Source organism: Vipera berus (assembly GCF_964194415.1).
Source record: "Vipera berus genome assembly, chromosome: 3".
Lineage (NCBI taxonomy): Eukaryota > Metazoa > Chordata > Lepidosauria > Squamata > Viperidae > Vipera > Vipera berus.
In genome coordinates this window covers 84,822,884-84,894,972 of record NC_138204.1, presented here as the reverse complement: position 1 = coordinate 84,894,972, position 72,089 = coordinate 84,822,884, and the positions used below count along the sequence as shown (strand labels likewise).

Sequence of the window (72,089 nt, the reverse complement as noted above, 5' to 3'; positions counted from 1 at the left end):
AACCCCCCCACAAAACGTAAATCTTTGATGCGTTGAAACGCGTCATATCCAAATATGAGGTGATAAACCAATGGCAATATGCAGAGGTCAGTACACACTGAACAGTCACAGCATGAATGCTTTGGTTTGGGCTTAGTGTGATATATGAATCCAGCCACTCTTCTTTCAAACCATGCTTTACGAACTGAGTATAATTGTGAATCTATAGGCCAGGGGTGTCAAACTTGCAACGTCGCATGACGTGTCATGACGTATTGCAACTTTTTTTCCATTGCCGGCAATGGTGTGGGCATGGTTTTGCTATGATGCAGTTTGACACCCCTAATCTAGGCAATGGTACTTATTAGTCATATTATTAATCTTAACTAATTATGGTTAAATATCCCACGGCAAATCAAGGGCAGGCTGGAAAGAACTCCAAAGAAATTTACAGCTGCTATCTCAGTTACCTTTGACTTATTTCTGTAGTGTTCTTGCTGCAGTTGAGCTTTCCTCAACTAAAAGATTAATCTAATCAAAGATTACTTCCAATGCTTTAATTTTAAGACTCTACACGTGAAGTGAATTATTCTTTGAAGCACATTTTGTTCTAGCCTTGTTTAAATCAGTGGGAACTAGACTGAGCTGGTGATGAACTTAAATTTATTCTTTTAAAAATACCTTACATAGGTCTATAGGAAGTAAGGACTCAAAAGGTCAACTACCTATAGAAAACTTTAGAACAAAGATCAGTACCAGTGTAGGGTATTATAATGGTGAAAACTAAACATAGGAAGAAAAGAATCTCAAATAATTTATTCCTTCATTTGTATTATTCACAGTGTCATGTTTTTCAAATTATTCTCTTGCAATGTTTTCAGAGAGTCTTAGGCCAGATCTGCAATTCCTGCCCTGTTGCCGCTACAGATCACCAACAGTCCCACCATTTTTCATATGAAAGATTGGACACGTCCTCCCTGTCTAACACAAACGCCTCCTCCCTTCCATGCTTTGAAGCTTGAAGTAGTATCTATCCTCAGCTGTCCTAAGGTCCTCCAAGCTATTAACTTACCACCCTTCTTTCCAGTCTAGCATCATGGCTAACTCTGCCTCCAGCTCTTGGAACACCTTGACCCTTCCAGGACTGGAGGCTACCCTGTATGGTAGAGGTCCCCAACCTTTTGGGCACCAGGGACCGGTTCCATGGAGAAAGGTTTTTCCATGGACTGGAGAGTGTGTGGTTTTGTGTGCTGCCTGCATCCCATGGAGTGGGCTTTGCTTGTTTGTGTGGACAGTTGCTGGCGTGCTGGGGGGTTGGGGACCCCTGCTGTATGGCTTTTTCACAATGGGATGTATGTTCTCAACTGGTCAGCAACAGAAACAGGAGCTCTTTCCTCCTTCTCTTCACTCCATTTTAGCCAACAATCATCCAGAAGGGCCATGGAGTCCAGTCTGGTCTAGTGACCACCTTGATTTCCTCACTACTTCTACCAAAGTACTTCTTTTTTATATAAATTTTATTGATTTTCTGATATTACATTTACATATTTGAAAAGCAACTTGGTGGCTGGGTAGTAGTAACTCAATTACACACAGACATCATTAGTACAGATTTCAAATTGCTACCATAAACATTTCCTCTCTTTTTCCCTTCATATATACTGTCTATTTGTCGATTTAAAGACAAGTTTCATCCTATCAATCACATAGAAAATAACTTTCTTACATACATCCATAGTTTTTAGTTTACACATATTCTAATTGTTTTAACGTACAATCTTTTAGACAATCAATGACCTAATAGATTTTTCAATTTTAATTTTCACTAACATTTAGATTTAACATTTGATATTTATCATTCCAAGATTTTTAAAATACTCCCAATTCATCTATCACCATTCCTCAAAAAATCTAATATTCAAAATACACATCCCATTTACTTAACTTCTCACCCTATGTCAACAAATTAAGGATACAATATGATATATTTGTATATGCTATCTCTTACTTAAACTGATAATTTTTGTTTTTAACATTCCATATAGACTTATTTATTACTTTCAACAACAGGTTTTTAGCTTGTCTACATTATTCACCTTTACATGACCTTTATGCACAAATCAATATTTAAATTAGCTATTAATATTTATACTGCTAAATTTTAATGACCAATTTTTTTTCTTTATCTCAGCTCATAACAATGTCTTGTGTTCAACATACACATCTTATCTATTTAAGTACATTCTGTTTCAGATTTCAATAAGATGGTCAAAACTCCATTCTTCTTGAGTCTTATTTTGGCTTTTTTCCTTTGCCAAATCATCTTCCATGTCCTTGTTTTTGGGTCATCGAACCAATCTCCTTGTAATATCATATATGTTAATTGATTTTGGCAAAAACATCCGATTGCCATTTTTTTGAGAGGACTTGTAGGTCTAGTGGGTCATCTCCTTATTCTTCCATATCATTGTGGTTGTTCTGAATTGTTTATCTTCTCATCCAACTGTTCTTTTTCTAGAGCCTCTAGTTCCTTCTGAGTTGTATAAGAAACTTTTTCCTTTTTCCAAGTTGTCAATGTCTTTTCTGGATTTTCAAATATTAATATTTGTTTAATAGTAGATTCTTCTGTCGTCGTACTTGAATGTTTCATTTTTTCTATTGTATTTTGTATAGATGATTCTTTAGTTGTAGTCAAAGTTTGGGCTTTCATATCTGGGCTGTCTTCTTGTTTCTTCACATAGTCTCTTAGTATTTCATTGGTTGTGGTAAGAATTTGGATTAGTGTTTTTAACATAGCGAGAGTTTGTTGATCTTCATCCATAGATAAATTTTGTTCCTGGTCTTCTTCCATATTGGTATTTTAAGCTAAAGGCTTTGCACTTAGAAAATCCAAAAGAGAGATTTTTTGTTTCTAGGTAGGGAACACAAAGCCTTTCACAGCTGTTGTTTCAAAGTTCTCAAGGTTATGAATCTTATCTATTTCCCTGGGCAGTCAGCCAGGCCCCTTTTAAAGTTTCCCTTTGAGTCCCAAAGTTGTCTTAATCTTTTCAGTTTTTCTTTTTTTTATAAGAAAAAATCCAGATTTCCAACAGAAGTAGACAATGAAAAATAGGAAATAAAAGATCTTTCAATCCACATGCTTTGAGAAATAAAGTTCCAATTGGGATTCAGTTACTTTTTCAACGTTTAAAACGCCCCTGGGTATTTAGTCGCCACTCTTTCTGGAGGGAGGGCAAAAGTTCCCCTTCCCTCACCGCAGGGGGGAAAATGCTTAGCAGCTTAAGGAGGTACAGAAAGTAATTAGGGTATAAAAGAGGTAAATCTCACCCAGTCTCTTCCACGCTGCTTTAACAGTTGCCTGGTGGAAAATGTGACTTCGGCTGTTCACAGCCTAGGGACGAGCCATAATGGCCGGTCCTTTCGTCCGCCGGTTTGGAGGGATTGCCAGGTCTAGCGGGAGAGTTGCGGCTCTCCCGTGATACAGCGAGCACCCCTCCTTGCTGGTCACCTCTTCGGGATGACTTTTGGCCCTTTTCAGGGCCTCTCCACCCAGCGATCCGAAACTGGACGGAGGAGAGAGAGCAAGTGTCCCAACCATCCATAGCGGCTGCGTGACAAACTGGAAGTCCCAAAATACTTCTTTTTCCACCCTCACCTCTCCCAGCAGGCAACCTTACAGCTTCTGCCCGGGCTGGATGAAACACAGAGGGAGTTCTCAATTGACAACCACAGTTGGGACCAGCATTTCCCTCGCTAAGCAAGGTGGTTGATAAATGAATCAGGCCCAATTTTATGACCTTTTTGCGACTGTTGCTAAGTGAATCACTTTGAGTATTAACTGAATCACCCAGTTATTAAACAAATCCAGCTTCCCCATTGATTTTGCTTGTCAGAAGCTGGCCGGGAAAGGTTGCAAATGGCAAATCACATGATTCCAGCCCACTGCAACTGTTGGAAACACATACCAGTTGCCAAGCACCTGAATTTTGACGACACGATTGTGGGGATGTTGTGATGGTCATAAATATGAGGACAGTCGTAAGTTATCACAGGTGTAATGTATTGGGTTTTGTCTTGTTAAGGGAACACCATGTGGGTTAATTGCTGGAAGGTTGCTTAAGCAGGGAAACTGGCTAACGGCTCCCAGCTCCTCAGACAACCCGTCTCCAGCGGCGCTATTGGTTGCCTCTAGGGCAGCAATAGGTTGCTTTAAACCAGACATGTCAAACACAAGGCCCGGGGGCCAGATCCGGCCCACGAAGTGGTTTCATGCGGCCCGCAAAGCCATCCTGGAAATAGTGAGGGAACGGCCCCCACTGCCTTGGCCCTGGCCCAGAGACCCTCCTTCTGCCAGAGACCCTCAGATCTGTCCCACTCCTGCCCAGGCCCCCATAGGCACCCTTGATGCGAACAATGTAGAGCTGGCCATGCCCACCCAGTAGGCCATACGCACTCTAGCCATGCCCACTCAGTAGGCCACGCCCACCCTGGCCACACCCACCTGGCTCCCAGAGAGCAACCGCAATGCTGATGCGGCCCTCAATGAAATTGAGTTTGACACCCCTGCTTTAAACCTATTGGCCACCGCCTAGAGGCCAGGGTATAAATTGCTGCATTCGCAGCCCTGTTTCTCAGTTCAGATTCTGCAAGCAATAAACAATGATCTTTGCTGAACTCACTCGCCTCGCCTCGTCATTGAAGCATCGAACCCAGTACATAACACCAACCATGGGATAAACATGCCCTGGCAATCTCTTCTTAATTGTTCATAATAATTTGAGGATTCACATTGTGCTTTCCCCTTAGGGTAACCAGCAAGTTAATTTTCATGTGGGTACAAACTGGCATGTTTCAAGACCATTTGGTTGTCGGCAAAGATAGGGGATAGGACCATGCAGGCCTACTGACTCTTCTAGTCTGAGGGAGATACTCTCTTTCCCCTCTTCGTTGTTCTTCAGGCCCATTCTGCTCTGGGCAGTAGAAAAATCTGGCTCATCAACTGTTGGGTACAGTTATGGGCTGCTACATTCTGGAGGAGGGCTAATCACAGCTACTTTTTTGGGGAACCAGCCTGTCCCCGAAGTGCCCATTTGAAAAATGGCAAGACTTAAACCATTCATTCATTCATTCATTCATTCATTCATTCATTCATTCATTCATTCATTCAATTTCTATAGCTGCCCAACTCAAGCAAGTGACTATGAGCAGCTTACTTCTAAAATTATAGAACAATTAAAACAATTAAAAACAACAGACAGTAAAAACATCCAGAAAATAAATACAAACAGCAGCTGAGATAATTAATCAACCATAAAGCCAAGAAACAGGGCCCTTAACATATTCTGAGCCCTAGGCACATAGGTAGATAGCAAAGTTTTTAAAGCCTTATCTTTGAAAACATACCTGCCAGCTCTCAGACCATGCTCCCCATCAATTATAAAGCTCCAACTTCTTTCAAAATGTACAAACTCCTAATCCAACTTTATAGCGGAAAAATACGTGTGCTTAATCAGTTCTGCTTTACATAGGCAAAGGCTCACTTAAATGGCCAAACTACACTACTTTGCCTGCACAAAGACAGGAACCACCACAGGAATTCTTCAATTTATGACCATAATTGGATCAGAATTTCTAGTCCCTGCAGTTGCTAAGTGAATCGTGCGGTCATTAAGGCAATCCAGCTTCCTCCATTGACTGCTTGTAGGAAGCTGGTTGGGAAATTGCAAATGGTAATCACATGACCTCTGGACACTGCAACCATTGTAAATACATGCCAGTTGTCAAGCATTTGATTTTTGATTACATGACTGTGGGGATGCTGCAAGATTCCTAAGTGTGAGGACTGGCTATCTGTCACTTTTTTCAGTGTCACTGTAATTTAGAACAATAAATGGTTATAAGTTGACAACTAATAAACAGGCTTGCACAGGTGTGTAACTTTGGAAGAGTACAAAACCTGTGTTTCAAAAATGCAGTGCTTTTTTTGTAAAAGAAAAAGGTGCCGGAACTCACACGTCATACAACTCTCCTTGCCTATCCTACAAGGTTCCATCCAGAAAAGGTGCTGGAACTCCGTTCTGAGCGTTCTATGACAAAAAAATCCCTGCAAAAATGCAATTGCTCCATATGGCTTGCACACCTGAAGTTACCACTATTCATCAGCAAGTCAGAGGCAGGATATGGCTTAAAAGCAATAACAGCACATTTTAGGCTGGTATATATTTGTGCTGGCTTAGTGACAGATGGAAAGCAATTTAATCATGGAGAAAAGCTCTTAACACTGTACTTGACAGGTATGTTGAATCCTTGCCAAGGCTGAAGTCTCTTGAAGAGCCATGTTACAGTTGTCCTTGCAGCTGCTGTCCCATGGCCCAGAAGTAGGAGCTGGCAAGCAGTGGGACATTTGACTGTTGTCGTTTATCTGTCATTTCATTCTGGTCAATGCTAGGGATTGAATCTACAGAAAAGACATGTTCAAGAATGACACACAAAAAGGATCCTGCCGAGGGACTCTCAGCACTTGGAATGAAAACTGGACTAGCTAGTTATGAAATAAACAAAGAGACTGTAAGGACAGATATGTACTAATAGGTTAATGAGACATAGTCAAAGCTTTATTTTCTTTATATTAAGAATAAAAAATATGAAGAAAATACAGCTTTGACTATGTCTCATTAACCCATTAGTACATATCTGTCCTTACAGTGTCTTTGTGCATTTCATCACTGGCTAGTTCAGTTCTCATTCCAAGTGTTGAGAATCCCTGTCAGACACTTCTGCAATTGGTGCTTTGCAGGTTAAGTTTAGCTTCCAGCATCTTTTCAATCAGCATGAACCTTGATGTGTATGTGTGTGTGTGTATGTTATAGGAATTGTGACTCTACAAGCCTGCAAAGTTGAGGTTTAGGGGTGCACAAAGCATTTTGAGTCTGAGCCTTCTTTGCTAAAGGGCAAAATGAGATTTTAAAATCATTTGGGAAATGCTTCAATCTTGAGACATAAAATTTTCTATTCCAAACCAGGGATTAACATTTCAGAACAATGCACATTAAAACATTTTGTACAGTATTATAAACTATGATGCAATTTCCATTATCTTTGCTGCAAAGACTCATTGTAGCCATGATCAGCCTATGAATTATATTCAGGGAGAGAATGAGATAAATACTATTTTTCTTTGCCCATCCTCACTTTCCAACCATCCTGTTTTTTTAATTAAGGGATATTCAATACTTTTAATCAAATCGAAACAATTTGCTATTCTAATAGACATTATTATAATTCTTATTATAATTTTGCAGAAGTAAAATTGCACCAAGGTGGAATAAATATTCCCAGTTCTCCAAGCATTTCAGTTTAAAACTGAAGTATATAATATGCCACATTTTGTTTAGGAGTAAATTGGTCTTGTCTTACAAAGATAGTAATTTTTTATTAGAGGTATTTTTTTGATGTCAGTAAACATGCAGGGCCATTTAAAATATTATCTTACTTCCAGTGTTCTGAATTTGCTGTCATCTTCATGCCACCATATGACATTCCTGAAAATCCAGCTCATTCCTGTAATCTGAGAATCTGTGTGTGTTTTTTACAGTTGTGACCATTGAAAATAGCCTGACCTTCAATTACCACAGGCCTGACCTTTTCTGAGGCCCATAGTTAAATATATTTCTGTAAGCTGCTAGCCTGTTTGTCTCAGTGGTGGATAAAGTATTAGGAACCACGGATGTAAAACTCAGAAACTAAGCAAACTGCAATCATAAACTGTCAATATATATATATATAAGGAATATTCATATATAAAGAATTGAACACACATATTGGCCCATGCCCTGAGACAGTAACTATGGCAACAATATTAAAATTAACATGGTAAAAATAAGTTTGGAGAGCTAGATGCCCCCCAGTCCACTCATTTTGATTAGGTAAAAATCTATTTCTGAAAAATGCTTTAAATTTTCTGGATGACTATTCTGACTAAATACCTTCAATTCTGTCTTAAATTGTTTTCTATTTTTTCTCCAGGAACAAAAGGTGCCTTACAAGGTTTTCCCTAGCACCTCCTCTTTCATTCTTATAGAAATCCTGTGGGTTATAATATATATGCTAAGACTGAGGGAAAAATGATTAATCAAAATGGATGTGTAATGTTGTGGTTATGGGCTAGAAAGCAAGGGACTGAATTTTAGTCCTCTCTTAGGACTATTCCAACTCACTGCAAAGGGTTCTTGTTATGGGGAAAATAGGAAGTATTAGATATGTATTATTTGTAAAAAAATAAGCAAGGTGGGATAAAAATAAATAAGCAAGCTGTTAAATATTTTAAGTAGCGCATTATGCTATACCTACACTATGAAGTAAACCAATACTGTACTTCGGGATTTGTAGTCCAGCCAGATTCTCTTTCATAATAACTCATTCAGTTTCTCTCCTAGCTTTTTTTCCTGCAATATGCTGTGAGCATATTTAATATTTGAGATACACAGAGTTCTTTAGGCTGTGGTTATGGTTGCCCCTGATTTTTTTTAAAAAAATCAGTGTTCTCTCAGCCAAAGGAAAATCAATCCCTGCATTTGCCTAGGGGTTTTCAAACCTTTCCAAGCCATGGAATCAGATGGTTAAAAAAGAAAGAAACCCTGATCAAAAAAGGCAAATCTCTAGTGGTAGAAATTTGGCCGGGTTCTGGTTAACATTTTCTTTTGCATTTTGTTATTAATGCCATTCCAAGATTTTTAGAATGGTTGTTTGTAAAGTAGCACAGCACTTCTGTTTTTCACATTGAAAATAATTTCATTGTGTATTTATATTTAGGTAAGTTTCCCATTTGGGAAGAGTGTCCACAAATGGCTGTTCCCACCTCTAATGTATTTTTTTTATTAAAGAGTTTTACAAAAAAAGATTTTACAATACATATCCACAAAACCCACCCACCCCAAACCACCCCCCTTCCCCCCCACTTCCCAGAGCTAAATACAGGGTTATAGATATAATAATCATATTCTAACTAAAAATTATCCATCATATAAAATTAACCAAATTCATAATGTGCTTTAACTCCCTAATGTATTAAGGCTATAAAATGTGATGGATGGGGATCTCGGGAGCTGTAGTGTTCAGTACATCTTGAAACACTAGATCAGTGATCTAGACCTGGTGGTGAACGTTTTGGGTTCAGCGTGTCAAAAATTTGGAAAATTCCTGAGTTGGCTCTGTTGCCATGTCACATACACATTCTGAACAAAAAAACAAACAATTCTTTACATATTCATTTATTTTATTTCATTTTTTAAAAAAGTGCAGTATAACCATATGCGGAATCCCCAGAATCTGCCACATACCTCTTATCTTCAGGTGATGCTCTCTTTTTGTTGACAGGCCTCTGAGGCCTACTGAAGGCAGTTCCAGGTCACATAAGGCCTTCTTTCTTGAAGGGGCTTCAGGGAACACTCATCCATGGCTACTGCAACCTCCAAAAACTGTGCAAAACCATGCCTTGTTCTTGCGTGATTTTCGGAGCATCTGAAAGCCTCACAAGAACTCACCGAATTTTTGTGAGGCCTCCACAAATCACACAAGAAAGGGGCAAACTTTCAAAAATAGTTGTCATCAAATATCGGTGAATGTGGGCATGTCACCCAAAACATTGTGGGGTATCATAGGTTCGCCATCACTGATCTAGACTGATTCAGATAAACAAAATAGCAATACAAACTCAGCAGCAGTCACATTCTGTATACACACAGAGCAGTGTGCCATTTTCATTTTGTGGAAGCCTTCAGACTATATGTGCAGCAACTCTATTATGCAACTGCTAGATATATTTTTTATTACATAGTTGGATAGTGGAAAACCTTTCCAAACTTCACCAAAGAAACTGAATAATTATTATGGCCTGCTTTATAAAGATGCAGTAAGCATTACCAAGATAAATATCAGATGTTCTAGCACAGGGGTCCTCAACCCTCGTGCCGCATCTCACTACCAGGCCTTGAGCTGTTTGGAACCGGATCACATAAGTGTTGGGCAAGTGCACATGTGCATCCCCACTTGTGCAAGCATCGGGTGAGTACAGTGCATGCACACTCCATTTGTGCAAGCGGCAGGCACATGTGCCCGCCTCTCGTGCAGAACCATCCCCTCTCCCCCTCCTGCCGATCCACAAAGCTGGAAAGGTTGTGGAACTGTATTCTAGCATGTCAGGTCAGACATAAGACACACACAAAGACATAGGTAGCAATTCAAATATTAAAGTTAGATGTTAGCATTACTTTTATTTAAACAATAAAACCTCTGGATACTTAAAGGATAATATTTACAATAACTGCATATTGGTCCTTTAGTAGTATTCTTTTTAGTAGTAGTATTCTATTGCTGATTTGCAGTCTTTGTTAAACTACCTTCATCTAGCGTGTTTTAATTTCTTGTCAACTTTTGGGGCTATGATCTAAATAAATAAATAAATCTAGTATTCTTTCGAAGCAGTCCACCCTTACATTGTTGCACACATAATTTTAAAATCCCCAAATAAATAATCAGAAGAGAATGCATCTTGTTCACATTGAAGCTAAGTACATCTGAATACCAGAAGTTTTTTTTTAAAAAAAAACAACAAATTTTGACCAAATTTAGCCAAGAAATTACATACCCAGACAACCACGTACCCAAATTCCTTTTCCCAGAGCACCAGTTTTATAGTACTATTTGTTGCTGGCGGGACAGGTTTGTCAGGAAAACTGAATACCCTGGTTTTAACATCCTACAGCCAAGGTTTACTGAAATAAACTCCAAATGGCTCAGCTCATGCAATATTAACATGATGCACTACAAAGGCTAGATTTAATAGGAAAAGATGTGCCAAAAATAATGTGATGGTTTTTAGCACAAGCCATTTAAGTCAGGTTTTTTCAACCAGTGGTACGGATACCACCTGTGGTACATTGGCACCTAGCAGGTGGTATGTGACCATCCTAGAAAAGTGGTAGTGGGGGAAGGGAATGAGCTGAACCGGTGGCAGCACCGCACAAGCCTGAGCGAGAGATGGCTGGAGCTGCAGGGCTGTCAGGGCAAAGCAGAAGTGCCAGGATCAGCGCCAGGCTCCAGCTGGAGCTCAGCACTGATCCTGGCACTTGAATCCAGAAGAAGTGCTGATCAACTGGAATGTTGCAGCATCTCCAGGGTCTAGTGATTTACATTCAGATGCTTGGCAACTGATTCATATTTATGACAGTCACAGTGTCCCAGGTTCATGTGAAGTGACCAAAAACTGCTGCAACCACCCAGCAGAGGGGGGGGGAAATAAAAACTGAACACACACACACCCCCGCTGCCCATCCTCAACAGCAATGCTCACAACAATGAAAACCTCAGACAGGAGGAAGAGCGCCGCTGGGCGGGCAGGCTGGTGTCCTGCTCGGCTGTGGCTTGGGGGGCACTTTTTTCAGTGTCATTGTAACTTCGAACAGTCACTAAGCAAACTGTTGTAAGTCGAGGACTACCTGAACTTCACCACTTTTTTTTTCTTTTGGTCATCAAGTTTTTGACACCTTGCTAGGCGACTGGTGGTACTCGGATGTTGCCATATCCTAAAAGTGGTACAATGGGTGAAAAAGTTGAAAAGCCCTGATTTAAGTCACTGTCATTTCAAGCTGGGCAACCTTGTAGTCCTCCCAATGTTTACGAACTACAACTCCCGGCATTCCTGTCGAGGAGTCACTCTATTGCCATCAGGGAAAAAGTGTAGCTCAGGGGTAGGCAACCTCGGCTCTTTTATGACTCATGGACTTCAACTCCCAGAATTCCTGAGTCAGCATAGCTGACTCAGGAATTCTGGGAGTTGAAGTCCATGAGTCATAAAAGAGCCGAGGTTGCCTACCCCTGGTGTAGCTCATCCCTCTCCTCGGGGCTTGCGACTCTGACCCTGATTGAAGTTTGAGAATTACACGTGTCTTAACTGTAATGGAAGGAGACGTGGCTTTTGCTGAGGTGCCGCGGCCAACCGTTCAAACGTGGCGTTCCGAAGCGAAAGCAAACGACTCCTTTCATCCATTGTGCAACCACTTCCCAGCAATATCTCTTTTCGGCTCGCAATTCACCTTGCCTGCGGCGCCCCGCTGAACCCAAAGCTTGGCGCCCGGCCTCTGCTTTCGCTTCCCCTCCGCTCCGTTTTTCGCTGCTGCAGAAGCGGCGGCGGCGGCGGCCACAGTCTACGGCTGCAGCGTCGTGCAAGCTGTGGGAGGAGGAGGAGGAGGGAGCCAAAGAGAGGCTTTAACCGGGCCTGCGCCCCAGCCTGGACCGTCCTTGAGCCTCAAGCCGCGTTTCTTCCTGCAAACCCTTCGGGCGTCAGGCGGAGCTCTCGGTTGCCCAATCCAGTTCCTCCCTCCGCACTTTTGAACCTCTTCCCTTCTAGAGTTCTCGCCTTTCCTTCTCTCGGCAGCCCGCCCGGCCGCCCAGGCCCAGCTCCAGCTCCCCTTCTGTGCCAACACCCGAGCCGCCTTTGCCCGCTGCGGAGCCCCGGGGTGAGTGAATCGAGGGCGGCCAGGCTTCGCCTTATATTTATAGACAACAGCAGTCGGGGATAATGGGGGCGAGAGAGGGGAGGGGGCTGGGTTGCACCCTGGCGGCTGGACAGGTCGCATTGTTCAGACGAAGAGTGACAGGTGCCAGCCCCTCCGGTCCCAAAGGGAGAGCGCCCTCTCCCAAGGCTAGGGCTGCAGACCCGCGGAGCTCGGGGGTCTTGCCTGCAGCCGCGGTTAAGTGGCTGGAAGGAGAAAGTTTGGGCGCCCCTAAGCTGCCCCCTCCGCTCCGCCATCCTTCTTCAGCTCTTGCCAAGTGGTTTTATGTGGATTGTGAGGACGGGCAAAATGTAAGTGTGTTATCTCTCTCACGGGCGGCTTTCAAGGTGACCCGAGGCTTGAACCCATCTCTTCATTTCTCTGCTTGGAGGTGGGGGGGGAAAACAACTCTCTGTGTGTTTAACCTTTGCTTTTGTGTATCTGTTTCTTCTCCCTGTTAGGGATCCCTTAAGTCTTTCTGAAGTTAGTTTCTGCTGCTGTCTGCAAGAGTGGAAAAGTCCGGGCAGTGAAGATGAGCCATCATGTTAAGCATACCCGGGTGCTTCTTCTCAACGACATGGAGAAGCTGGACAAAACCCTGTTCCGGCTGGAACAAGGTTAGTATCCCTAAGCAGCTGCCTGCATCTTTTCTTTTTTGTTGTGCAAGCCTTCTGGAGTCCTAGTAGTTATCCCTCTTTGCAATAGAAAATGCAAATGGTCGACATATCTCTGTTGATTTATGTTCTCTGCACATAAAGCTTTAGATTAGAAGGATCCCAGCATGAGCACCGTAAAAGCTTGCATTTTAATACTTGGAGGGATTGAGAAAATAAATTGTGTGCATCTGATTGTGAGAAGTTACAGTCTTATGAAGAAGATGCCTATTGAGGAAGGATTTCAAGGAACAGAAAGTGGTGCCACCCCTTATTGAGGCATAATTGGTGGAATTATTTTAAGCTGCATTAAGCTGCATAATGCATACTGAAAAATAAAGAGTAGGTGAATTCAATGGGATATGTTTCCCTTTTCAAACGATCATATAATAAATGAAGTACTGTACTATTTGCCTTATTGAAGGCAGTAGATATGGCATTGCAAGTAAATTCACTGATAGAAAACTTCTGTTCTCTAATGCTTCCAGTTATTGTGGAATCATTTTGCTGAGTGGTTAGGCTTCATTAATAAATCTTTCATACATTTGTAGATACTTAAGCTAAAGAATGCATCAATTTAAGGGCTTCCTTCCAAGTAAATGGTTTTAAGATTGATGGGCCATCTTCTACAGCAAGAAGAACATTCTGTTCTTTTATATATTATCTACAAATCATTTGGGGAAAATATTTAGATTATACAGTTACAGTTTTTAGTATAAGGAGTTAATTTCATAGTAAGAGGAAGAAGAACGAATGCCTGGTATTTTTAGAGTTTATTGAAGCACATTACAGTTGAAATTTATAAAAAATGCAAAGAATAAAAGAAAAAGCAACGTTGGATGTGATGCTACAGTGAAAAGCCATAAACCCTATTCCTCAATATGGAACCCTTTCAAGTATTTTCCTAACTCTACTTGAGCCAAGTTGGCAGCTCTCCAAAAGAGAGATACTGATTTCACAGTGCAGCCAATGAAGCTAAACTTCACCCACATAGTTGGATTGCTTTAAATGTTATTCTAAGTACAGAGGAGCTATTTGCAGGAAGATGGCTTCTATGCATCTATAGTATCTTATCAACTCTGTCACACCCAAAATAAAACATTCATATTTCTTTTAATTGTGGACAAGAAAGTTGCTAAAATTATATTTCAGGATTACTGTCTAAAAACAAGTTTTTAAGCTATTTATGCTTTATTTGCAACATTTAAATGAAATTAATGTCTTTACTTTCTGTAACTGTTACAGTAATGATTCTATCTGAGGTAACTAATGTCTATGGATGTAAACATAAGAAATTATAAGACTTATTTGTGAATCTTTTCCTGAAATTAGAAAGATCTGAATACTAAAAAAGAATGCATTTTGTTTTGAAAATTAGAAATCTGCTATTATTCTGTGATCCTGAATGATTATGACAATATTATTATTGTCACATGCATTAAATTATTGCTTCACAGAAAGAAGCTATGAAGGATATGTAGCTAATTTGAATAATATAGTTTTTAAGTTGACACAGCTTCTGGGAAATAAGTTGTTATGCAAATATCTTTGTAGTCCAGACTATGTTTAGCAGATGCCATAAATACAGACCTGTCAAACTTTAGCAAAAGCATAATGATCAAATGTAAGACTTATGAAAATGGACTTCTTTAGGATTAGACTTAAAGTTACTTTTCTTCCTGATTTTTTATGATATTAAAATATTGTAATTACAAATTATTCCTTTTTTGTATCTGTCCTGATTGGGATGCACTATGCATAAGGATGTATTGATTATAAAATATTCTTTCATCTTGTAAGCGTATTTGTTTTAAATGTTGGCTAGTAGGCGTTTTAAAATGTCCTCAATGCAGTTTTCTGGGGTTGGGGAAAATGAGGAAGGGCATCTAACTGGCTAATGGAAGGTGATGAAAAACAGGTTCTTTTACAAGTAGCCTGTCTCTTATGGTCCATCCTTCTCTTTTCCTAGGGTGGGAAGCAAAGGGAAGAGGATACATTGCTTGTATAGATAATGGGTAGATGCCCCTCAGATTGCTAGACAAGAATGGGATCGTGCTACCTTGGCTGGGGGGCGGGCAGGGGAAGGAAATCCAAGGGACCCCAAGTGTTTATTTGGAGTAGGTGCTGAGCTAAAAGTTCTGTTTCAAATTACAGAGCCCCTCACAATTTGCACAGCATTGTGGGGACACAAATGTGGCACTGAACCCAGATTGGTTCAGCCTTATGATAGGAACCCAAGACAAGGTTTTTCTAATAAATGTTTGTCTTGCTTTCTTCAGGTTATGAGCTACAGTTCCGTTTGGGCCCTACTTTGCAAGGCAAGCATGTTACAGTGTATACTAACTACCCAGCTGCTGGAGAATTGTTTGATCGCCACAAGTTCAGATGCTTAACTTGGCACAACCCAACAGGAAAAGAAGATGATTCTGACAAATATTGTAAAGTAGAACTCCAGATTTCTGGATCATATCAATATTACTTCACTCATGAGTAAGCAAAAGCTAAAAACGTCTGGGAGAGATACCATAAGCAGTTGTCTTCTCTGTGGGAACAGGGGCATGAAACTTGTCTTGATACACTTTTTTTCCGGTAGCGGTGGAATAGGCCATATACCAAAGGCAGCTTCCTGTGTCTGAAAATTTTCAGCTGTGTCAGGTTCACCTAAGGAGATACATGAAGAAAACAGTCCATGAAGACCCAGTCTATACCTCAGACTGATATACACAGTTCCCCATGCTTAGAAATTGACATTTTTATTCCAGTGAGGTTACTACATGTATTTGCTTTGCTGTATAGTGTCCCTTCACATATTTGGTATTGATGAACACGTGTACTCATTTTTTGTTCATGAGGGTGAATCGTAACATAATGGTGTGTGAGAATGTTCTTGGGAGACGGAAGGAAGAGCAGCACCAGCAGCAGACTAAGCCAGGGCTTTTCAACCAGTGGTACGGGTACCACCTGTGGTACATTGGCACCTGGCAGGTGGTACGCGACCATCTTAGAAAAGATGGTCAAGTTTTTGACACCTTGCTAGGTGACTGATGGTACTCGGATGTTGCCATATCCTAAAAGTGGTACAATGGGTGAGAAGGTTGAAAAGCCCTGGACTAGGCAATGGTCAGAAAATTGATGGCTTACCCTGAGGAAACAATGGGGGCATGGGAAATGTCTCAGGTGGGGTTGTCCCTGATTTCTTGGACTATAAAGGCAAGGTCCAGAACAGATGTATGTTTAGACTCACAAGGTTCTGTTACTGTGACCTTAACAATAAAAGTAGTGTTAATACTGCACTCATGGTTGGTCCTTCTTATCTAGACTACGGTTAATGGCTGACACAATAACCCAATATTGCCTGCTATAAATAGGGGGTAATAGCAACCCATCATTTTTCAACTTGAAAATAATTCACTCTGAGTCAGTGGGGTTTCCTCCCAGATACATTACTATAGGTTTGTGGCCCTAGAAACACGTAAAGCAGGTGAGAGGGTTCAAAGGGCTAAACCAAAACCACAAATAATAAAAGGCAAGAAGCTAAAGATTCTTATGGCATCAGAAAAGACAAAGATAAATTTGTTTGTGGCCTTAAAGTAAATCCCTATGCTTTTTTTTGCAAAAAATGATTCTATTGCTAACCTGCATTTCTCGCAGTTCAGCAGTGCAATTTTGCCTATCAGAGGAGTGAAGCCTAAGTCCCAGCGCTTCATAGACTTTCAAAAGTTATCCAGGTATAGCTTTTAGTGTGAAAAAACATCAACTAATTTAAATGTATATAATATTCTTGTTCTAGCCTCTTCTATTATTTGAGAACTTTGGCTCCTGTCACACTACTCAGAGACAAAGTGCAGCCCTCAATCCTTAAAATATTGCAGGCCTTTTTACATTCATAGCGGTTTTCTACTCTGGTGCCAAGGCATAAGATTACAGTCTTACATCTTTCTTTTAAAGGGAAATCTTCTAGGTTGAAAGGATTGAAAATACTTTATAAAGGGCAACAACATGATTGATTTTTTACATTTGCATTTGATCAAAGTGAAAATATTCTTGAATCTAGATTGTTTTGTGTCTGATTTTATTTTTGCATTAGTCCAAGTGACTAAGTAGGTTTTCTTGAATTATTTATTTTGTGATCTGTAAGCTAGAAAATTACAAAAAAGTTGAATTGCATTTTCAAATAAGCTAAACAAATTCTGGGTAAATATTAATTATCTTACTGAGTGAAGATAATGTCTATTTTCTTTGTATTGATATAAAATCAACACTTGTGTCTTTTATTCCAGGAATCAGAAAGGTGGTGGAGGTTATCTAGTTGTGGATCCTATTTTACGTGTTGGTACTGACAATCATGTCTTGCCCTTGGATTGTATTACACTCCAGACATTCCTAGCCAAGTGTCTGGGACCATTTGATGGATGGGAAGATCGTCTTAAAGTTGCAAAAGAATCTGGTAATAGCCCCATTTACCCCAAGCCAAAGTTCGACTTGAGATATAAAGTGTATATTACTTTCGAAAGTCAATTGTGTATTTTCACCTTTGGGACTGTGACATCCATTCATTATATTTATCTATCATCTTTATTCTAGTAATATACTGTAAAGAGAGAGAGGAAGATGACATTGATGGAGATAGGCAGAGATCTGTTACCAAAGTGATCAGGGGAAACATAACTTAAGTCCCAAGCAAGCAGAAAAGATGTGGAAGCTGCTCAGATAGACGTTTCAGTAATTCACATGAGAATGGGAGGAGATACAGTACAATCATACTTGCAGGGTTCTATTTTTTACAGTCACTCTCAATAAGTTTTAGTCTTTCTCTGGAGATCACAGTTCTGGTCTGTCTAATGGGGGCTGACATGCACTAAAAATTCCAGGTAATCTCTGATCTTAAAATGGAGTATCCTCAGGCCTACCTGGTTTAACCACTTTTTTTTTTGCTTTATAGTTTCAGATCATAAATACTACCTAGTTTGCAATGTCTGTCCTCTTACCCACTTGAAATTGGAAAGCATCTGTTTATAAATTTCATTATTTTACAGGTTATAACATGATTCACCTAACCCCAGTGCAGAAACTTGGTCTGTCTAGATCATGTTACTCATTGGCTGATCAGCTGGAAGTTAATCCTGACTTTTCATCCTCCAGCAAAAAATGTTCTTGGAATGAAATTGGAAAACTGGTGGAAAAAATGAAAAACGAATGGAATATGCTTTGCATTACAGATGTAGTCTACAATCACACTGGTATGCTTATTGTCATTTTATTTATTTATTGCTTGCTGATTTGCAAAGAGGCTGCCATCGCGTAATCATTTTCATGTGTCCAAATTCTGTTGGTTTTAATGTATATAGGCATGTGAATTTATTTATATGAATAGCATCAGAATTAGTTCCTTTTGGCACTGACTATACTTCCTGGTTTGAAGAACAAGGACACCGTTAATCAAAAGTTATGTAAGTTTACATACATTTGATTTTTTCTTTTTTTAAAGTGGCCCCATGTTGATATTAACTGAAAAAAATCCAATCAATATTTCATCTCTGACTTTTGAAAACAGTTTTAACTTGTTAAATCATGATTTCCCTTACCACCATTCCTTGCCTAATGACCATCACAGCATTCCCACAATCATATGATCAAACTAGGTGCTTGGCAACTGGCATGCATTTATGATGGTTGCAACTTCCTGGAGTCATGTGTTTTGTGACTTTCCTAGCCAGCTTCTGACAAGCAAAGTCACTTAACTACCATGTAATTTACTTAACTGGTAAAAAACGATATAAAATCAAGCACAACAGTTGTTTTCCTTAGCAGTGGAAATTCTGGTCCCATCTGTGGCTATATGTTGAGGACTACCTGTACCGTATTTTCCGGCGTATAAGACGACTGGGTGTATAAGACGACCCCCTACATTTCCTGTTAAATTATAGGGTTTGGGCTATACTCGCCGTATAAGACTACCCCTCTTCCAACGCACACCAAATAAAAATTAAAAAACATCAGATTTGATTTTAATATGGTAATTTTAATTCAAGTGCTTATGACATGCAGGTACTTAGTAGGAAAACTGTCACTTATAAACATAAGGCTGTTTGTCATCAAACATGTAAACATAAAACAGTGCAAGTGGATTAAACTTAATAATCATAATAATCATCATCAGAAGAAGAAGAAGTTGGAAGGGACCTTGGAGGTCATCTAGTCCAACCCCCTGCTAAGGCAGGAAACCCTATACCATTTCAGACAAATGGCTGTCCAGTCTCTTCTTAAAAACTTCCAGTGTTGGAGCATTCACCACTTCTGGAGGCAGGTTGTTCCACTGGTTAATTGTTCTAACTGTCAGGAAGTTTTTCCTTAGTTCTAGGTTGCTTCTCTCCTTGACTAGTTTCCATCCGTTGCTTCTTGTCCTGCTTTCAGGTGCTTTGGAGAATAGCTTGGCTCCCTCTTCTTTGTGGCAGCCCCTGAGATATTGGATCACTGCTATCGTGTCACCCCTCACCCTTCTCTTCATTAAACTACACATACCCAATTCCAGCAACCGTTTCCTATTTTCCTAATTCACTTTTTCACTTTTCCTAATTCACTCTAAAGCTTTCCCTGCGCAGAGCCTTATGTAACACCAGCTGCCTGCAATTAGTGCAGGTTCTCATCCCACCAGGCTCAAGGTTGACTCAGCCTTCCATCCTTCCCAGGTAGGTAAAATGAGGACTCAGATTGTTGGGAGCAATAAGCTGACTTTGTTATAATGCTGCTTGTGGGGGGGGGGGTTGAAAGCTCTAATAGGCAGGCATATACATAGAATGAAGGCTATTGCTAAGCACATTGATTTGTGCTTTAAATTGTAAACCGCCCTGAGTCTTCGGAGAAGGGTGGGATATAAATGGGATTTTAAAAAAAGACCAAATGGGAGATCCGCTCCAGGTTTTCCAGCCAGCCCGCCCAGTTCCTGAGTCAAATGTGTCCTTAGAGCTAAGCTGCTGCTCTGCTACGCATTCCCCACCTGCCTTTCAAGTTGCTCTTGCATTCCCCACCTGCCTACAGCTGCTCTTCAACTTTAGAAGGAAAGAAGCCCAGACCCCAGCCTGTAAAAAATCACAGACTGCAGCTTCTACTCCAATTGGTCCCGCTTTCCCTGCGCAGACTAAATGGAAGATCCGCTCCAGGTTTTCCAGCCAGCCCTGTCCCTAAAGTTTCAGCACCCGGTGTATAAGACCCCTGACTTTTGAGAAGATTTTCATGGATTAAAAAGTCGTCTTATATGCCGGAATCTACGGTAGTTAATTTAAAATCTATAGAACAGAAAGATAGATAAATTTCGGAAAGCTAAATTATTTCAGGAAGCTTTTTGGCCATTTAACTTTTTCCATACAAGTGGTACCATTTAATGTGTAGTCTTTCACATTCATGTAAAAAAATATGGAGATTGAATGGCTTTTAAAAAACAAATTTACATATAGGTTTGATTTTAGAATTTTTTATTATAAAATTGGTTGTAAAAATTTTCTTGGTTTTGCTCTTGAATTTTCCTTTGTAAATCAAAGTTATAAACATAAAGAATTTTTTCATCCTTATGAACCTCTTTCAGATTTGCTCCTTATTCAGTTTTGTCCTTTAATTTTTTTTTCTAGGAAAATATGGTCACCTTGGTGAAGTGCCTAAAATCTTCCAGCTAGGTGTGCTACTAATTGTATATTTCTTGTTTTTCTAAGCTTCAAACAGTGAATGGTTGACTCAGCATCCCGAGTGTGGATACAATCTTATAAACTCCCCTCACTTGAAACCAGCCTGGCTTTTGGACCGAGCTCTTTGGCATTTCACCTGTAAAATATCTGGGGGCAAATACGGTGAAAAAGGACTGCCACCACTTATTGAAAATGACCAACATTTGAATGTAAGAAAACACAAAAATTATTGATAGTGCATGCCATCACAGAATGAAAGCAATTATTATGCCTATGTAGCCCGGGTTTGGAATTATTAATTTTGCTTCCCGCCTTGTCTCCTTTTTCATCTTTCAAACAGTTTCTTCCAGGATATTTTTAATATATTGTTTGTGCAATGTTTTCTGTCATATGTTTAAATAATTCTCATGTGCTTTTAAAATTACATTTCCAGCATGTTTTCTTAAAACTAATATTTTGTTTCATTACAATCTGCTTGCCATGAATTATTTATCGTTACTTTGTAGATGGCAACACAAGGCATCATATACAGTAATGTTTCCACTGTAGTTTTTATTGACATAATGTGCTTTAAAAATAATCAAAAATACTTTCTATTATTTGTTTTCTTCTGAAAGGATAACAGAGTCATATTGTAGAGTAATGATATTTCAAAACAATTTTGAAACAAATATATTTATAGACTAGTGAATAGTGTTTGAAATGCTAAATTTTGTTTATTTACTGACTTGATATGCTTCTTATTTTTCCAGTGTATCCGTAAAATCTTTTGGGAGGATATTTTTCCCAAGATAAAATTATGGCAATTCTTCCAAGTTGATGCTGAAAAAGCAGTGCAGCAATTTAAAAGTCTTTTAACGAAAGGTAAACAAAATAACTCAGATTCTTTATAGTATAATCATCAAAGAAACAATGATTGGTATGAAAAAATACTTTTGCAGTAAAGGGAAATGCTTGATCATTTTTTCTGGATACATGGAGAAAAATTATTTTGATTTCAGAAATCACTTATCCCACATCAATCACATGTTTTTAATCTTGTCTATTGTGAGAGGGACTGATGGTAGCAATCCCCTTTGAGTTCCAATTGGTACACCCTGATCTAGCACATATTCTGAAAAAGTGGCCAAGTGTGCATATTTTAACAGAACTGGAAACTAGTCTTTCTGTAGGATTATTGTCATTATTACAGGATGTCAGGAACAATGAACCTGGGTAACAGTACTTAAACCTGGGTTGTATCTATGTCTGATTGCATTTGAGCTTTCAGAAAATTAAGAATTGCTGTCCTAAATAACAATATATGCCTTGAAACTCATCACAGATTCTCTGCAACAGGTAGCTCAAAGGTTAAAACTGATCCCAATCTACATCTTGCAATCATTCAAGATCCTGAATATAAAAGACTTGGCTGTACTGTAGATATGAACGTAGCACTGAATACCTTCATACCACATAGGTATGTGTTTTCTAAAGACAACATTAAATTTGTCATTTGGTGATCAAATCATAGTCAATATATCATTTACAGATGAGGAGGAATCTCGGAAATGTATGATTTCTATTAGAATTAGCTTGCTGCAGTTCATGGCCATGCTTTCTTTCTACACTTCATTTTTTTTTATTTAGAAACTCTTTAGAATTGCTTATATTTGCAGGTCTTCTGGCCTGTCCTTGGTGTATGTATATTTAATGGAAAAACAGTTTTTTTAAAAAAAATACAATATATTGCAAACACTTTTAAGGCCATAGCTTACATTAAGAAGCATGCTTAATATAAAAGTTAGTTAAACTTTGTGTCAAATCAAAATACATCAGTTTCCTTCCTGATTATGCAAACATTAAACTCACATTTTTGCTTGTTCTAAAGGTAGTCCCTTTCATTTACGTTTTTTAGCAATGGACCAGCTGCAATAGAAGAGTGTTGCAACTGGTTCCGCAAAAGAGTTGAAGAGCTAAATGATGAAAAGTTCCGACAAACAAATTACCATCAGGAGCAGGTTGTAACAATCATGGGTCATGTGAACATTGTAGCTTGTACTCTTTATTGCATACTTATGCTGAACACTTAAATATTGATTGTATTAACCTTTTAATGGCTTCCAGGCTATCAACTGTGTTTTGGCAACAGTGAGCTACGAACGTCTGGCTGGTCATGGTCCTAAGCTTGGTGCTATAACTAGAAAATATCCATTGGTTACAGGGTATTGTATCTTCTCTATTTTAAATAAAAAGTATTTTTAAAATGCATGTTTTCCTGAATGATGATATATAAGAATTGTTTATGCTCCCTTAAAAGGGAAGCTTGATAATATAATTGTGGTATAAACATAAAAGTAATTGGGGTTCTTTTTACCTAGGATATATATCTGAATTGTAAAGACATATTTAATTTTAATTTTAATTTTATTGAATTTATATACCTCCCTTTCCCGAAGGACTCAGGGCGGTTTACAGGGTATATAAAAAAAATCAATACAAAAATTAAGAGCAATTTAAAAAGATTAAACTAAGTCCTTGAAAAAATATAAAACCCCAGTTAAAACCCCCAATTAAAACTCAGCCTGGGCCGGAAAGCTCGAAATTCATTTATTAATTTAACCCATTTATGAAATTACTTAATCATCTTAGCAATTCTAGGTTACATGTACCAATGTAATGAATACAGATTTAAAAGAAAAAAGAAAAAAAACCAAGCAATTATACAGCACATTACAGGTAGTCCTTGACTTATGTCCACAACTGAGCCCAAATTTTCTCTTGCTAAGAAAATCAGTTGTTAAGCAAATTTTGCTCCATTTTACGACCTTTCTTGCTACAGTTGTTAAGTGAATCACTGCATTTGTTAAGTTGGGACCACAATTGTTAAGTGAGTCTGGCTTCCCCATTGATTTTGCTTATCAGAAGGACACAAAAGGTGATCACATGACATCACATCACACTGCATCCAGATGCCAAGCATCCGAATTTTGATCACATGACCATAGGGATGCTGCAATGCTCATAAGTGTGAAAAATGGTCATAAGTCACTTTTTTCAGTGCTGGTGTAACTTCAAAGAGTCACTAAACGAATGGTGACAAATCGAGAATTACTGTACAAATAACAGGGAATAGCATAAGCCCATCACAATCATTCTGCTCCAGGTCCTTCTGAAAAAAACCCCATAGATTTCATACAAATGCTATTCCAGTAGGTAGGGTCAGCCATTGAGAAGGTCTATTCCACCTTAACCAGCAATGTTTCTAAGCAAGGATTATCAGATTTAAAACAAGCCATAATATTAATTTAGCTTTCAACCTTGGTTTTATATTCTAGTTCATCTTAATTAACTAAAATTTCAACTTCTGATAATATGGTTACTAAAACATAGCTGGTGAAGTTAGAATTTAGTTCTCAATGTTGTTGAAGATGTGATCATAGATATTGTACCTGTAAAAAATAGACAGCTATCTTAACTGCATTGATAATATCCAATAGTGCATTTTTAAATATTTGAAATTAAATAATATTATAATATTATTAAGTGTGTGTGTGTGTGTAATTTATTTTTGAAATTTCTATTTAATATTATTTTCATATGATTTTTTTCAACATTCCTTGTGATGATGGCCTATTTGACGGACATTTAGTAATGATTTCAGGTTCTTTCAATAAAACAAAAATGTTTGAATGCATAGGGGAAATTAAACTCATGAACAGATTTGGGTGACCTATACAATTAAGTAACAAAAACATGTTAATAGTATGTTTCTAGTTTTGAAAGTTAAAATACAATAACAAAATAGTCATTTAGATCTATTGTATGTGATGATATCTATCAGGATGTAGATAACTATATTCATAATTCAGCTGTAGAAAGATAAGCTGGAAGAAAAAAAATCAACATTATTAAGTTGGTTAGGGAAAAAACAGTACTTGTGTATTCTTGCAATCTTATACATGTAATTATTCCTCTTGGAAGAAATTTACTAGTTATTTATCAATATCCACTTCATTGTTCGGCAAGGTAATTATTGCATGTTGCAGGTACTTTACTTACCCATTTAAAGAACTAACCCTGGAGGAAGAGGAAGTTATGATGCATCAGCCTGACAAAGCAAGTTATTTTATGGCCCATAATGGTTGGGTGATGGGAGATGATCCTCTGAAAAATTTTGCTGAACCAGGTTTGTGATCTTTCTTGGTTGCTTGAACTTCTCGAATAAAGCAATTGTTTTAAAATAGCCTTCATCCATGATTTAGTTTAGATGATGTCCGCCAAGGATTAATTAATTTCAGCCCTTCATGTTGCCTGCTGTACATTTTGGTTGGTATTTCAGAGATTTTTCTTTAACCATGTAAATTAATACAAATATATATTGTACTGTGTACCATGATATCATGTAACACCTCTACTCCGCGAGCTGCATTGGCTTCCGGTTGCCCTTCGGGTGTGATTCAAGGTGCTGGTGATGACCTATAAAGCCCTAAATGGCTTGGGTCCGGGTTATCTGAAGGAACACCTGCTGCCGGCATCAAGCTCCCTTCGTCCCGTGCGCTCCCACAGGGAGGGCCTTCTTAGGATACCGCCGGTTAGGGAATGCCGGCGGGTTATTCCCAGGGGAAGAGCATTCTCTGTGGGCACGCCGGCCCTATGGAACCAGCTCCCCATGGAACTTAGGACTGCCCCCGACCTTCGCTCATTCCGCAGGGACCTGAAAACTTGGCTCTTTGAGCTGTCTGGCCCAGGCTGAGGGGTTTTAATTTTTATTGGGCTTTAGTTTTAAATTTCGGGGACTTTATTTAATTAATTGTTTTAATCTGATTTTAATTTTTGTATGTTTGTTTTAATCTTCCCTGTACAGCGCCTTGAGTCCTCCAGGAATAGGGCAGTATTTAAATTTAATAAAATAAAAATAAAAATAAAATGAATATCAGAAAAGAAACTCCACAGGGAAAAGCAACTTGCCAGATTTTCCTAAATCAAATACACACATTAACTTTGGATATTCTGATTTCATACTTAGTGCTGTTGAAAAATCCAAAAGGGGCATTTAAAAATATATTTATTTTAGATATGGAAATATAGAGTCATGGAGTAGGAAAAGGCTTTATAGGCATTTGGTCCAAGTTCTTGCTTTGTACAGAAAATCCAGTTTATTTATTTATTATTTATTTATTGATGGGATTTATATCCTGCCCTATCTCCCGAAGGACTCAGGGCGGCTAACAACAAAACATATAATAAGTTCAGAAATTAAAATTAAAATAAAATTAAAATCATCTGTGCAATAAATTAAAATTAAAAACTAAGAATAAATTAAAGATTGTAGATATAATTAATTAAAATGCTTGTCAGTCCAGGTCAGCCTGGTGGAATAGGAGTGTTTTGAGGCCGCGGCGAAAGGATTGGAGATTTTGGGCCATCCGTAGCTCAGGGGGGAGCTGATTCCATAGGGCTGGCGCTCCCACAGAGAAGGCCCTCCCCCTGGGGGTCGCCAGCCGACATTGCTTAGCTGATGGTACCCTGAGGAGGCCTTCTCTGTGTGAGCGTACTGGGCGATGGGAATTTGTTCCCGGCAGCAGATGGTCCTGCAAGTATCCCGGGCCTAAGCCATGTAGGGCTTTAAAGGTAAGTACCAGCACCTTAAATCTCCCCCTTAGGGCAACCAGTAGCCAATGCAGCTCACGCAGGAGGGGTGTAATATGGGAGTATCGGGGTGCTCCCATCACAACCCGTGCAGCTGCATTCTGCACCAGCTGAAGCCTCCGGGTGGTCTTCAAGGGCAGCCCCATGTAGAGAGCATTACAGTAGTCTATACGGGAGGTAACAAGTGCGTGGGTGACTGTACGTAGGGCATCTCGGTCCAGAAAGGGGCGTAATTGGTATATTAGGCGAATCTGGGCAAATGCCCCCCTAGCCACGACTCCAATATGATCTTCAAAACTGTAAAGCTTCTGTAAGCATTGGTGGCATAGCATCTGTAGTACACCTACAGATTGCCCACCGATTCTTGTGTTGAATTGGTCTTTTCTTGAAAATATTTCTCTTAACATTCAATAAACTGCTAAGCTTGTAAGCCACCCTGAGTCTTCGGAGAAGGGCGGGATATAAATGGAATTTTTTAAAAAAATAACAACCTGTGATCTTTCTGATAGCAGTAAAAGGCGTTATATATTTAATTTTCAAATAGACTCACATGACATTTGTAAATCCACCTAACATTGAAGAAAAGAATTGCAATCAAAATGGCTCAAGGTTAAAATGATTGTAGGTTAAAATAAGCATGTGAAGCGTTTAGGAATGATAAGGTGAATTCTTAATAAAATATATTGAGGATTTCATTTGTGGGCAAGGAAAGGGAGAAGTAAAACTCATGCAGTATCTGGTCTTTGGGTTATCTTTCTTACTAAAAAGATGTTCCTGTAAAAATAAAATGTCCAGATCTAATGTAAGAGGATCTTCTGGATCATCATAACTAGTTTCTAACAAATGTAAGAAAATCTTAACTTTAGGATAGCAGTTGAATTTTAATGAAGCAATATTTCATCTTGGTGCATCAATTTGATGTTGGGACATAGAATACAGAATAACAGTTGGAAGGGAGGTCTTGTAGTCCAACCAACCTTTCAGGCAAATGGCTGTCCAGTCTCTTCTTAAAAACTTCCAGTGTTGGAGCATTTACAACTTCTGGAGGCAAGTTGTTCCAATAACAACTCCCCATAAAAAACCATGAGTGCATAAAAGACCTAAGTGAATAGTGTTCTTTTGTGTGTATCAATTTTCCAAGGATAATTTACAAAAAAAATCAGTTGTGTATTCAGCTGACACACAAATTACATCTTTTGTAATTTGTGTATCAGTTGAATTGATTTTGAAAGGCTCTCTGGTTTTTTTTTTCTGCCTACCCAGTACCGATGTCTCTAATTAAAAGGAATAACCAAGAGAATGATCTGGATAAATTTTTCTACATTGGATTTCCAAAAGAGACTTCTTAAAAGTTTTTAAGAACATAGAAGAACATTAAGAATGTTGTGAGAACAAAATAAAAAAAGTCAAGTTCTAAGACATTATTTGAATGAGCTGTTAATTTTTATTGTTACAATTGTAATTTTTCATAAAGTTACTATAAAAATCAATTAAAATAATTTAAAATGAGTAAGCATATTGAAACCACAGTTACTATGTTGTACCTAAATTAGATTTTCCTTTATATAGGCTCAAATGTCTACCTTAGAAGAGAACTTATTTGCTGGGGTGATAGTGTCAAGCTGCGCTATGGGAATAAACCAGAAGACTGCCCATATCTTTGGGCTCACATGAAAAAATATACTGAAATTACTGCCAAATATTTCCATGGAGTACGTCTTGACAATTGCCACTCTACTCCTCTTCATGTGGCTGAGGTATAGAAAAATACATTTATACATAGTTATTTGTGATATTAGAAAAATATATCCATAGCTGATGGAGATGATAACTTTGGCATCTTCCTTAGTCATTTTTACAGTAATCATGCAAGGTAAAATGGTTATTAGGTAATAGTTTAATCTGAGACATCATAGTGATCCTGCAATAGTAAAATGCCACTTCAGTTATGTTGGTATCATTCTAACAGTGCTCACATTTTTGAGTAAAAGAATATGAAACTAGTGTAATATGAGGCTTTTCCAGGAGAAGATCACCTGTTTGGATATACCTAAAATGTTAAAATTAAGCTTGGCTAAAAAATTAACCCTGATTAAATGCTATTGAAAGCAGTGTACCGTAAGATAAGTCCAACTAATCTGACCTTAGCAAATTCACTTTCTCATGTGCAAATTGTGCCACAGACGTAACCGGTTCTTTTTTCCCCCCTTATAGTCTGCTTCACATGACTTGCTTTTAACCATGATTTACCGTAATGCTTTTTTTCCATGAAGCAAATTTAAAACAGGGGAAGATAACCTAATGTCCTCAAGTTCATTAGGCTTCAAACCAAGCCAGCATGATCTGTAGCAATAGCTTGAAATTCAAAACATCTGAAGAACTCTGCTTTCAGTGTTAGAATAGGGAGACCCAGGTACTCTTTTCACTGAATAGCAACAGCAATTGCACTTAGACTTGTGTACCGCTTCACAGTGCTTTACAGCCCTCTCTAAGCGGTTTACAGGGTATGCATATTGCCCCCAACAATCTGGGTCATCATTTTACTGACCTCAGAAGGATAGAAGGCTGAGTCAACCTTGAGCCCATCAGGATCGAACTTCTGGCAGAGGGCAAAATTAGCCCGCTATACTGCATTCTAAAGGGACGTGGTGGCTCAGTGGGTTAGGACGCTGAGCTTGTCGATCAGAAGGTCGGCAGTTTGGCGGGTCGAATCCCGAGTGTCGCGTAACAAAGTGAGCGCCTGTTACTCGTCCCAGCTTCTGCCAACCTAGCAGTTCGAAAGCACGTAAAAATGCAAGTAGAAAAATAGGGACCACTACAGTGGGAAGGTAACAGCGTTCCATGCGCCTTTGGCGTCTAGTCATGCCGGCCACATGACCACGGAGACATCCTTGGACAAGCGCTGGCTCTTCGGCTTTGAAACGGAGATGAGCACCGGTCCCTAGAGTTGGAAATGACTACACGCATGTGCGGGGGAACCTTTACCTTTACCTTTTTTACTGCATTCTAACCTTGTATACTACATTCTAACCTTTGGCTTAGTGAATGGTGCTGAATAGATGATGTTGGGTTATCACTGTCAGTTCAGTGGGTTATTGTCGGGATAAATAGGGATGCTACTGCTGAGATGTTTTTATGAAGAAATCGGGTTGCAGTTGTAAGTTATTTAATGAAAATGTATATTTAAATTCTAACTATGATTAAGGTTAAGCAGAATTTGATCTTGGCATGCAAATTATGATTCTAAAAGGCCTGGTTAACTTTAAACATAACTAGAATACTATATTATACAGGTGGTCCTCACTTAATAACATTAATTGGGCCTGGAGTTCCGGTTGCTAAGCATCCAGTTATAAAAAGCAACATTGCATGACTTAGCAATGGCAGATCTGGAAGATCCCAGTTACCATTGATAAGCGAATCACTGCAAAGTCATTAAGCAAGAACCTCAAGTCAGAATCAGGCCTTCTGACTTCCTGTCAGCTTTCCCATTGATTTTTGCTTGAGGGAAGCTGGCAGGGAACATCACAAATCACAGTCACGTGACTGAGGGACACTGGAATGGTCGAAACTTTGAAGATTGGTCATCAGTACTATTTCTTCAGTACTGTCACAAGATTTTAAAAGTCACTGGATCAGTGTTGTTAAATGAGGACTGCCTGTGCTGCACTGTTTTAATCAAAAGAATTATGTAGAATATGTCTCTATCATTCTTCCCATTTTAATTTATGTTTTTACGATGCTTATATTTTATTATTATGAAAACCATAGTAATTAGAGAATAATGGACCGGATGTCCTATATTTGTCAGAAAAGCACATGCTGTGAGATACTTTTTTTAAAAAAAATGTGTTACAATCTATAGGAAATGCTGGCAGCAGCCAGGTCGGTCAGACCTAATCTTTATGTGATAGCTGAACTCTTCACTGGCAGCGAGGTCATTGACAATGTCTTTGTCAACTGCCTAGGAATTACCAGTCTGATTAGAGGTACCCCTAAAAAAATGCTTGAAAGGTTTGTGGCAGGATTGCTGTGTTTATATAAAGTCAAAGTCTCTACGTGGAACTAATTTTGTCTTTTTATTTGTATGTATTCTTGCATCCTTGGCCAATTCAAACACCTTTCCCTCTCTCCTTTTGATTTTTTTTTCTCTTCCATCTCATTCTTCATTCATTGCCTTGGGCTAACTTTCTTGAATCTTCATAAACTGAACCTTTTTGGTTCTTTAAACCTTTTGGCTACCTAATTTGGTTTTGCCGCATGGCATTTTTCCCTGATCTCCAAATCCATGCCTAGCTTTGCATTCTTTTTTTCTTGCTGTTCTGCATTTTCCTATCTGTGGCTTCCTTGGCTACGCTTCTTGCAGTATATGATGGACACGGCTAGAAAATTACGCCCCAACTTGTATATAGTGGCTGAACTGTTCACTGGAAGTGAAGAGCTGGACAACTTCTTTGTGAATAAATTGGGCATTAATTCTTTAATAAGAGGTAGGCTTGCTTTAAATTGCTGTTTTATTTAGTCTTTTACTATACATGATTTGCTGTGAGTGAAGAACGTGAACGTGCATTCCTTTTTTATAAACATGATGGTATTGTTTCATCATTATTATAGATGAAAATTAGAAGAAAATGGAAGTAGTGGTGACCACTTTCTCATAGCTCAACAAAATAATGAATAGGGAGATAACTTTGTATAAATGTTATTTGTATTATATCTCATATGAACAACTTGTGTTGTATATCTTGTTTGGTGCAGATGTGATGTGCTTTATCTCCCTAATCATAACTAAAAGATAAGGAATAAGGTATTTGGTTGGGTCAGATACTTGGCTATATTCACAGATTATAAGGCATTACTTTAACATGGTTTGTAAAGCGTGTTATAGTGGTTAGGATATATTGGAACTGTGCCACATTCACTGTTAATGAAGGCTTGAAAAAGGCAAAGTCTGCTTGAGTATCTATGTATGTATTCATTTCATTCATTCATTCATTTGATTTTTATCCTGCCTTTATAATTTTAAAAATAACTCAAGGGACATGGAATTAACCACATTTAAACTTCATGTTGACATTGCTAAATGCTTGATAGGGTAGGAAATGGGACAGATGTGGCACATTATCAACCATTTCATTAAGATGACCAAAAGACTGTCTATGTTGCTTTTGAGATATGTTAAACTACATGATAGTTATGTTTGATAAGTACAGTCATGTTGGACTATGAGGCTTTAGGCTTGCTCAAATGCTTCCTTTTATCATTCCAATACCCATAGATTTTTAACTTCAAGATAGTCTGCATGAAGTCCCGCATCACTACCAGTTATGCCCAAAGTGGAAATCCCATCAAAAAGATATTTTATTGTTCTTTAAATCCTTTAATCAGGAAAATCATAAACATAGCATACACTGACTTGATAAGGTCTTGGATTGTGCATGTTTTGGGACTCAGAGCTTCCATATGACCTGTGTGGAATACATGTTTCCGTTGGCTGATTACAGATTGGGATTTATGGCCTGAATGACTATTAACATGACTTAATAAGTTCCGAAAATTTCATGTTCTGATGAATGATTCTAGAAATCAGTGTCCATTTAAAGGGATTGGTTTTGTTGTTCTGCAGAAGCAATGAGTGCCTACAATAGCCAGGAGGAGGGCAGGTTAGTCTACCGCTTTGGTGGAGAACCTGTTGGATCTTTTGTCCAGCCACGTTTGAGGCCTTTGACACCTGCTATTGCACATGCACTCTTCATGGACATAACACATGATAATGAATGTCCAATTCAGGTAAGCATTAGCACTGTAGTGCTCTGGTTGTTTAAGGCATAACTTTAAAGTTCTGATAAATATTATGTATTGAGTAGCATAATCCATGTTTTGACTCCTTCATAAAGACTCCTTCATATAGACGTTCATAAAGACGTAATCCTGTTTTAATATGAGTGGACTTTTAATTTTACACTAAAAATTATGTTTTAATGTGAATGATGAACGCAAATTAAACCTGAAACACACAAATAAAGGTAGTTCTCAGGTTTCAGCAATCTTTCAAAGTTAGAATAGCACTAAAGAAATGGTACCCAAGACCGGTCCTTAAAGTTCTGGCCTTCACAGCATCCCCATAATCATGTGATTACAATTTGGGCACTTGACAACCAGCTCACACTTAAAGCTTAAACACTGTGCAGTGTAATGTTCTCCATTTGTGACCTTCCCTGCCAGTTTCCCATAAACAAAGTCAGTGTGGGACTTTTCATTTGCACCACTTTTTCTTCCAAGGATCCCCACGATGGAGTTTGAAATTCCAGGGATCCCTTGTCCATGGCACTTGTCCACACTTTATAATGCGTGTCTAGTCCAAGTGCCTAGACACTCATGCTATGCAACATGCACCCAACAGTCTGCCCACACTCCCCAGCATTATTTATTTTATTTATTTATTTATTGATGGGATTTATATCCCGCCCTATCTCCTGAAGGACTCAGGGCGGCTCACAATAAAACATATAATAAGTGCATAAATCAAGATAAATGAAATTGAGAACATCAGTGCATTAGCCCATGGCAATCCACCCTCCAGTAGTATGTTGCGCTCCTTTCCTGGGGCTCCTGCCTCTTCATGTTTAATAAGCTGTTTGGTACTGGGGTTACCACATGTCCAAATGGTTTGCCCTATTACAAGAGCAACAAATGAAAGTTTTATATAGCAATCTGGCTAATACGTTTTACTATAGCCTTCTTTCAGATCTTCTAGTTCTTTTTTTAATAGCCTGTGAGCTTTTTCGGCTTATAACAAATAAACAATGCAGACAGCTGTTTTGTTGGGGGTTTTTTTTCAAGCAGAGGCTGCACAGTCCTCGGTGAAAATGGTCTACCTCTGTATTTCTTAATTTCTTAAATGATCTGGAGCCCAGATCAATTAAGCCTAGATTTCTTTTTTTTATTGAAAAGTTTTACAATACATTTTAAGCATAAACTCCTTCCCTCCCCCTCCCCCCAACTTCCCCTCCCTCCCGCTCCCCCCAACTTCCCCTCCCTCCCCCCCCACTTCCCAGAGCTGAATGCAGGGTATTGCCTCTAACAAACTTGAGCTAAAATATGCTAACCATCTATAAATACTATCACACTTTAACTCCACTTAAACATAACTAAATAATAATACATCTTATAATTCTAATACTCATTCATATGCTAAATGAAAATTTTTAGTCCCATATTTATTCTGAATATAATCGATCCATCTTCTCCATTCTGAAATATATCTCTGTTGCGATTGTTCTTTCAAATATGCTGAAATTTTTGCCATTTCTGCCAAGTTTGAAACTTTTAAAGTCCACTCTTCTATGGTAGGCAGTTCCTCCTTCTTCCAGTATTGCGAAACCAAAAGTCTTGCTGCCATTATTAAATTCAACATCAATTTAGTTTCTATAACAGTACAATCTGTAATAATACCCAACAGAATTACGCCTAGATTTCTTAATTGATCTGGAGCCCAGAGTAGATTGCCTTGTTGATTCTAGATTTCCAGCATACAAAATTTCTGTGAAACAAAGCTTAAGAGATATCTTCCTTATTTTGCATACAGATAGGATATATCATGTGAACTGAAGCAGCAAATAATGTGTCTTAAGTCTCATGTGAATGAGATATATGAAAGCTATAGACTATTACCTTACTCCTGCATTCCACCGTGTACTTCCCTGGGTGCCAAATTTATAAATCAGCATTAGTAAAATTATGTATAAATAACCTGGACATCAGTTCCCATCACCTAGCAAGCATGCTACCTAAGGCAAAGGATTGAGGGAACTATAGGATATCAATTTGGCTTATTTTCCAAGCTCTGCTGGATGGCATGTATTCACGAACATAAAAAAAAACCCCACTTCACTTCTTTTCCAGTATTCGGCTTTTTTTATATATTACACATGGCAGCCTTTCTCAACCCACATTCTTGGATGCATTGAATTAAATCCTGTGATTCATGATCAGCATGAGTTGACTTTATTGTTATGGGATTCCTTCTACTCCCAAATGTTGTGAAGTTCTTAAGGAAATGTCCTGGGATGGAGCCTAGAGCCTAGAGCAGAAAGAGGTATATCCTGGAATTCAGAACTGCTTTGACCTTTGTATCCCTATTTCTTATTGCTAGCATCGATCTGCTTATGATGCCCTTCCCAGCTCAACGATCGTTTCCATGGCTTGCTGTGCTACAGGAAGCACTAGAGGGTACGATGAACTAGTGCCGCATCAGGTGTGTTTTTAAACAGGGCACTCCTTGTACATGTTGGGATGATCACAAGAGAATATTTGTAGCTCAGGGTTCTTGGTGCTCTCTGAGCTTGGTTGTTTTCTTGCAGACATTTTATTACCAAACTAGGTAACATCATGAAATGTTATACATAAGATGGGAATAGCAATACATAGGCATAGCAATAGCACACAAACCCACAGCCGCACTCTGCCAGGAATTATCCAGAAACAAAGACAAGTTACAGAAGGATGAAAGAAACAATGTAATCTACAAAATAAACTAATGATTGCAACCAACAAACATCATGTCAATTAAAAAACAGATTCCACAAACACCGGCTGGCAGTCAAAACGCCACAAACCTGAATCTTTAATCTCTACCCACCAGACAATACCAGTTTGATTGGGCAACAATAAAATCATCGGCCACGCTACCACCCGCCACGCTTGTGAGTTCATAGAAGCCTGGCACTCCACAAGCAATTCCATCAACAGACACATCGGCCTACAACCAGCCTATGAACCCCTCAGAATCCAGATCAACCGCACAGCCAGCCAGAGACAGCACCGACCCTTAACCAACCCATTCAAGCCCACGTCCTCCTCCCATCCCAGTGACCCTGACCTGAGGTAACTTCCTTATCGTAAGACCCATCACAAGCCTCTCACTGATGACTCATACCTGACTTATTACAAGACCCTCACTTGACACAGCCACACTTGAAGCCCTTATAAACAGAACACTGACATTCCCTAAGCTCGGCTGAAGATGTTACCTAGCCTAGTAACAAAACGTTCGGAAACGAACCCACAAGCTTTGAGAATGAAACTTCACCCTTATTTGATAATATTACCTGGTTTGGTAAAAGCAGTAGCACTTAGATTTATATACCGCTTCACAGTGCTTTCCAGCCCTCTCTAAGCAGTTTATAGAGTCAGCAATTGCCCCCAAATAATCTGGTGTTACCAGCTGCCTGCAATCAGTGCAGGTTCGCATCCCACCAGGCTCAAAGTTGACTCAGCCTTCCATCCTTCCGAGGTAGGTAAAATGAGGACCCAGATTGTTGGGGGCAATAAGCTGACTTTGTAATAATGCCGCTTGGGGGGGTGTATGAAAGCCCTAATAAGCAGGCATATACATAGAATGAAGGCTACTGCTAAGCTTGTAAGCCGCCCTGAGTCTTCGGAGAAGGGCGGGATATAAATGGAATTAAAATAAAATAAATAAATAAATAAATTTTACCAACCTCGGAAGAATGGAAGGCTGAGTCAGTGAAGATCAAACCCCTGGCAGTCAGCAGAATCAGCCTGTAGTACTGCATTCTAACCACTGTGCTACCACAGCTCTAATGAAACATCTCTTAAGAAAAGCTCCAAGCTCAAGAGAGCACCAGGGATTCCACAGAGTGTTTATTCTGATATGCCAGCACTTCATAATTTGATCAATCTAAAGTCATGGGCAGATGGGCATCCTTCAGAGTGAAATAATTAGCATTCAAGTTGTTTTTAATTTTAATTTATTGCACAGATGATTTTAATTTTATTTTTATCTTGATTTCTGTACTTATTATATGTTTTGTTGTTAGCCGCCCTGAGTCCTTCGGGAGATAGGGCGGGATATAAATCCCATCAATAAATAAATAAATAAATAAATAAAAGCAATTTTTATTGAACCAGGTGCTTAGAAACATCTTTCACATATGTTAAAGCTCCTGAATTTTAACTGAACTTTTTTTAAAAAAAATTGTAATTGTCTTTTAAATTATAAGAAGCAATGTAGAAAAGTTTTAAATGTTGAAACATGTACAATATGGTCTGAAGAAGTTGCTTGAGCAAAGAAAAGATGATGAATTACTGTTTTTCTGTTTATTGCCAGATATCCGTGGTCTCTGAAGAAAGATTTTATGCAAAGTGGAATCCAGCAGCAACACAGTTAAAACCTGGTGAAGTTAATTTTAAGACTGGAATCATAGCAGGAAGGCTAGCTATCAACAGATTACACCAAGAACTGGGAGCTAAAGGATTTAATCAGGCAAGAACTGGGACAGCTTGTGTTATGGTTAGGAGAAATGGGAGACTGGAAACAGTTGAGCTGGGCACCATGGCTTGATGCCTTCTTTGAATGTAGCAGACTAAATCATAAAATAATTGTCAGCTTAATGAGATGGGTAGACTGATTGTAAGAATATACCGTAGTTAATTATCAGCAATAAAATAATTTAAATCCACAATTACTTCTCTGTGAGTACTGGCTTATTACAATCATGGCTGGAAACCAGAATCCTGATTTATTTGATTTTTTTGCTTTGCCAATTTTTGTCCAGCTATGAGCAAAGAAAATCAAGAAATCGATTATTAATATTGAATGAATTATGATTATTTTATTTATCTGAAAGCCTGTAACTGGCTTTTCCATGACTAGGAACAAGTTATATGAAAGAGAATTCTTATGATCTTAATTAAAGGAATGAGATTCTAAATGTTCACTGAAAGCCAAAATCCAAAATGATGTTACTGATTAACTAACTCTATGATTATTTCTTCTTATTGTGTATCTCACTACCTTTCTCTCTTTCACATTAAAATCATGAATGTCCTCTTGTTCATAGATTCTGAAAATTATGACAACTGCCTTAAGATGCCCTAAATGAGAATTGTGACATGAGTAGTATTAATTTAAAATATACTCATCATCTGATTTATTTTTTTCAAAATACATTTTTAGGTATTTGTAGACCAAGTTGATGAAGATATTGTGGCTGTGACCAGACATTGCCCTAATACGCATCAGTCTGTTGTGGCTGTTTCTCGAACAGCTTTCAGAAACCCTAAGACTTCTGTCTATAGTCAAGAAGTTCCTCAAATGTGTATTCCAGGTAACCTTATCAATCCCAAGCAGCTATTTCTATCTCTGTTCTGTCCTTCCAACAAGCCTAAAAGGTAGCAGCTGGTACAATACTGTCAGGCCGTATTAATGGTTGGCCATATTACGCATTATGATCCTTCTTCCTAGAGTTCTTGGAGTAAATGAGCCATCTCTCAGGAACATGTGCACAGACACACGTGTTACTTTACTACAGATAGTCCGTGACCTATGAGCAGATTTGGGATCAAAATTTCCATTGCTAAGCAAGGCAGTTGTTAAGCGAATCATACTCAGTTTTACCTTTTTGGCCATGCCTGTTAAACAAATCACACAGTTGTTAATTGAATCGTGCAGTTGTAAAGCGAACCCGGCTTTCCCCGTTGGATTTAGCTTGTCAGAAGCTGGCTGGTAAGATGGCAGTCACATGATCCTAGGATGCTGCAACCATTGTAAATACATGTCGGTTGCCAAATGCCTGAGTTTTGATCACTTGACTATGGGGATGGTGCAACAATTGTGTAATCACAAGGACTGGTTGTAAGTCACTTTTTTAGTTTTTAGTTCCATTGTAGCTTTGAACAGAAGCTAAATAAAAGGTTATAAGTCGAGGACTATCTGTAATCAGTAGAGATAATTTAGTACATTGAGGCAACTTACTGAGATATAGTATCTTTGACATTTGGACTTCTCATCAATCACCCATATTTGGATGAACATCCTTTGGAGAAACATTTTAGTATCTAAAATTTTAAATTTTAACAGCACAGTATTAAGCAAGTATAGATAAGCCAAAATAGTTCAGATGATGTAGAAGTAATGTACACCCCTTTATATGGCAGCATGATGTAATGTAATATAGGAATATCTCTGAGAGTTTAAGGGAAGGTGGATAGCTTAAAATAAAATAATTACTTATTTATACTCTGTGTTAATGATTTTAAATACTTCTGCTGCTTGTTAATATTTTGGACTATAGAGTTGAACGTAGAATGAATGTAAGGAGGATAAAACAGTAATAAGTGAGATTAGAAAAATAGATGTTTTACACTTAAATACAAATGTATGCCAAATAACCATGCAATAGGATTTGTATGACATTCAATTCTTACTTCTGTTCTTGACCTGGAGTTCAATAATAACCACCTCTCTCACATCCTGAATACAGTCTATGATTACTCTTCATTGATACTAAGTAACTTCTTGAAACTGAAATCAGACAATTTTGCATTGTGGCTAATGAATAGTAAAGAACTCTTGTATTGTATGGCTGGCTATTACTCAAGTCCTTTATTAATTGTAATTACGACATTTTTACCCACTGTGGCATAAGAATTGCTTTTTTTTTTGTTCCTGTAGGCAAAATTGAAGAAGTAGTTCTTGAAGCTAGGACTGTTGAGAGAAATGCAGATCCTTATAAAAAGGATGATCATACAATCAATGGGTTGCCTGACTATACAGTTGAACTCAGAGAACACATACAGGTTAGCTCTCCCTCTCCCTCCCTCTCTCTCTCTCTCTCTTTCTCTCTCCCTCCCTCCCTCCCTCCCTCCCTCCCTGCAATTTTAACAGTTACCTGCGTTCGGCTGATTTTCTTCTCTTGTTAGCTCAAGGAAAGTAAAATAATAAAGCAAGCTTCAGTTGCCACAAAAGGTCCTAATGAATTTGTTCAAGAAATAGAATTTGAAAAGCTTACACCAGGGAGCGTGATCATATTTAGGTAAATAGCAGTTATCTCTACCCATTGTACAAAATATTTTATGGAGTGTATGGAGTTTATTGGAATGGAAGACTAACATCTCTTGTTTGGTGCTACTGTTGTAGAGTTAGCCTTGATCCAAAGGCACAAGATGCTGTAGGAGTACTTCGTAATCATCTAATCCAGTTCAGTCCTCACTTTAAATCCGGAAGTCTGCCTGATGATGGTTCAGAAGCTATACTGAAAACCCCTTTTTCAATGTAAGCTTGTCTCTATGTTGAAACTTAACAAGAAGAATTAAGTTGAAACTTTAACAAGAAGCTTAACAAAAAGTTACGCGAGTGTCTTCCTTGCTTGCTCTGTGTTCAAAACAGCCATGAGGAATTAGTAAGACAGTAGCATGTTTGGCTCAGTGGGTTAGGACGCTGAGCTTGTCGATCAGAAGGTCGGCAGTTTGGCGGGTCGAATCCCGAGTGCCGCGTAACAGAGTGAGCGCCTGTTACTCGTCCCAGCTTCTGCCAACCTAGCAGTTCGAAAGCATGTAAAAATGCAAATAGAAAAATAGGGACCACTGTGGTGGGAAGGTAACAGCGTTCCATGCACCTTTGGCATCCAGTCATGCCGGCCACATGACCATGGAGACGTCCTTGGACAAGCGCTGGCACTTCGGCTTTGAAACGGAGATGAGCACCGGCCCCTAGAGTGCGGGGGAACCTTTACCTTTACTTTTGGCCCTTAATCCTTTAGACCAGGCATGTCAAACACGCGGCCCATGGGCCGCATCTGGCCCACACACGCCACACCCACCTCGGCCCCGCAAGAGCAAAACAAATCTCGATACATCATGATACGGCCCGTGATGCGATCAGGTTTGACACCCCTGCTTTAGACCTTAGAGAAAGAGGTAATGGTTACTAGGACATTCTGTGCACACTTTCTTGAAAGGAAGTCTCACTCAGATGATTCAGACTTTGGCATTAGTGTGCTTAGCAATGACCTCTTGCCAATCTTGTTCAAAGAGTGTTATTGTCTCTCAGACTGAACTACATATTATGCTGAATGTGTCATCACAGTTGTGCGTAAGGAATGTGGGTATTTTTCATTAAATGTCACTGGTAGGATGTATTCATCCAACGCACAATCACAGCAGGGAGGGAGTGGAAATGTTATCTTCCCTTCTCCCCACTGCAATCCTTGGGAAATCCATCTATCCAAATTCAGTCCCAGAGGAAAGCTTCTTTTTGCATTTTCTTCCTGAGCAAATAACAGGTAGAGGTTATATTTTTGGAGCCGTAGTGCAAGAGGCAATATTTTTAGTATAATCATACGATTGGCACATTATTTTGTCCTTTGTTGATGGATTGTATTATAATATGTATCCGTGATTTAGCTGAATAAAGAGATTAAAATGTTTACTTTGGCATGACAAAGTAATAATAATAATAATAATAATAATAATAATAATAATAATAATAATAATAGTAATAATAATAATAGTAGTAGTAGTAGTAATAATAATAATAATAATAATAATAATAATAATAATAATAATAATAATAATAATAATAATAATGTTGGAAGGAATCTTGGAGGTCATCTAGTCCAACTCCCTGCTCAGGCAGGAAGCCCTATACCATTTCATCCATTTTATTGTGAACTATGGCTTAGATATTATGTAGCAACATATATGTAGTCCTTGACTTAAGACCAATTGCTTAACAACCCTTGGAAGTTGTGACAGACACTCCAAAAGCTACTAATCATCCATTTTTAAAGTTAGGATAGACACACATATACAAATACAGAGTCACACAATTGTATTTCGGGTGCTTGGCATCTGGCTCACTTTTACAGCTGTTTGCAATGTCCACAGTCACATGACCTCAATTTGCAACAGTTTTTACCAGTTTCTGGCAAAAACTGCCCATAGGGGAAAATTAATTTGCTTAACAACCATGGTGTTCATTTAATGACCACTGCAAAAAAATGTTGAAAATTCAGGTCCAGTTATATGATGCCTTGATTTATGACCACAACAACTTATGACTGAGCTCAAGTATGGTCATAATTTGAGAACTACCTGTAAGTCATACATTATAACCACTTTTGCATGCTGGTAACAGCTAATTTATGGTTTTTTCTCAGTATTGCATCAAAATTAAGCTTAGCAGACCTAAATCAGGTACTGTATCGTTGTGATGCAGAAGAACAAGAAGATGGTGGAGGATGTTATGACATACCAAACTGGACACCTCTTAAATATGCAGGCCTTCAAGGTAAGCAATCTACATGTTTTTGTCTCAAACTAATTGATAATTAATATATTTTTTATTTCATTTCAAACTTTAACTTTCTGTATGCTTTTATTCATAGCCAAGGTCCACATTTTTTTGGATGAGCAGGGCCAGGAAGTTCTTTGATTCCCCTCCCCTTTTGTACGTGAGAAAGTGAATTTGGGGTTTTGTTTTTTTAAAACATTGTTTTTAAAACTGCATCAAACCTATTTTAAAACCAGTGTTATAGTTCTTAAATGTTTCTTCTCAAAACAGCAGAAACCGTCAAAAATCTTAGGTCACAGATTCAGGGGCCAAAAAAGTATCTTGGGGGAACTCATGTGACGTATTGTACTATAAGTAAAATAGATCCAATAAAATCCATGCAATCTTTTTTGGTCAATATTTGATACTTCCATCCTGTTTTAGTTCTCAGTTTTTAGGATCTCTAGAAGCAGTGCTTTTTTTGTAAAAGAAAAAGGTGCCGGAACTCACACGTGTCATACAGCCCGCCTTGCCTACCCTACAAGGTTCCATCCAAAAAAGGTGCCGGAACTCCGTTCTGAGCATTCTATGAGAAAAAAAGCCCTGTCTAGAAGTTAGTAAAACAGAAAAATACTGGAACATTAATCAAAGCTACTGGGCTAACACATAGTAAACCCTAGTTGTTCTTTTGAGAATGATATATTATTGATTATTTAAACTTTTCAAACTAACTATAAATTTTTGTAAGCTTAAATGTGAGTTTTCAAAATAACTTCAATAATATCCCTGTTTGATAAATTCTCATAAATCACAGTATAAAGTGGTGAAATTCAGACATAAGTCTAAGAACCATGACCTTTTTTTGTTGTCATGTCTGAATATAGGATAATTTTGCAGAATATTTGTAATCCTACACCTTAGAAATTAAGATTTTTTATAAATTTGTAGGCTATCTGAAGGCAGTATAAATACACTGTTAAAAGAGGGGTGTTTTTTAAGTCTATATAAACGTCCTAATGTATTTTTCTTTGAATTAAATTTAAATCTTTACCGTTTTCAGAAATATATAAGTTTCAAAGCTGTCTGTTTTTGAAATCTCAATATGAGTCAGTATGAATTAAGGCAGGGTGTCCAACCTTGGCAACTTTATAACTTGTGGACTTCAACCCCCAGAATTGGCTGGCTGGAGAATTCTGGGAGTTGAAATCTGCAAGTCATAAAGTTGGCAAAGTTGGACGCCCCTGATGGAAGGCATATAAATAAATAACATGATGATGCATGTCATGACCTGTATTACAAAACCATATTTCTGTGGATCCTCAGGAATAATGTCAGTGATGGCAGAAATACGACCAAATAATGACTTGGGCCATCCTTTCTGTGGTAATTTGAGAGCTGGAGATTGGATGATTGATTATGTGAGCAATCGCTTAATTTCCCGTGCTGGAGCTTGCTCTGATGTAAGTTAAACTTCACAAAAATAATTCTCTTTGTCAATAGATATTCATTTGTTATACATTAATTTACCTGGTGAACTCTTCTTGTAACCTTGAAAGCTTACAATTATCTAAGAAGGATTAATGTAACTTTCAGCACTTGTTATTAATTACAGTTTTAAATTTAGTACTACAGTTTGTTTCCTTCAACTACTAGGTTGGGAAGTGGCTGAAAGCAATGTTTATCTACTTGAAGCGGGTCCCTCGTTATCTCATTCCATGTTATTTTGATGCCATATTAGTGGGTGCATATACTACACTTCTTGACTTGGTGTGGAAACAGATGTCCAGGTATTGTTTTTATTAGTATAGCTATAGAAAGCTAGAACATGATATTGCTGGATTGTGTCAAAAACAAAGTGGTATATACTTCTGAATGTTTCATCTGTTTTTTCTTTAAAAGCACAAGGTTACTCATTATGGCCACTGGGATAATCTTCTGCGTTCAAAAAATATTTCCTTTATTTCCTATATTAATTAAAGTAAAATAGAACAACTTTACATACATCTCCCGTAAGTCATCTCTTAATTTCTGCCTGGTAACACTTAGTCAAATGTATATGCAAGTATAATGTGTTTCACTTGGTGCAGAATGTCAGCTTAATTTAAGGTGACTAATAAGTGATAACTCATTCACACATCTTTTATTTGATGTGATCAGTGAACTGTCAGTATACTGTTCATAACTAGTGAGGTTTTTTTAAGATCATATAATGTGTATGATACCAGTGAATGTGTTATCATGGAAGGATTAGATAAGTAGGATACACTATTTGTGGTGGTTCCTGTCCTTCTGTTGGAACATCTGATGAAGATGCTTCTTGGGGACTATTGTTCGTTCACCTGTGGTTCCCCTTAAGATTTATTTTGTCATTGATACTGTTCAACAACTAGATGAAAACAATTAAATGTTAAATGTTATCTTAATCTTAATAATGGGAACAAACCGAAATTAAATCTAGACAACCCTAGATTACTGTTGGATTTAGTAACTATTTTCAAAAATGAAATTGCATTCTAGGTTCATAATTTGGGAACTGTCAGGCCTCAGATGCAGCAGTTAATTAGGTATTCATATACCTAAATTTTCTCTTAGCTGGACTTGGCAGAATATTCCCAGTTATGACTTGGATAAATTAAAGACTATATTGCAGATAAGAATTAATCCAAAAACCTAAATTACGATTGCCAACTGTAGTTTCTTAGAGTTTAAACTTTGCTCTTTCAAATTAATGGATACATGATAAATTTGTTGATGGCCTTAGGATGCTATTTTTACATATTAGTCTTCTCAAGACTGGGAACTCCTGATTCAGGCCTCCCTTGTCTCCAACTTTCTGGGGCTGTAGGAAGAGCATGTTGCAGAGCTATAGTTAATGCATCAGTTCTGATCCTAAGTTGGCCTACCTTGACAACTTTCCATACTTTGTTTACAATAGCAATAGCATTTAGACTTCTATACCGCTTCACAGTGCTTTACAGCCCCTCTAAGCAGTTTAGATTTTAGATTTAGATTTTATTAGATTTATATACCGCCCTTTCCCGAAGGACTCAGGGCGGTTTACAGGGCATTTTAAAATCACATCAATATAAAATACAAAGTTAAAAGAGAATTAAAAGATTAAATTATCCCTGAAAATAAAACCCCAGTTAAAATTTACAAAGTCAGCACATTGCCCCCAACAATCTGAGTCCTCCTTTTACCAACCTCGAAATGATGAAAGACTGAGTCAACCTTGAGGCGATGAAAATCGAACTGCTGTCAGTCGGCAGAATTAGCCTGCAATACTGCATTCTAACCACTGTGCCACCCGCGGCTCTTCATTGCACAATATGCCCTTAAGAAGTGACTGGAAATTGCTGTCTATCGAAAATGCAGTGACTAAGCTATTAATCAGTGGCACAAATATAACACGCAGCTTACATGGAAAGAATTTTACTGGTTATCAGGCACAGTTTAAAAAGTTGATGTTGGCTTTTAAAGGCCTAAATGGCTTCTAGCCTGATTATCTGGGGCACTGTCTCACTTATGAATCTGCCCAGTTATTTAAAGGAGAGGATGTTTTGATCCTCTACATCAGGCATGTCAAACTTCCGGCCCACTGGCCAGATGCATCACGCCAAAACCGTGCCCACCCCATTGCCAGCAATGGGGAAAAAGTCCAAATATTTCGCGCGACGTCACGAGTTTGACATGCCTGCCCTACATATTGCCAGAGGTTTAACTATCTTGTACCCAAGTGGTGTGGTTATGGAATGCTCTCCAAGGATGATGTGTATTTGGTACCCTCTCTTACAGCACTTAGGAAATTGGCAAAAGATATTGTTTTTGCCAAGGTTCTAATTATAATACAAAAGTTCTATAATGGACAAATTTGAAATATCTTTATAAATTTCCAAGACGTAAAGAGGTCATCACCTATATTTGTGTCATTTTGTGATAACATTATCATGCAGTCATGCATATGATTACAATATTATGCAAATGGCATATATCAATGCAAATTTAATTTGACATGATTACAAAAGCCATGTCAGTCACAGCGTAAATAGTATCCATTGCATCAAGATCCAGAAAACTGAAGTTTCAGTGTAATTCTAGTGTCATTTTTTTTTAATTATACAGGTTTTTCTGTTATAGTTTATCTTTTGTACTTTTTTATGGTTGTATCTTCAGTGCTTCTTTGCTAGCTTGACATCTGAAAATGTACGGACTTGAAATGCTGTTGCTTTAAATTATAGCTTTGTCCAGAACGGTTCAACGTTTGTTAAACATCTTTCCTTGGGCTCAGTCCAGATGTGTGGAATAGGAAAATATCCTTCTTTGCCACCTCAGTCTCCTGCCTTAAAGGATGTCCCTTATAGGCTGAATGAGATTATGGGAGAAAAAGAACAGTGCTGTGTTTCTTTAGCAGCTGGTAAGCATGATCTCTAGTTCATGAAAGAGACTACGTTTAAAAATACTTTGCATGTTTTCGGTCTCTGTTTAGCAGAGTTGAAGTGATTCAGGTTGTAAACGGACTCAAGAACCTTGTAGATCTGGCGTGGGGAAGGCAATAATAATAATAATAATAATAATAATAATAATAATAATAATAATAATAATAATAATAATAATAATAATAATAATAATAATAATAATAATAATTTTATTTGTATACCGCCCTTCTCCCGAAGGACTCAGGGCGGTGAACAGGGCTATACATGTTAAAAACAAGAATACAAAAGTTAAAAGAGATTAAACAAGATGCCCAAAAACTATAACAATAAGTTAAAATACATAAAAAGCAATAAAACCCAAACCCATCAGGCCAGGCCGGCTTGTTCGAACAGGTAGGTCTTTAGATCGCGCCGGAAGGAGCGAAGGTCGGGCGCCATCCGGAGCTCAACCGGAAGATGGTTCCATAAATCCGGCGCGCCCACAGAGAACGCCCTCCCCCTGGGGGCCACCAGTCGACATTCTTTGACCAGTGGCACCCTGAGGAGGCCCTCTCTGTGGGAGCGCACTGGGCGGAGGGAAGTTGATGCCGGCCACAGGTGCTCCCTGAGGTATTCCGGACCCATGCCATGAAGGGCTTTGTAGGTCATTACCAGCAAGAAGGAGCAGTGTAGTATAAATCTAATTAAATCTGAGTGGATAGCAACAGTTGTATCTTTTTAGTTAGTTCCTGAACCCATGCTCAGTATTTTTCTCTCCTCCATCCAGAATTAAGAGATAACATTGGGGTGGAGGTAGGGCATTAGTTCTCTAAAGATATTGAAAAAAATGGTTATTGTGATGTTTCCAGAACACCATCGTCATCTGTCATTTATAGTGGGACAGCTCCTATTAACAAAAATGGATTCTGCAGACTCACTTAGTTGGTTTACAGTCTTCTTTCATTAGCTGGTCTTCAGAACTCATGTTTTCTAGAATTCCATTATCCTAAAGTCTGATCTCTAGTCAGTCTGATCTAACGTTTTGTCCATTTGCTTATCTTTCAGGACCACAAGTTTGAATAAATTAGTTCATGTAAATCAATTTCTACTGACATTCTGTATCTTTGTACTTGGTAATCAAATTTATATTGATGCTAAAATTCCGTGAAGCTGAAACATACCCTTACCAAAAATATAAATAATAAGAATTAGAGATAAGCTTTCTGGTAATCATTGCCTTGGATTTCTTCAAGGCATCTTCAAAATTGTTCTTCAGTTTTTACAGAAGTTCAGACTTACATATAACTTTCAGTGCTTCACCATAAGCTCTATGTAATTCGTTGTTTATTTTTATTACTTTTAAAATAATAACAGAAAAAACAGAAAAAGAACAAAACATGAAGATAATTGTGTTAGAAATAAATACATTGTTAAAGAAAAGGGGGGGAAAACATAGAAAGTCTTTTTTAAAAAAAATCCATACAAAGTCTACGTTGGTTAGGCAACACTCAGGTAGCAAATGCAATCAAGTCTTCATTGAATGAAAGGTGCTATAAATTTATGTTTCCAATGCTGCAGTATCAGTCTTTTGTCCACAGTAAAGTGTGGAGAATCCATTTATGTTGTCAAGTTGACAAATTATATATACTAGGTATGTACTTCAAAAGAATATTATCCTCTGAAAAATTTAGCTTTTGTTGCACAAATATATTTAATTCACTAGTAAGTGTAGGACATTGTAAAAAAAATATGTGTTTTAAAGAAGAATCGTCCTCATTATTTCTCCAACAAACTGATATATAATATTAAAATTCCAGTAATTGTTCTGCACACCAAGTGCATAGTTTACAAGTGGTCATTTGAAGTCAGGTGGTTATATATTTGTGGATTATTATTAGTCACCTAGTAATTATATATTCTGTTTTCTTCATTGGGTTGGACTAGTCTACAAATACAGAGAGTTATAGTACATATGAGCTGTGCTAAAAGAAAATATAAGTAAATATGTAGGTATTGGAATCAACTTCATGTCAAATCTCATGTCAGATTTAGTGCTCTAGTGGCAAGCAAAAAACCAAAAGAAATTGTGATTTAAATAGAGCTTGACAGAACAGTGTGACAGAGCTGATTTTAATGTTATAGTCAGATACAAGTACAAAAAGTAAAAAAATATATTTTCTTACAGTATTAAGAAAATAATGTGTTCATATATTACGATATAAAGGCCTAGTATTTCCTCTGTATATTTTAGGACCTTTCTCCCAAGAGTTCATATTCCTTTTTGAACTCGTATTGGTTCCAGGTGACTGTTATCACACAGAGAAACAAAAGGTTCATCTATCTTATCCTGTAGATAGGTTTTGCTAGCTAATGAGTACAAGGAAGGTCCCAGTCTTCATTTTGTTGATAAATTAGGATGACTTTGTGCAGATGGACGTCATCCAAATTGAGTTACTGAGAGGGAATGGAGCAGAGTGTGGCTCAGCCATAAATATAAAGTAAGCTGTTTTTGAAAGGTAAAGAGCTATTAAGTTCTAACGCTTTACATCTGCTTTGTCTCTCACTCTTCAGGTTTACCTCATTTCTCATCTGGCATTTTCCGTTGCTGGGGAAGAGATACCTTTATTGCACTGAGAGGGCTGATGTTAGTTACTGGACGCTACTTGGAAGCAAGGTAAAGCTGTTACAAATGTCAATAGTACCTGATTTTCTCTCTCTCTCTCTCTCTCTCTCTCTCTCTCTCTCTCCTTACCTACCTACCCATCCACACACTAAAGTATATATTTATACCAACAGAAAAATAACAATAAAAATTTGCATTGGGGTAAATAAGGTTCTAGTCATTTAAAGCAATGCTTATATGCTTACATTTTAGTTAATGTTTTCCAAATAGAGAGGATAGAATTATTTGTTTGTGTAACCCACCTTAATCCTGGCCTGAGTGCCTTTCAGCCAATCCTCTGGAAATTAAACAGGATGATTTAATCTATGCAAGATTAAATACAGGCAGTCCTCTATTTACGACTACAATTGGAATCAGAAACCTCTTTACTAAGTGATGCAGTTGTTAAGTGAGCATCTTATGACCAGGCCCGATTTTAAAGCCATTTTTACTTCACATATTTTTAGTGAAATTTAATAGACAACTTGAAAGCCTACCATTTTATATTCACTCCCTTCTCCATCTCTCTGGTTTCAGGAACATAATATTAGCATTTGCTGGCACCTTAAGGCATGGTCTAATTCCTAATCTGCTTGGCCAAGGTACTCATGCCAGGTACAATTGTCGTGATGCTGTATGGTGGTGGCTTCAGTGTATACAAGATTATTGTAAAACCGTTCCAAATGGCATAGACATTCTCAACTGTCCAATATCTAGAATGTATCCTACTGATGATTCTCTACCTCAGCCAGCAGGCAAAATGGTAATTATAGCTTCTCTCTTTTAGCTCAGTTCAATTTCTTACATGTTTTTATCGATGTGTTAATTTGGGAGAGGAATCTTCCAGGTTTGGGAGTTGACTTTAGCTCATGTGGGACTATTGCTGAAGTAGATTGATCCTGTTGTGGTGCCTATAACTGCCTGATGCTGTTGTGAGTACAAAAAACAGCTTGGATCATTATGCTTGGTGGCTTCTGATAAGGTAAAAAGGTTTTGTCCTTAAAAGTGGTTAGGAAGGAAATTCTCCAAGAAACTCTTGTTCAACAGTTTAAATAAAATGTAAACCCTTGCCCAAAGAACTTCAATATTATAGTATTACTGTCATTGACATAGTCTTATTGTTGCAATCATGCTCATCAAGGGACAAATGTTAAAAGGAAGTGTATTTTTTCTAAAGAAACCAGTTGTATATATTATTGCACTGTAGTGTTGAAGCATTTTTGACCTGCATCGGAAGGAGAAATGCTGACTGGAGCTCTCTTCAGCACCTTAAATTTACACTTGATATCACATAGTAAATTTACACTTAAATTTACACTTAATATCATATAGTACAGAGGACCACTCTGAAATTTTGAGAGACAATTTGGTGTAGTGGTTAAGGCATTGGGCTAGAAACCATGAGACCATGAGTTCTGGTCCTCCCTTAGGGCAAAGCCAGCTGGGTGACCCTGAGCCAGTCACTTTCTCTCAGCCCTCAGAAGGAAGCAATGGTAACCTTGTCAAGAAAATTACAAGAATTTGTTCAAGAGTTTCCAAGATTCAGACATGTTTGAATGGGGGGGGGGAATGAACTGCAGAGTTTAATGTGTTGGAGTGAGTAAAGTGAGAATATTCAGTTTCAAATTTATTTTCAGGCAAATCCACGCACTAGGAGACTTGGGGCCCATCAGTCTTTATTAGCCCAACCTAACTCATATAATAGTTTTCCAGGGATAAAATGAGTTTTATGTAATCATTTTGAAATTCTGGAGGAAACGCGGGACATAAATCCAGTACACACTCTCTTGAGCGTGAGTCCATTGGACTTGCCTCTGAATAGGAGATTCCTTTACAAACTCTATGTTCTTTGTTATGTGGGTTTTTAATTTAGGTTTTTTTTCCTTTCTTCCCCTATATTTAAACTACTGATATCCAGGATCAGCCATTATATGAAGTGATACAGGAAGCAATGCAAAAGCATGCCCAAGGCATAGATTTCCGAGAGAGGAATGCTGGCCCACAAATAGATCGAAACATGAGAGATGAAGGTATACATTTTGTAACTATTTTTTCATGTTTATTTCTTAGCTTCCTAAAATATCTTGAAATAAAGTGAGATTTTCTTTAAATCCCTTAAAGATACACTTTTCCATGACTTAAAATACAGCATTCATACGACTTGTGTTGTCAGTCAATATAATTTGGGCTGCCATAAAAGCTCAAAAATGGGGCAACATTTTCATGTGGCCTTTCTGGAAAACAAGCTAATATTTGTACTTTGTAGGCTTTAACGTAACTGCAGGCGTGGACATGGAAACGGGCTTTGTCTTTGGAGGGAACCGTTTTAATTGTGGTACCTGGATGGATAAAATGGGAGAGAGCGATAGAGCTCGCAACAAAGGAATTCCAGCCACTCCAAGGTACTACACAAATGCTTGTAGCATTATTAGCACATTAAAAGCCTGAATGTAATTGTTTGGCTAATTAGAAATCAATGTAAAGATATTGCTGTCAACTATGAATGAGTGAATGAATGTTTTTATTGCAGCCACTGATCAGAATTGCAATCAAAAATGGATTTAAAAAAATAAAGTAAAAACAAAACAATGTAAAATACAATTGGTGGTGGGTTTGTTAGTAGATAATAAAAGTCTGCCTAATTTTATAGGCAGTATTTGTTTGTTAAATTTATTTGCCAAGCATCTCATCTGGACAGCTTACCACAGTAAAAATGGGGAAAATGATAAAAAAATGTAAACATAACAATAGTAAAGCAATCAAACAATAAAAATAAACAATGGACGTACAACGGTATGGATTAAAAGATGGGCAGGGAAGAGCAGGAAGCTCAGTTTTATATTAGAAGTATTACAAATTTTAGCTATTCTCAAGGAGACTGACTCTTGCCGATCTTTAATATACAGCTGTATATTAAAAAAAGGTCAGAATTTACCAGGTAAGGAGTTATGTCAAGTCCTTGAATCCTTATAGAGCAGAGGTCCCCAACCTTTTGGGCACCAGGACCGGTTATGTGGAGAGAGGTTTTTCCATGGACTGGAGGGTTTTGTGTGCTGCCTGCTGTTCTGTTCCAGCCTACTACCGGCCCTGCAGAAAAGGCAAGGACAACCCCTTTACAAAAGGCAAAAGGCTGGAAGTAAGCCCGCCAAATTTATTTACACAAAACAGATCCAAAACAGAGCAAACTGAGCAAAACAAAATACGAACCACTAAAAGAGGAGCTATTCAAACGGTTGCCTTCAGCAAACCAGCCCTCCCACACATTCCCCTTTTAAACAGTTCAAGGCGTGGCTTCTCTCTGCCTCCTTCTGAGGTGCCCCATTGCCTTCCTCTGTTTACTCCTGATTGACTGCCTCCTGTGTCGGGCGTCCTTGAACAGGGCCAGCTGTGGGTCATCTTCATCCACGCTGTCAGGCTCACACAGCTGGGTTTGCGTAGTAACCAGATGGGAGGGGCCTGGCTGAGAGTTCTGCGAAGCCTCAGAACTGTCCTCTGCAGGCTCTCCAAACCCCTCCTCCTCCTCCTCCTCCTCTGAATCGTCCGACCCAACTGCCGAACCCACAGGCTGACCCTGAATCACAACACCTGCATCCTGTGGGTGGGGCTTTCCTTGTTTGTGCAGACCGGTTGGCATGCTGTGGCTTGGTACAGGTCCATGGACCGGGGATTGGGGACCCCTGTTATAGAGGGTACAAATAGCTGGACATGAGCTGCAGTTTCAACAGACCAATGTCCATGGTGGCAACTTCTCAGCTCATAAGGAACTCTTTTTATATCATCCCTCAAAAATGTTTGTGTGGAGATCACTGAAGTGTGCTAAAAGTAAATTTGAAAACAGTTATGTGGTATAAGTATCTCACTGGTTTATAGAAAGGGGATTAACTTCTGTGAAAAAATATTCTTAAATAGAGCAGACTGCTCCTGGTTGGGCTTTCACATTTTTGATAATATTGTTTAAATATGCTGAGTGCATCCTCATAACCCATCACTAGGAACGCCTCCCTGGAAAAGCTGAGAAGTTGAAGTTTTTGTGAGATTGTCTTGAACCATATTGATTTGTAATAGTCCTCAATAAGAAAGGAACTCAAACATATAGGAAAGAACAGTGACTTCAGGCACCATGAATGATACAGGTCCATAGATCTATTTTGACTTTAAATAGCCCTGCCTCCTTCCTTAATATTACATTTGGAATGCAAGGGGCTACCTGGAAAGTAGCCCTTAGGAATTTAGGCTGGATCTTTTCAAGAGGAGTAAAGAAAATGTAAGGTCCTAACTGAACACCAAAACGTAGTTGTGCACAGGTCTTAGCTGAATAATAGCTTCAGTGCTGCTGGGGACACACTGTGCTTCTCTGGTAAAGTGAAAAGAATTGGCCAGGTTTTTGAGTATTTTGTATGACATAATTTTGGTGTGCCCTGTGTTTGATGGAGCTATGGAAAACCATGTCCAAATATTCAAAAGATTGGCCTTGTTCAACACTCTTGCCGTTTCTCCTCTAGGCGTGCTGTTTAGGTCTCTGCCACGATCAGGATCTCAATTTTACTACAGTTGATATCAAATGCTTCCTTAGAGTAGTGTTTGGCCAGAGCGTTCAGAGTTTGCTTAAGTTCAATTATTAAGTCCAATTGCTTTGAACTAGTTTCTTTTTCAATTAAAAAAAATCTATTTTCAGTGGAAAATGCTAGTTCAGTGCAGTTCAGATAGATTTATGTATAAAATATATGTAAAGACTTATAAACACGCAGGCATTTCTAGGCAGGAGTTTTGCTTGAAATCCTCTGGATTAAAAATATGGAAGTATTTTATGAAAAATGATATTTAAACCATTCTGTTTGCATTAAACATCTAGCAGCAGAAGGATCTTTAAATGTTACCTGTCTTTTGCTAAGCTAAATGGCAAGGTTGGCTTCATATAAAATGAGCATCAATGAAATTACCCATTTGGGGATTTCGACGTACAAACACTAGATTTACACATGAATTAAATATGCAATCCAGATCTGATTCAAAGGAAGGATTACTAGACTTGCTAAGGCCTAATTTCCACATGATCTAACGCTAAACCATGGGTTAGGACAGGAGTGCAAATTCAGCTTTTGTACTAAATGGGAGCTAGTCAAGGATTGGGTGCAGCCTATTTTTATTTCTTCAGTTCCTGCCTTTTTAACCCTGTTTTTAGTATTTCTCTTTTTTTTCCAGTTTCTTCCCCATTTCTGCCTGATCCTTCCCACCTTGTCTGCATTCTGTATCTGTTCTCCTTAAGTCTTCCTGTATTGTCTGCATCTTCTCCATTCTGTTCCCCATTCCAAAGCAACGGGGGAGGGGGGAGCAGCTGTGGCATAGATAGCTCCTTCTTCTATCATGTAAATAGCTATTTTTTTGTTTCCTCTTTTTTGGATCAGGAAGAAAACATTCTTCCAGTTATTCAAAAAGAAAACCGCAATATCAAAGTGCAAGCTCACTTCCTTTTCTTGCAGTCAGAGACTAAAATAAGGCCACCATTGCCCACCTGCTGACTGTAGCACCATTTACTTGCGAACAAATAGACAACAGCTAGTTCCTGTTGACTTGTTTTGCTATAGAGATAAAGGAGTTGAGAGAACGAGAGATGAGAGAAACAAACTATGCTATGGATAGGTGAAAATAAAAATTAACAAAGGTTAATTTATTGCATTTGTGCATGTAGATATGTAAATGAATAAATCCTGCCAACTTTGAGTTCTGTCCCTGTCCAATTTTGAAGTGTAACTCTCAACACATTGTGCAACGGGACTTGGAGCCCTTGAGATGGTAACAGAAGCAATGCTTGTGACTTTACATGTGCATGAATCCATAACTGTTTTTTAAATTAGTCCTGTATATCCAAAGGAGTTTATGAAAATCTTGAGATCCAAATTTAACTCCTGGCATCACTAGCCAGTTACTGCCTGTTTTGACTGACATTACTTCTCTGGATTGTCTGGTATATTTCTCATCAATATCAAAATAGTTTTAAAAAATCATTATCTTATTACACTAATGTTGCCCTCTTCCAAAATATACAAGGGAGTTACAAGGGATATAATCAGAGTTCTGTGCTATTGGCATGACCAATAAATATATTGGTCATGCCAATAGCATATTGCCGGCATCAAGCTCCCTGCGCCCTGTGCGTTCCCACAGAGAGGGCCTCCTCAGGGTGCCACCGGTCAGAGAATGCCGACTGGTGGCCCCCAGGGGGAGATCCTTCTCTGTGGGCGCCCCGGAGCTATGGAACCAGTTACCGGTTGAGCTCCGGACGGCGCCCGATCTGCGCTCCTTTCGCCGCAATCTGAAAACATACTTGTTCGAGCAAGCCGGCATGGCCTGAGGGGGGATTGGTGGGGTTTTTTATTATTTTTATTGGGGGTTTTTACTATGTATCAATTGTATTTTAATCGGGCATGCATTTAATTATCTTTTAGTTTTTGTAAATTTCTGTGTTTTATTCTTGCCCTGTACACCGCCCTGAGTCCTCCGGGAGAAGGGCGGTATAGAAATATTAATAAATTAATAAATTAAATTAAATAATAGCCAAAATCTTTATTTGGGAACGGAAGGGAAACTTACTTTTCTGCTGTGGCTGTCCTTTTAGAGATGGTTCTGCTGTGGAAATTGTTGGTCTATGCAAATCAACCGTTCGCTGGCTACAGGAATTGTCAGAGAAGAAGTTATTTCCATATCCTGGAGTTACTGTGAGAAGACATGGTAAGCAACTATAGCTCCAGTGTAAAATGGAGGTAGAAAAGTGATATTACTAATAATAGTAATAAAGTGCCCAAAATGTTCCACACTACATGTTTTTTTTGAATAACACTCAGAAAGCAACAGGGAGGATAGGGCATCCAACAGGAGTCAGCTGGATTTCAGTTCTCCCTAAATCAAGAAATGGTTGGGATGGAAGAGCAAGGGACATTTCAAATAGTTAAGTGGGATTGTTTTGAAGATTAAATGGGAGCAAGCTATATAATCGGCTGTCTGTTCCACTGTAGAACAAAGAAAAAAATACATCTGATGTTATTGAATACATGTGGGTTTGAATTTATCTTTAAAATGTTGCAGTGTTTACCTTTGTCCATGGTTCTGGAACTTTTTTTTTCTATTCTAGTCCCCACCACTTGTACTAGGATTACAATTTAATACATTTGGGAAGGGGAGCATCAGATTAAGCAAGACATTCTAAAATCATGTTTTCATTCTTTACATTCCAGCTTTTTTTTTTCTAGAATAGGGAACTTTATTTTTTCCATATTACCATGTGGATGGGTTTTCTGGAGATCTGTTGCGGTACAGCTGTATATAGCTCTTTGCATGCTCTTATTTTAATTTGGATTCTGAGACGCCCACAAGCTGCTTACTGCAGCAGAAATTTCGAGGATTTTTCTTCCTCATTTCCCCTAAGCCTTCATTTGTGCTGATTTACAGAGAGGATAAGAAATAATCTCACTCACACAGCTGTTTCTTACTGCCTCCATAAACAGTGGAGAAATGCTCTTTTCCTCACTTCTTACTAGCCTGTTACTTTCCCCCCCCAAAAAAATAATTAGGCAAAGAGCACAAATACAGCATAGATTGTTAGCCAATGACTGTTGCTAAAGTCAGAACAGAATGCTTTGTTGACGTTCCTCTCACCCAAATGCAGCAATAATAACAGCTAAGCAAAAAAGAAAGAAAGAAGATACAGCCAGATAGCCAAATAATTAAAGTCTGATAAGGAGAAATTTCCTGACAGTTAGAACAATTAATCAGTGGAACAACTTGCCTCCAGAAGTTGTGGATGCTGCAGCACTAGAGGCTTTTAAGAAGAGATTGGACAATCATTTGTCTGAAATGATAAAGGGGAAACCTGCCTGAGAAGGGGATTGGACTAGAAGACCTTCAAGGTCCCTTCCAACTCTGTCATTCTTTTCTGTTCTGTTCTGATTTAGGGAAATAAAGCAGGGAAAAGTGTCTTATTTGCTTGAAATGAGCCAACCCTGTCTCCCCCATCACTGCATAGATTAGGTGTGTCCCTTCCATATGAGGGAGCAGGATGAGTTGTACCCAGTGTGTTCTGTAAGACCACTGAACTTCTAAGAAAAGCACCCTTCAAATGAAGAAGGCAAAACAGCATTCAGTCCATGGGAGGGGGAGGGGAAGACTGTGGTTAACCATGGTGGACTGGGTAGTTGAAGAGCTGTTCTCCTTATGGGAAGGAAAGCAGGAAATACAGCAGAAGAATCATGTTTGAAGAACTCTTTCTTTCCCATGGGGGATGTAGCTCTTTATAGCTATAGCGCTTGCCACACAGTTAAATTCCTTCTGTAGATTAGGCTCTGCAACTCTTTGCCCACAGGGGTGAATTTTTAACATGCATACAACAGTCTTACGCAGTGCTTTTTTTGTAAAAGAAAAAGGTGTTGGAACTCACACATGTCATACAACCTGCCTTGCCTACCCTACAAGGGTCCATCCAAAAAAGGTGCCGGAACTCCGTTCTGAGCGTTCTATGACAAAAAAAGCCCTGGTCTTACGTAACAACATCATAAGGTATGCCCATTCAACGTCACCTATCAAGCACTGAGTGAACATTCCACTTTGGTGGGGAGGCAAATAAAAAGGCACACACAAACGTCCTTCTCTTGCTATTCCTCCTAATACTGGCAGCCTGGGTTCTGGTGGGGTTGGCAAGAAAAATGGAAGAGTTGACTTTTTTATACAGTGAAAGACTCTCCAGCTGCCAAAAAACAAATGACCCTGAAAAATCTGTGGCCAGAAACTCAGGAAGAGGGAAGAGATGTACCTGCCATAGTGTCAATAGGAGCAAGGCAAGCCTTCCCTCCTAAACCTGTAGGATGCTTGCAAAGAAAGAGAAAATGGATATGACCATATATAGAAGGTCTATGGAGATTCTCAATCGTCAACCAGGTCATGGTTGTCCTAAAGATGCTTTTCAAGAGGCAATTGGACTTTCTTGGTTATCTTCCTCAACACGTTTTGCTTCTCATCTAAGAAACTTCTTCAGTTCTTCAGGATGTGAAGCAAAACATCTTCAAGGGGAAAAAAACAAGACAGTCCAGTTGCCTTTTGAAAAGCACCTTTGGGATACATGTGGGAAGGGGTATTGTTATTAAAAAATATGATTTCTTCAGCCATCTAATTCCATCCACACTAATATATCTGCAACCCAAAATTCTGTTTTCCATCCGCTGTTTCTTTGCCACCTCCATACAGATGAACATAATAACCATTGTTATTATTAATGGGTCCTCCAGATGAAATGGGCTTCAGTTCTGTCCTGGAAGTAGTGTCCCCATTCAGAATGATAGTTAGCAATACTGAATCTGGAGAATTTTAGATAATATATTTGTACGGTAGTAGCATCATGTTTCTAATTACAGAATAGCTATGTCTTACCTGGATGTGTCCTTAATGATGCTTTTTATTGTATTAGTCAATTACACAAAACTGATACTATTTTCCAGGGAGAGATGAGACCTTTACATATAATCAGTGGAACAGAAAAATCCAAGCCCATTTCGAAAAGCTGTTTTTTGTCTCTGAAAACCCAAATGATCCCAATGAGACACATCCAACTCTGGTTCATAAGAGGGGCATATACAAAGACAGCTACGGAGCATCAAGTCCTTGGTGTGATTATCAACTGAGGCCAAATTTCCCTATAGCAATGGTTGTGGTGCGTATGAAGTTTTTAAAATGACATGTGGTGTTTTTGCATATGTTTTTAACACTTGTTAGCAATTTTGAATACTTTTAAGTAGAAAAATTGGTTAAACTATTGGAAGATATAAAGATGATAGTTTGCTGGGAGAAGCAATGGAATGGATGGGACTAGAAACAAAGCAGGGAACGCCTATGGATCATGCTCTTCGATAAATAAGTTTGTGAAATGTTATTTATAACCTGACAATCTTGTGAGGACACTGCAAAATATATCTTTTATATTTAATTTTTCAGTATTTTTCTGTTGTTTATATGTGATGTATTTTTCTACTTTAAAAAAAAATCAAGGCACCTGAATTGTTCTCTCCTGAGCATGCTTGGAAAGCACTTGAAATGTTAGAGAAAAAATTACTTGGTCCACTTGGCATGAAAACCTTAGACCCAGAGTAAGTATTTTATTATTTGTTAAATTACCAAAAAAAGAGAGAATAAAACAATTATAGGATTAAAACATGAAAATATCAGACATTAAAAGCTAAAATATTAAAATTAATATTGAAATGGATAAAAATCCAGTGCATAGACCAGGTGGAAGTGAGATCTTGTACTAATTTACTAGCCACTTCCAAAACAGGATACCCACATCAGGACTCCAAGCCAGTTGGCAAAACAGATTTTCTGGCTTTTTTGGAATACCAAAGAAATGATCGGCTGATCTTGCCTCATGTGGGATGATTGTCCAAAGGGCAGGAGCCATGGCAAAAAAAAACCCCTCTTTCAGACCCTGCCAGTCACAATTCCTTGGCTGACAGGATCCAGAGTAGCATATTCCACCAGAGTGAGTGGGAAGGGCCAAGTATGATGGAGACATGGTTGCATGAGAAGATTTAGATTTAGATTTTAGATTTATCTAGTGTAAATGAATAAGTATCACTGTAAATAAGAGCTAAGTTTTTGTTGTTGTTAGCTGCGAAGTCGTGTCCAACCCATCGTGACCCTATGGACAATGTTCCTCCAGGCCTTCCTGTCCTTTACCATCTTCTGGAGTCCATTTAAGGTCACACCTACTGCTTCAGTGACTCCATTCAGCCACCTCATTCTCTGTCGTCCCCTTCTTCTCTTGCCCTCAATCTTTCCCAGCATTAGGCTCTTCTCCAGTGAGTCCTTCCTTCTCATTAGGTGGCCAAAGTATTTGAGTTTCAACTTCAGGATCTGGCCTTCTAAAGAGCAGTCAGGGTTGATCTCCTCGAGGACTGACCGGTTTGATTGCCTTGCAGTCCAAGGGACTCGCAGGAGTCTTCTCCAGCACCACATTTCAAAGGCCTCAATTCTTTGGCGCTCGGCCTTTCTTATGCTCCAACTTTCACTGCCATACATTGCAACTGGGAAGACCATAGCCTTGACTATACGCACTTTTGTTGACAAAAGTGCTTTTTAATGTGCTGTCTAGATTTGTCATGGCTTTCCTCCCGAGGAACAAGTGTCTTTTAATTTCTTGGCTACAGTCTCCATCTGCAGTGATCTTGGAGCCCAGGAAAATAAAATATTGGAGCCCAGGAAAATAAAATCTGTCACTACCTCCATTTCTTCCCCATCTATTTGCCAGGAATTGAGAGGGCCGGATGCCATGATCTTAGTTTTGTTAATGTTTAGTTTCAACCCAAGTTTTGCACTCTCCTTCTTCACTCGCAACAAGAGGCTCTTTAGTTCCTCTTCACTTTCTGCCATTAGAGTGGTATCATCTGCATATCTTAGGTTGTTGATATTTCTTCCAGCAATCTTAATTCCAACTTTTGATTCATCTAGCCCTGCCTTTCTCATGATGTGCTCTGCATATAAGTTAAACAGGCAGGGCGACAGTATGCAGCCTTGCCGGACTCCTTTCCCAATTTTGAACCAATCAGTGGTTCCGTGTCCAGTTCTCACTGTTACTTCTTGGCCCGCATATAGGTTTCTCAAGAGACAAATACGCCCATCTCTTTAAGAACTTGCCACCGTTTGTTATGATCCACACAATCAAAAGCTTTAGCATAGTCAATGAAGCAGAAGTAGATGTTTTTCTGGAACTCTGTAGCTTTCTCCATGATCCAGCGTATGTTGGCAATTTGATCTCTAGTTCCTCTGCCTCATCGAAATCTTGCCTGTACTTCTGGTAGTAGCTAAGTTTTAGTCTGCCTCAAATGTACTTATTTTCCTGTCACATCATCATAGTTTAAAGAAATTCTGTAGAGGGCATTACATTGAAGATAGATTTGACTTAACTAATAGTCAGAGGCCTAAGTCTTAAAAGCTTTTCTTTGATTGCGATGGGATTGATTTTACAAAGATCATAGCTGACAACTATTCTTTTTTATATTAGTTTCCTCTGTATCCTGTTGTCTAGTCTGAGATATTGTAAAAGGGAGTCAAGCAGCATTTTATCATTGTTTTCTTGATCCTTATCAAGAGAGCACATTCTGAGATGTTAATTAATTGTAACTGAACATTTTAAACAATAATGTCATAGAAATGTCATATTACTACATTAGTGCAACATCACTATTGTGTTAATGCAGCTTCACTGCAGATAAAGCGATGTTGACATCATTTACACTCTCTTGCAGTAAATAATGTGTGAATAAATAAATATACTTCACTGAGAATAAGATTCACTAATATATAAAACATCAGATCTAAAATCCTAGAAAAATGAATGACAAACGCCATCTTAATGATATTTGTCCTAAGTAATTTCATAAAACCTAATGTCTCTTTCTCAGAAATATTGACTCTTTTATTTTTTTTTCCCTAGTGATATGGTTTATTGTGGTGTTTACGATAATGCCTTAGACAATGATAATTATAATGTGTCTAAAGGATTCAATTACCATCAAGGACCTGTAAGCATTATACTTTATTAATTTTTATCAATTGATTTCAGATTTTCATTTTTCATATTAAAACATATTAAAATTCTGTTGTTTTTTTTAAGGAATGGCTTTGGCCAATTGGATATTTCCTTCGTGCCAAGCTATACTTCTCCAAGTTAATTGGTACAGAGATCTATGCAAAGACTGTGCTTTTGATTAAGAATGTTCTTTCTCGCCATTATATTCATCTTGAGAGGTAACTTATTTATACAATATAAAATATTACTGTTGAACATCCATTTTGATATTAATATTTTGATAGCAAAATAGCTCTCACCACATGAATATATATATATATATATATATATATATATATATATATATATATATATATATACACACTTCTCCCAGAAGAACGAAACTGAAGCCACCAGCCTGAGGATGACGGATGAGATTTCGTCGAAACGTTGCTCTTATACCTTCAATTCTACGTGGGGAAAAACCCGAATGACCAAAGATATATATATGTATGTATGTATATATATACATACATACACATACACACACACACACACACACACACACACACATATAACAGAGCCTTGGTGGAGCAGTGGGCTAATGCCTCCTTAAGTAACACCAGCTGCCTGCAATTAGTGCAGGTTCGCATCCCACCAGGCTCAAGGTTGACTCAGCCTTCCATCCTTCCGAGGTAGGTAAAATGAGGACCCAGATTGTTGGGGGCAATAAGCTGACTTTGTAATAATGCCGCTTGGGGGTGTGTGTGAAAGCCCTAATAAGCAGGCATATACATAGAATGAAGGCTACTGCTAAGCTTGTAAGCCGCCCTGAGTCTTCAGAGAAGGGCGGGATATAAATGGAATAAAAATAAATAAATAAATAAATATATATACATACACACACACATATATACATATACATGATGCAAAATTAAAAAAGAGCCAAAGACAGACACTGCAGATTTTCAAGATATAGCTGAAACACATAATAAAATAATTTAAATGATAATAGCTTTTATAGGCTATTCATTTTCTATAAAAAGGAACGGATATTGTTCTTTTAGTGACAAATAATCAGAAGGCATTATCGGCCATTATTAACTTTTGTAATGTGTTTATCTCAACTCAAAATAAATTTATATTATAACCATTAGTAGCAATCTAAATTCAGAATCAAGAAACTGTATTATATCCATGCATGCCAGTGCTCAGGAATGGGGAATGAAAAAAATGGCACCAAACAAGCAGCAAAATCACACTTCCTACATGTTTTACATGCCTGTATGATTCAGGACCCAGATGAGGACCCAGATTGTTGGGGGCAATAAGCTGACTTTGTAATAATGCCGCTTGGGGTGTGTGAAAGCCCTAATAAGCAGGCATATACATAGAATGAAGGCTACTGCTAAGCTTGTAAGCCGCCCTGAGTCTTCCGAGAAGGGTGGGATATAAATGGAATTAAAATAAAAAATAAAATAAATAAAATAAAATTAGGCACAGCCTATGAAGTGTTTTTCAACTTGAACAAGAAAAAATCTGAAAAGTAACATTACATCAAAATTTGTATATGTTAAAATTAAATGTATGTAGGATATTATTGCTATTTTATTTTGCGTACATGTACAGCTATTATAGATATCTTAGTTCAGTGCTGACTGAACTTGAATCATGTAGAAAGCAGAACTGGATTCAATTTTGGACTTTTAAGGTTTTTTGCACAGCAAATAAAACCAAGTCTGATACTTAGTTTGCTTTCAGATGCAATAGCCAGTCGGCTATCGAAGAATAGGTTGAATATCAATAAATCATACCTAATAGGAAGTTAGGGAATCAGGGAAAGTAAATTTGACTTCTTGCAGTCACACATGGAAATAAAGTAGATGCTGATCTTCAAAAGATTACTTGTGCTTTTGAACAAAATAAAATTCCCTGCGACTTATTGAAGAATATAAGTTCAGGGAATACCTTTTCAGCCACAATCATCTGGATGGCTGCTGAAATAATAAATGTGCTTAAGGTTTACAAGGGCCTTAATACGGTTCTGATTTTCTATTTCATATCCTAATAAGAGTTTGTTCTGCAGAGAGTTTCTCTGAATTGAAACTCATGAGGAAAATCAGTGTTTTGATAGGTTAGGAAAAAGCAAGAACTTGAGCTATATTCTCTTCCTTTTTCAGAGGACGATTTTTCTAGATGTAAAAATTATTCAGTAAGAAAGTTGTTGCCTTTTGACTGGAAACTAGATTAGTATGCATAGCTCTGCATTATTGGTTGGGTAGTGTCTGAGAACACTATTTTTTATCCTTTATTTATTTATTTATTATCTTCCACCTTTATTGTTTTTATAAACAACTCAAGGTGGCAAGCATATCTAATATTCCTTCTTCCTATTTTCCCCACAACAACCACCCTCTGAGGTAAGTTGAACAGGCTAGGAATTCAAATTCAATAACTTGTATGCATTAATGGCTGGACTGAGGTCTGTATACTTGGGAACCCAGTGCACTGGCCGAGCAGATTTCTGTATTCTAGGCTGCATAGGAAAGGAAAATATATTGATAAGGACACAGAATTTTTTTCTTTTCATGCTTTAAAAGGTAAAGGTTCCCCCGCACATGCGTGCTAGTCGTTTCCGACTCTAGGGGCCGGTGCTCATCTCCGTTTCAAAGCCGAAGAGCCAGCGCTTGTCCGAGGACGTCTCCGTGGTCATGTGGCCGGCATGACTAGACGCCAAAGGCGCACCGAACGCTGCTACCTTCCCACCGTAGTGGTCCCTATTTTTCTACTTGCATTTTTACGTGCTTTCGAACTGCTAGGTGGGCAGAAGCTGGGACGAGTAACAGGCGCTCACTCTGCTACGCGGCACTCGGGATTTGATCCACCAAACTGCCGACCTTCTGATCGACAAGCTCAGTGTCCTAACCCACTGCTTTACAGATGCTTTAACCCTGAACAGCCCCTGAACTACAAATAACAACCACTGGGTTGAGCTAATTTCATCTCTGGGTTCTTCATATCACTCTCATATAGGCCTCGACTTAACAACCGTTCATTTAGTGACTGTTCAAAGACTTGCAACCGATCCTCATGCTTGCAACCATTGCAAAGTCAGGCGATCAGGATTTAGGCATTTGGCAATTGATGTGTGCTTATGACAGTAGCAGCATCCCAGAGTCATGGGTTCGCCACATGCAACCTTCTTAGTCAGCTTCTGACAAGCAAAGTCTACAAAGGAAGCCAGATTCACTTAATGATCATGTGATTCACTTACAGTGATTTGCTTAACAACGGGGCAGAAAAGTTTGTCAAATCAGTGGTGATTCACTTAACAACCGCCTTGCTTGGCAGTGGAAGTTGTGATCATAAATCAAGGACTATATCTGTTCTCCATTTCAAATCATAATCCTTATTCCATTTAGAGCCGAAATGCCGCAACTGAATATCCCTCAGAATTCCATAGGAATGTATGTGTGCTCTGTAAAAATTTGTCTGCATAGAGCCCTTCTATTTTTTCTGTAATATGGGATTTTTCCACTTTCTCTTATAAATAGAAATTAATAAATATAAGCAGCTAATTAGAAATATGGTGGAAGAGGTAAATTAATTTGTCTAACTCATATCTGCCCTGACATTATCTTGTATTCATTTAAGATATGTTATTTTAGTGTAATATATTTGCAGTTATTCAGATAGTAATATGTTGACTTGGTTTTTCTGCAGGTCTCCTTGGAAAGGGCTTCCAGAATTGACTAATGAAAATGGTCAATATTGTCCCTTCAGCTGTGAAACCCAGGCTTGGTCAATTGCTGTGGTCCTTGAGGTCCTCTGTGATTTATAACAGTAGTTATCTGTCTTGGAAAAACTTGCTAGCTTTTGTCTGGAATGCAAATAACGTAGTTTGTCTTATTGTTAAAAATCCTACCGATGGAAGTTGTTTATGCCTATTGTTCCTTGGCAATTGTAGGACTACATGAGTGTTCATCATTTGAGAATCACACCATAATTTTTAAAATCAGTGTGCATAGTTTAAAATTAATATGCTCAATATGTAAATCAAGTATAAAAGCATAGCAAGTTAGACTTTGATATGTGACAAACGCCACGTATCTTCCCTGAAGTGGAGTTCTATTTCAGAAATTTCTTAGAATGACAGCCCCAGTTTAAGGTGCTTCCATAAAGGTAGCCCTAGGCTTACGACCACTTGCTTAGTTCCAGTGAACTTACTCGGGGGATACTTATAACCCAGATTCAAAATTCTGACAATGGGTCCTGCCACAGTCATGTGACTGCACTTTAGGTCCTTGGCAACTGGGCTGCATTTATGGCTGTTTGCTGTGTCTTTCAATCACATGGCCACGTTGCCATATTGGTTCTTTAACAACCACGCATTCCCTTAAAACCCACTGCAAAAAAGGCTGTAAAAATCAGCCTTTTTTTTTACATTACAACCATCATGAGCTATGACCACGGTGAGCAGTCTCCATTACAGTTGTAATTTGAGTACTACCCAAATTTTACATTTAAGAGCCTTAAAAACATAATACATCAGACCAGTGGTCACATATTCTGTTCCCCAGTAGCTAACATTATAGAAATAACATCCCCCTGCTATTGGGAAGGGAACCAGAGAAGCCCATTGTCTCCGTTGCTGAAAGTGCTGGTTAGAATGGCTAGTCACTATTAATAGCCTTAATCTTGGATGAATTGCCAAATCCCTTCCAAAAGAAACTTGCCCAAACTATACCTCCTGTTAGCAAATTCCATAGATTAATCCAATGCTGCATTAATAACTTTATCTACTGTAATGTCTCACCATTTAGCTGAGCCTAGTAGTATGCTAGTATTTTGAGAGGAGGAGGGAGGAATCTCTCCCACTGTATCCATAAAAATCTTAATATATCTCTAACCTTTGTCCCCTCCCTTCTTGTAAAATTTTAAAGACAACTTTCCCTCTATTTTTCTACAATAGGGCATAATTAATTTGGAGCTAGACTTTAGTTTTCTGTGGCTTATACGCTCCATATGGGAGTCCTTGCACTGCTCATTCAAAATCATTGAAAATCTCAAAGCATACCCAATGGAGAAGGGTACTTTAATTTAACATACAATGAATGCCTATAAAAACATTCTTGCTTTGAAGCATGTAATTGTTTGTCCATGCTGTATAATAAAATCCCAAGCTTCCTCAGGTTATAATGTAGGAGTAAAAGAGTCTCATAGACTAAGTTTGCATATTCCCAACTTTTAAAAGTTGTAATTGGAGATCTACTGTATTTGGAATCTAATTTAATGTATAAATATAAAATTGAAATGAATCAGCATTGAGGGGAAAATCAGTTGCCCGTGAGATGAAGATCTTTCCTCAGAAGTCGAAAGGAGCAACAACTTGAGTTTTTAAAAGTTGACTTTCAAGTAATGTTTAAGCTATTCACTACTTGCACAGGCACTCGCACCAAAATTGCTGCATTGCAGCTATCCACAACTGTGGAACTCCTTCAATGTAGAGGCCTGCTACAATTATGTGAAAGGAGAACCTAGTGAATTGGGATCATCTGCATAAAAGGCTTGCTATTCCAAAGATATTTCAAGAAGCTATTTACAGGCCTCCCAACTTGCCGGTTGTTTGTGCATTAGCCCTTAGTGGAACTTATAGGAAGGCAATTGCTTTTGAGCAGAAGGTTGGAAGAGATTCCAGCCCTCAATTTAAATCAATTTGTTCTAAGTACTTTAAATTAAGGCTTAGTGAAATCATCTGGAACTCAATAGCCGGAGCTCATCTGTACCATAATTTCAGTGCAATTATTCAGCAAAGGCCAGATTAGGCAATGATGTTTCTTTCTACTGCAGGAGGAAATAGCAAGTTTTAGCTTAGTGCAGGGGTGTCAAACTGCCGACCCACAGGCCAGACCCACAGGCCGACCCACAGGCCAGACGCATCATGAAGAAACCGTGCCCACCCCATTGCCGGCAGTGGGGGGAAAGCTCCAATATGTCGCGAGTTTGACAAGTCTGGCTTAGTGGAATGACAATGGCAAAAATTACTGCTTTGATAATGCATAGATATAATACAATTTAATAATACTAAATTTCAGCACTGTTACTTTTATCAGTAAGGCTACCATATTTAGGCTTTAAAAATCCATCAGACCACTAGATGGCAGCAAAAAGATACAACAAAGTGACTCTCTGCTGCCATCTCACAGTCATCAATGTATTAGCTTTGCTATGGTTGCCCTTAAAATTCACATAGCTGGAGTTTTCACGTAAGGGCATGTGGTGGTAAAACAAACTAATAAAACAGGTTAGAGATTCTACTATGCTGCTGTGTATATTGCCTTTCAAAACTTATATTTGTTTGCATTGGTCCTTTGAATAATTTAAGAATCTTTAACAGTTGACACTTGCACTACTTTATTTAATAAACATCACTGTCAGTGAATCTCATCCAATAACTAGTTTTCTATTAATAAAATATTAATTCTATTCTGACATTTCAATTTTTGACATTCCTATCCATTTTCAGATATAAAAATGAATGTCTAATTAAAATTCTATGTATTTGGTTAGGGCTTCAAAAAGTTACATTAGGAAAATAGATACAAAAAATTATATTTATTTTAAAAATATAATAATAATAATAAGTTGGAAGGGACCTTGGAGGTCATCTAGTCCAACCCCCTGCTAAGGCAGGAAACCCTATACCATTTCAGACAAATGGCTGTCCAGTTTCTTCTTAAAAACTTCCACTGTTGGAGCATTCACCACTTCTGGAGGCAGGTTGTTCCACTGGTTAGTTGTTGTAACTGTCAGGAAGTTTCTCCTTAGTTCTAGGTTGCTTCTCTCCTTGACTAGTTTCCATCCATTGCTTCTTGTCCTGCTTTCAGGTGCTTTGGAGAATAGCTTGGCTCCCTCTTCTTTGTGGCAGCCCCTGAGATATTGGAACACTGCTATCATGTCACCCCTCACCCTTCTCTTCGTTAAACTACACATACCCAATTCCAGCAACCGTTCCCTATATGTTTTAGCCTCCAGTCCCCCAATCATCTTAGTTGCTCTACTCTGTACTCTTTCTAGAGTCTCGACATCTTTTTTACATCGTGGTGACCAAAACTGGATGCAGTATTCCAGGTGTGGCCTTAATATGTTTGAGGAAATATAAGCAAGAATAAAAAACTTAATTGTCAGCAATTTTACCTGTCTAATATATCTCTTGGGATTAGGATACATATTATTAAAAACAAATTACTGTGATCCTGAACTTGGTAAGCTGGAGCCATACCGCATTTAGTTCAACTCTACTGATTTCAGAGTTGGCATATACAATGTTTTTATGCTACATACATGGAAATCAGGTATGATTCTATTTGAGATACCTGATTTGGTAGAGAATAGCAGAGCCAACTGAGCAACTATCTTTAGGATAGTTCTACCTATCAGATTGCTTATCAATGCTCAGTATTTGCAGTTATTAGATTTGAGCCATATATGTGTGAAGAAAATCTAATTAGATTCAAAAGTAAAGATTTCTGAGTTGGTATATTTTAGTATGGAAACTGTAACATCAGACTGGTGGAGCCCAGTGGAAAATGAATGTGGGGAATTCTGGGACTTGACGTCCACAGGCCTTAAAAGTTGCCAAAGTTGGACACCCCTGTTCTAGAACTCTCAAAATAATAATAAAAAATAATCCCAACACTTGAGTTTTCTTTCCTGATTTTGAAAACACTTGTTTCTTCCAGTGCCAAATTTACCTTGGATTGTCTGTCTAGAAGGATTAATTTGGACTTTCACTGAGAAAACTTCAAAAGCTAGAAAATATGTCAAGCGCTAGAGAAATCAGGAAATCCAGGCAGTTCAAATGGGTACAAAGATTTATTACAAGCTTAAGCTCTCTACAAGAATCTGAACTACTAGTGGTAGATAAGAGTCAGTCAATCAATCCGAATAGAGCTGGAAGGGACTTTGGAGGTCTTCTAGCCCATCCCCCTGTTCAAACAGGAGACCCTATACCATTTCAGTTAGGTGAGTGCCCAGTTTTTTCTTAAAAACTTCCAGTGATGAAGCACCTACAACTTCTGAAGGCAAGCTGTTCCACTGGTTAATTGTCCTCACTGTTAGGAAGTTTCTCCTTAATTCCAGGTTGCTTCTCTCCTTGATTAGTTTCCATCCATTGTTTCTTGTCCTGCCTTTTGGTGCTTTGGAAAATAAGTTGACCCCCTCTTCTTTGTGGCAGCCCCTCAGATATTGGAACACTGCTATCATGTCACCCCTAGTCCTTCTTCTCTCATAGGAATTCAAGATGGGATGGACTTAGATTTCTTGTGGATGCAAAGGGACTCATGACTGATGACACATTTGGCCCTTCCCTTGGGCTCAGCCTGCTCATCTCCTACACCAGGGTTGTCAAACTCGCTACGTCAATTGACGTGTTGCAACGTATCACAACTTTTTTGCCATTGACAGCAATGGGGTGGGCGCGGTTTTGCTATGATGCATCCGGCCCATGGGCCTTCAGTTTGACACCCCTGTCCTACACAATATTCTTCATAGCTTGGCATTTTAGAGGTACTTGAGGACAGAGGAGTGACTTGTTACCAGTTCTTCCATTCTGATAAAATTGTGAATTTCACAGTCCTATCTGGATACAGTATACATGTCTCAAGTTATTTTGGTGCGATAATGTTAAAAATGTTTAAATCTATATCAACAGTGTGTCTGTATTCAAATGGTATATATAAAGGATTTAAATTTTAAAATTAGGAACTATTTCAAGAATAACAGCTGTGTTTGTAAAAAAAATAATAATATTGTACTTGTAACATTTCGCGGTTCCTTCATTATAGCCTAAACCTAATTAGAAAGAAAAAGAAAGTTTCAGACGAAAATTTCCATTCTAGTACTTAAGCAATATATATGTAACTAAAATTTAGTTGGCAAAATAATTGGCAGACTTATGTTGTACACTACTGTGTTTCATGAAACTTTTGTGGGCAGATCAAACAAACCATTGCACATTTTTTCCCACTCTGCTCCTTGCTGCAGTTCCCAGCTATCAGCATTTTGTTCTCTTTCAACCAGGGAGCAAAGCCATCTGGCTATCACATCTGTACATCTTGTTTGCTGCTTCTCAGTTCAAACTAATTTGTAACATTCACTTCATTAGTGCTTATCAGCCCTGAAAACAATGCAGAAGGGAATAATGGAATGGTGCTTGTTTCATAGGAAGTTTAATTGTTGCACACATGAGTCCTGTGTGTCTGTCTGTTACATTGACTACTATGCAGCTATATGTGAGTGGCATTCAATAAAAATCTAACAATGGTGTATTCCTTGTCGTGCATTTATTTCATCATAACTGCCATTTTCCATGCCATGAATCTAAGTAGTGAAAGGAACATAAAGATAAAGTAAAGGTAAAGGTTCCCCTGCACATGCGTGCTAGTCGTTTCCAACTCTAGGGGCCGGTGCTCATCTCCGTTTCAAAGCCAAAGAGCCAGCGCTTGTCTGAGGACGTCTCCGTGGTCATGTGGCCGGCATGACTAGACGCCAAAGGCGCATGGAACGCTGTTACCTTCCCACCATAGTGGTCCCTATTTTTCTACTTGCATTTTTACATGCTTTCGAACTGCTAGGTTGGCAGAAGCTGGGACGAGTAACAGGCGCTCACTCTGTTACGCGGTACTCGGGATTCGACCCGCCAAACTGACAACCATCTGATCAACAAGCTCAGCGTCCTAACCCACTGAGCCACCACGTCCCTGAAAGGAACATAACTCAGCTTAATTCTGTTCATGCCATATGATAGGAAGGCTACTTTTGGCTTTTACCAATAAAAGTTCCTGATGATTTAAGGATCCTGAGGTTCAAGTGTTGGGCAACTCATTTATAAGACACATTAGCTATTCTGTATACTTGACAATGCAGCAGTTAGTGTTTATAAAAATCTTTTTTTTAATATACAGGCAAAATATCGCAACCTTTTTGTTTTGTAGTTGTCCAAGGGCAAGAAATTTTAGTTTGGGTGATCATTGTACGATTCTAGAAAATGCAGCAGTAAGTATCCTACGCTACTATAATGAGGATAGTAAGACTTAATCTTTATTGAATGAGAAGAGTTTAAATACCTTTGAATAGTTTTCAAATAGTTTTCAAACATCTGATCTTAAATGGGCTCTTTGCTGTTTTTTTGGAAAATAGAAGGAGAAGCTGTGCACATTCCAAGACTTGATGAATTAACCGTTATGTTACAGATTGATTTTTAACATGTACTGTATATACAAAATAGTATTATATATGTAATCAGTAGGACTAGAACAGGGCTTTTCAACCAGTGGTACGGGTACCACCTGTGGTACATTGGCACCTGGCAGATAGTACGTGACCATCCTAGAAAAGTGGTAGCGCGGGAGGGGAATGAGCTGAACCAGTGGCAGCACCCGACAAGCCTGAGCAAGACGGCTGGAGCTGCAGGGCTGTCAGGGCTCAGCAGAAGCACCAGGATCAGCACCAGGCTCCAGCTGGAGCTCGGCGCTGATCCTGGTGCTTCTGAGCCCAGAAGAAGCGCCGAACAGTTGGAATGTTGCAGCATCTCCAGGGTCTTGTGATTTATATTCAGATGCTTGGCAACTGATTCATATTTATAACGGTCACAGTGTCCCAGGGTCATGTGAAATGACCAAAACCTGCTGCAACCACCCAGCAGACGGGGAATAAAAATCAAACACACACACACCCACCCCACCCCCACTGCCAATCCTCAACAGAAATGCTCACAACAATGAAAACCTCGGACAGGAGGAAGAGCGCCGCCGGGCGAGCAGGCAGTTGTCTTGCTCAACTGTGGCTTGGGGGGCATTGTAACTTTGAACAGTCACTAAGCGAACTGTTGTA

The 72,089-nt window shown here is 38.5% G+C and overlaps 1 protein-coding gene across 2 annotated transcripts; it reads left to right on the top strand.

The window, feature by feature from the left end:
- The first annotated feature begins 12,274 nt into the window (after nt 1-12,274).
- Nucleotides 12,275-70,517, top strand: AGL (amylo-alpha-1,6-glucosidase and 4-alpha-glucanotransferase). 2 transcript variants are annotated; one of them, XM_081323983.1, is made up of 34 exons: nt 12,275-12,494; nt 12,992-13,147; nt 15,463-15,673; nt 17,464-17,630; nt 18,220-18,423; nt 20,890-21,071; nt 21,615-21,726; nt 22,201-22,321; nt 22,760-22,862; nt 22,969-23,066; nt 24,891-25,030; nt 28,063-28,250; nt 30,860-30,983; nt 32,120-32,283; nt 34,649-34,750; nt 36,626-36,781; nt 37,475-37,625; nt 38,972-39,096; nt 39,220-39,332; nt 39,437-39,571; nt 41,457-41,587; nt 42,893-43,029; nt 43,223-43,356; nt 45,808-45,983; nt 48,556-48,658; nt 49,184-49,409; nt 50,565-50,676; nt 50,913-51,048; nt 55,263-55,375; nt 58,132-58,343; nt 58,679-58,776; nt 61,122-61,209; nt 61,302-61,435; nt 64,920-70,517. In XM_081323983.1, the coding sequence occupies exons 2-34, from the start codon at nt 13,063-13,065 to the stop codon at nt 65,035-65,037; spliced, it is 4,599 nt and encodes a 1,532-aa protein (XP_081180109.1). In that variant the 5' UTR covers nt 12,275-12,494; nt 12,992-13,062; the 3' UTR covers nt 65,038-70,517. The 2 variants fall into 2 exon arrangements, with proteins under 2 accessions (XP_081180109.1, XP_081180110.1); XM_081323984.1 differs by lacking the exon at nt 30,860-30,983 and adding an exon at nt 30,359-30,482.
- Nucleotides 70,518-72,089: the final 1,572 nt, after the last annotated feature.

Excerpts from the sequence above, each read along its gene's own strand:
- AGL (XM_081323983.1), top strand. The coding sequence starts at position 13,063 with ATGAGCCATCATGTTAAGCATACCCGGGTGCTTCTTCTCAACGACATG. Across the intron at positions 23,067-24,890 it reads AAATATCCATTGGTTACAGG|GTACTTTACTTACCCATTTA; the intron begins GTATTGTATCTT and ends TGCATGTTGCAG. Across the intron at positions 45,984-48,555 it reads CTGTGTTTCTTTAGCAGCTG|GTTTACCTCATTTCTCATCT; the intron begins GTAAGCATGATC and ends CTCACTCTTCAG.